General features: G+C 47.4%; 1 protein-coding gene across 1 annotated transcript; it reads left to right on the top strand.

Annotated features, from left to right (window-relative positions):
- Window positions 1–21755: 21755 nt before the first annotated feature.
- Window positions 21756–71556, top strand: LOC120390532 (IgGFc-binding protein-like). Its single transcript, XM_039513261.1, has 21 exons — window positions 21756–22018; window positions 24368–24483; window positions 40812–42026; window positions 42318–42658; window positions 43451–44024; window positions 45939–46537; window positions 49542–50109; window positions 50858–51447; window positions 51962–52535; window positions 52805–53004; window positions 53620–53761; window positions 54471–54802; window positions 56641–57214; window positions 61432–62030; window positions 62847–63411; window positions 63786–64381; window positions 64902–65472; window positions 65966–66165; window positions 68331–68711; window positions 70113–70399; window positions 71376–71556. Exons 1-21 carry the CDS (start codon window positions 21756–21758, stop codon window positions 71383–71385), a joined length of 9297 nt encoding a protein of 3098 aa, XP_039369195.1. The 3' UTR covers window positions 71386–71556.
- Window positions 71557–72089: the final 533 nt, after the last annotated feature.

The raw sequence follows: 72089 nt of genomic DNA, 5'->3' as shown, positions 1-72089 counted from the left end.
CTGATAGAGCCGGATTCCCAGGTGGTGTGAGTGGGCCACTGCTCAGCAGGAGTTCAATGGGTCCAGACCCCAGCTGGTGTCAATCGGCCGTAGCTCCAGTGTTATCAATGGGTCCAGATCCTAGCTAGGGTCAATCGACTAGAGCTCTCCTGGAGTCAATGGGCCCAGATCCACATTAGATTTCTTTGGGTCAGTGAAATTGTGCTGCTTTACACCATCTAAGGCTCTGGCCTGGGAGTGATACGCATTCAGTTATCCAAACAGCCCATAGAACCTTCTTGTCATGGAGAAAGTGGCCTGATAAGCATGATATTTATGGGACCCCACCCCACACCTAGATTTGCCCATGAAGAGCAAATAATTCCAGGAAGGGGAGGAGAACCTAGTCAAACAGAAAGCAGATACTCTTTTGGATAACACTCAGTTCACCCGGAGATCAAATACACCCAACAGAATGCGTATATGGACTGCTACCATCTACCAGGGTGGAGTGGAAATACATATTACTCCTGGCCACATGCCACCAAACACTATGACCATTGCAGTGTATTGAAACTGGATCCCTAAGTCATGAAGGCACAGCTAGGACCAGGATGTATAATAGGTTAGCTTGGCTACTCATTAGCAGTGTCTTGTAGTTACTGGGAAAGCAGGGGGAGGGATAGGTCAGTAGTTTGAGCATTGACCTGCTAAAGCCAGGGTTGTGAGTTCATTCCTTGAGGGGGCCATTTAGGGATCTGGGGCAAAAATCTGTCTGGGGATTGGCCCTGCTTTGAGCAGGGGGTTGGACTAGATGACCTCCTGAGGTCCCTTCCAACCCTGATATTCTATGAGTCGATGAAACTAAAGAAACACGCACACCATTTGGAAGGGTCTGTACAGTGCTTGGCACAATGGGGTCCTTAATCTCAGCTGGTACAGTCCCCTCAAAGTGACTGGGCTAGGTGAACATGGATCCAATCTGCTATGGCTGAAGTAACTGGGCTTGTTTAGTCTCCAGAAGAGAAGAACGAGGAGGGATTTGATAGAAGCCTTCAACTACCTGAAGGTGGGTTCCAAAGAGGATGGAGCTTGGCTCTTTCTTAGTGGTGGCAGATGACAGAACAAGGAGCAATGGTATCAAGTTGCAGAGGGGGAGGTCTAGGTTGGATATTAGGAAACACTATTTTACTAGGAGGGTGGTGAAGCACTGGAATGGGTTCCCTAGGGAGGTGGTGGAATCTCCTTCCTTAGAGGTTTTTAAGGCCCGGCTTGACAAATCATAGAATCATAGAATTCAAGATCAGAAGGGACCATTATGATCATCTAGTCTGACCTCCTGCAAGATGCAGGCCACCACATAATCCACCCACTCCACTCAGTGAACCCTGCCCCCCCCTGCGAGGAGAGGAAAAAAAAAAAACAGGGGCCATAGCAAATCTTCCTGGAGAAATTCCCCCCGACCCCAAATATGCGGTCAGCTGAACCCCGAGCATGCAAGACAACTCTCCAAGCCAAACCCTCTGGAAAAGTACATCATACCACCAGCACATACTTGACCTTGACTAAGCCATCCTATATCCTATCATACTCCATCCCATATCTAGCTTATTAATCTAAGCTTAAAGTTCCTCCGCTCCTTCCCCTCCTCGGTAGACTGTTCTGAAACCTTCGTCTAATTTCAAGCCCTGATTTTCTGACTGACAGTTTATATCCCCGTCGTCCGTCCCACACAGCAGCTGAGCTGAAATAATTCTCTTCCTTCCTCCTATTTATCCCTCCTATATATATATTATATAGAATCATCTCTCTCCTCCCTTTCTTTTTTTAAGGAAAAAAAACAAAACAAACCTCCTCCTCCTTTCACTTTCATACTTCCAGGCAAAGCCCTGGCTGGGATGATTTAGCTGGTGTTGGTCCTGCTTTGAGCAGGGGGATGGACTAGATGACCTCCTGAGATCTCTTCCAACCCTAATCCTCTATGATTCTATGACTTGGGATGCTTACAGTCTATGCCATTTACCTTGGCAATACATTCTTCACCCCTATCCCATGGCTCAGTTCTAATATAATTCACAACAATTTTCTCCTATTCTGCTGCCTCTGGAGTGATGGTAGTGGCATTCGCTCTGGCAGGTGTGTGTGTGGATAGTAGGGTTACCTTAAGTTTGGAACAATTTGGTTTTATATGGCTGGGAGCCCACCACTGATGGCAAACTACCTGCCTTCTCTGTTGGTAGGGGGTTTTAAACCCTGTATTCCCTTGGTATTTTTTTAAATCAAAGTTGGGGTTAGGTTTATCTCTAATCCTCTCTTCCCTCAACTTGGGTGAAATGAGGATTTGTGCCCCCATTTGGGCCCTTGAGTCAACATATTCACCTACAGTTTCTGCAGCCTCTAAAACCGTGGATGTGTTTTGTTGCAAATGGCTGCTTTTACCTCATCAGTAACTGCCTATTACGATTTATTCTGGGCCATCAGATCAAACAGTTTTCTATAATCACCTCCAGTCCCCTACCCCCATTATCCATTTTCTCCTAAAATTACACATTTTAAGCACATATTCAACATGAGTGACATTGTCAAATATTAATATTCTGCGGTTTCTACACTTCCATTGATAGGTCTCAGGGGTAATCTTAAACCTTTCCAGTACACCTTCTCTAAATTTCATATACACCTCAGCGTCACCCGCCTCTATATCATTAAAAACTTTTCTGGCTTTTCCAGTTAATCTGGTTAAGAGGCAAGACATCACATACTCTTTCAGAGGTGGACAGGAACTCCTCTAATTGGTCAGTCACTTTATAAATTGGGCAGACTTTCTCCCACTCCCTTGGCTGGGGAAGCTCCATTTGCTGCTCCAGTATTCTGATCTGCAGTGTTTCAGCTTCCCAGGGCTGCCTGGGGGAGGGGGGGGACAAGTGGGGCAATTTGCCCCAGGCCCCCATGAGAGTTTTTTGGGGCCCCTGGAACGAGGTCCTTCACTTGCTCCGGGGGCCCCGGAAAACTCTCACGGGGCTGGGCCCCCGGAGCTTCTTCCACTCCGGGTCTTCGGTGGCAATTCGGCAGCAGGGGGTCCTTCTGCTCTGGGACCCGCCGCTGAAGTGCCCCAAAGACCTGCAGCAGGGGGTTCTTCTGCCCTGGGACACGTCGCTGAAGTGCCGGGTCTTCGGCGGCGGAGGCCCCCCGCTGCCGAAGACCACAGGCCCCCTGAATCTTCTGGGCGGCCCTGCAGCTTCCATCTGCCTCCTGTGTGCCTTCCACTCAGCTTCTTTGCTGGTTTTGACTGCAGATTGGGCTGCCTCAGTCTCCCTGATCCACAATTCAGCTACCAGTCTCCAGTGCTGGCATTCTTCCTGGGCTCTCAAGTGCTGCAATTGGGCCAGTTCCACTCTGGTGTTTTCCTCTGCAGTGGCTAGGGCAACCAGTTCCTTGCAGGGCCGGCTCCAGACCCCAGCGTGCCAAGCACGCGCTTGGGGCGGCATTTTGCCGGCAGGGCGGCAGGCGGCTCCGGCGGACCTTCCGCAGGCATGCCTGTAGAGGGTGTGCTGGTCCCGCGGCTCCGGTGGACCTCCCGCAGGCATGACTGCGGAGGGTGTGCTGGTCCTGCGGCTCAGGTGGACCTCCCACAGGCATGCCTGCGGATGCTCCACCGGAGCCACGGGACCAGCGCACCCTCCGCAGGCATGTCTGCAAGAGGTCCCCCGGAGCCGCGGGACCGGCAACTGGCAGCGCGCCCCCTGCGGCGCGCCGCCCTGCTTGGGGCGGCGGAATTCCTAGAGCCGCCCCTGGTTCCTTGGATGCCTGGTCAAAACCGATGAGCCGAACTCTCAGCTTCTGATCTGGGGTTTTCCTTTTAAAGGATATTCCCCTCTCCAAACAAATCTTCAAGGTCTTTTCTCCCAAGATCATCATCTGACTGTGGTTCACTCATTGGGTCTATTCTTTAACCTTTAACCTCCATATCAAGTTTAAACTTTAACAGCCCTGGGGTTATGATCTATAAACTCCACAGAGATGTGGTAAGTGAATCCTATCAACTGTGTCAGTGTCAAGCTGCTTGCAGTGACTCAAGAGCATGAGTACCAACCTCAGGGCAGACTGCTGGGAAGCACGGCACAAACCCCAATTTGGCTGTGAGTTCCATTCTTAGATTTCACCAACCAATTATCTAGTGTAAACTCCTCAGGCAGTATGTCAGCCTAACCATAGTGTCACAGGGTATGTCTACACTACGAAATTAGGTCAAATTTATAGAAATCGGTTTTTAAAAAATCATTTTTATACAGTCGACTGTGTGTGTTCCCACAAAAATGCTCTAAGTGCATTAAGTCAGCAGACTGCGTCCACAGTACCGAGGCTAGCGTCAACTTCCAGAGCATTGCACTGTGGGTAGCTGTGAGTAGCTGTCCCACAGTTCCCGCAGTCTCTGCTGCCCATTGGGATTCTGGGTTCAGATCCCAATGCCTGATGGGGCAAAAACAGTGTCGCGGGTGGTTCTGGGTAAATGTCATCAGGCCCCCCTCTCCCTCCATGAAAGCAACGGCAGACAATGGTTTCATGCCTTTTTTTCCTGGGTTACCTGTGCAGACGCCATACCACGGCAAGCATGGAACCCACAGAGCTGACCGTCACCATAACTCTCCTGGGTGTTGGCAGACGTGGGACTGCATTGCTACACAGCAGCAGCTCATTGCCTTTTGGCAGCAGACGTGCATTATGACTGGTAGCCAGTGTTGTCATATTCCTAGGTGCTCTTTTTAACAACCTTGGTGAGGGGTGCCTGGGCAAATGGCAGACATGAGACTGCATTGCTACACGGCAGCAGCTCCTTACCTTTGGCAGCAGATGGTGCGTTACAACTGGTAGCCATCATTGTCATATTCCTGGGTGCTCTTTTAACTGATCTTGGTGAGGTCAGTCACGGGTGCCTGGGCAGATTCCTGATGAGCACCCAGGAGATGACAATGGTTAGCAGTCGTAATGCAGCATCTTCTGCCGAGCACCCAGGAGCTGACAATGACTAGCAATCAAACTGCACCATCTACTGCCACCCTAAAGATGTAAAAGATAGATGAACTGGATCAAAACAAGAAATAGACCCGATTTGTTTTGTATTCATTTGCTTCCTCCGGCCTATCGCCCCACCATAGTTAGGGAATCCCATTGCAGCAAAGCCATCGACTATGACCTGCACATTTCCCAGAGTCACTACCCTTGAGATCAGCAGATCTTTTATTGCGTGGGCTACTTGGATCACAGCAGCCCCCACAGTAGATTTGCCCACTCCAAATTGATTCCCGACTGACTGGTAGCTGTCTGGCGTTGCAAGCTTCCACAGGGCTATCACCACTCGCTTCTCTACTGTGAGGGCTGCTCTCATCTTGGTATTCTGGCGCTTCAGGGGAAGGGAAAGCAAGTCACAAAGTTCCATGAAAGTGCCCTTATGCATGTGGAAGTTTCGCAGCCATTGGGAATTGTCCCAAACCTGCAACACTATGTAGTCCCACCAGTCTATGCTTGTTTCCTGGGCCCAGAATCAGCGTTCCACAGCATGAACCTGCCTCATTAACACCATGATGTGCACATTGCCGGGGCCCGTACTTTGCGAGAAGTCTATGTCCATGTCTATGTCCTCATCAGTCTCGTCAGTGCGCTGCCGTCGCCTCCTCACCTGGTTTTTCTTTGGCAGGTTCTGGTTCTGCATATACTCCAGGATACTGTGTGTGGTGTTTACAGTGCACATAATTGCCACAGTGATCTTAGTGGGCTCCATGATCTCAGTGTTATGGCATCTGGGCTGAAAAAAGGCACAAAATGATTGTCTGCTCTGACGGAGGGAGGGGCGACTGATGACATGGCTTATAAGGAATTACAGTCCACAAAGGGGGTGGCTTTGCATCAAGGAGAAACACAAACAACTGTCACACACAGAATGGCCCCCTCAAGGATTGAACTCAAAGCGCTGGGTTTAGGAGGCCAATGCTCAAACCACTGAGCTATCCCTTCCCCCTATCAAAGCACAGGGTTGGGGTACTGGTGGCTGCACCCCCTAGCATGGCATGCAGCTTAGTGTAGAGGCGGCATGTCTGCGGCTCTGCCCCGGACTGTCCATTTGCCTCTCTGGTTTTGTGCTAGGCTTGCCTTAGCTCCTTAATTTTCACATAGCACTGCTGTGCGTCCCTCTTATGGCCTCTGTCCTTCATGCCCTTTGAGACTTTTTCTAATGTTTTGGCATTTCATTTACTGGAACAGAGTTCAGCTAGCACGGATTCGTCTCCCCATATGGTGGGCAGATCCCGTACTTCCCGTTCGGTCCATGCTGGAGCTCTTTTGTGATCCTGGGACTCCATCATGGTTACCTGTGCTGATGAGATCTGCACTCACCTGAACCTTGCCATGCTGGCCAAACAGGAAATGAGATTCAAAAGTTTGCGGGCCTTTTCCTGCCTACCTGGCTAGTGCATCTGAGTTGAGAGTGCTGTCCAGAGCGGTCACAATGGAGCACTCTGGGATAGCTCCTGGAGGCCAATACTGTTCAACTGCGTCCACACTACCCCAAATTCGACCCGGCAAAGCCGATTTCAGCACTAATCCCCTCATCAGAGGTGGAGTAAAGAAATCGATTTAAAGAGCCCTTTAAGTAAAAAAAAGGGCTTCGTCGTGTGGACGGGTCCAGGCTTAAATGCTGCTAAATTCGACCTAAAATCATAGTGTAGACCAGGCCACAGACAGTCCCTCTATTTCGCCCCCCTAATGAGCCTACCTTTGTGATAGATGGTCTTTTCCACCAAGAATCACAGCAATATTCAGGTTACTGCCACTCCCAAAGGACCAGTCATTTACCCCAGGTTAATCACACCTTAGACTCACACCAAAGATAATGCTTGTAGATAATCCTATAATAAACTATGTATAGGTTTATTAAAAAAGAAAAGAGTTATTTAAGAACATAAGAACATAAGAACGGCCGTACCGGGTCAGACCAGTATCTGTCTACCGACAGTGGCCAATGCCAGGTGCCCCAGAGGGAGTGAACCTAACAGGCAATGATCAAGTGATCTCTCTCCTGCCATCCATCTCCATCCTCTGATGAACAGAGGCTAGGGACACCATTCTTACTCATCCTAGCTAATAGCCATTTATGGATTTAGCCACCATGAATTTATCCAGTTCCCTTTTAAACATTGTTATAGTCCTAGCCTTCACAACCTCCTCAGGTAAGGAGTTCCACAAGTTGACTGTGCGCTGCATGAAGAAGAACTTCCTTTTATTTGTTTTAAACCTGCTGCCTATTAATTTCATTTGGTGACCCCTAGTTCTTGTATTATGGGAATAAGTAAATAACTTTTCCTTATCCACTTTCTCAACATCACTCATGATTTTATATACCTCTATCATATCCCCCCTTAGTCTCCTCTTTTCCAAGCTGAAGAGTCCTAGCCTCTTTAATCTTTACTCGTATGGGACCCTCTCCAAACCCCTAATCATTTTAGTTGCCCTTTTCTGAACCTTTTCTAGTGCTAGAATATCTTTTTTGAGGTGAGGAGACCACATCTGTATACAGTATTCGAGATGTGGGCGTACCATGGATTTATATAAGGGCAATAATATATTCTCAGTCTTATTCTCTATCCCCTTTTTAATGATTCCTAACATCCTGTTTGCTTTTTTGACCGCCTCTGCACACTGCGTGGACATCTTCAGAGAACTATCCACAATGACTCCAAGATCTTTTTCCTGACTCGTTGTAGCTAAGTTAGCCCCCATCATGTTGTATGTATAGTTGGGGTTATTTTTTCCAATGTGCATTACTTTACATTTATCCACATTAAATTTCATTTGCCATTTTGTTGCCCAATCACTTAGTTTTGTGAGATCTTTTTGAAGTTCTTCACAATCTGCTTTGGTCTTAACTATCTTGAGTAGTTTAGTATCATCTGCAAACTTTGCCACCTCACTGTTTACCCCTTTCTCCAGATCATTTATGAATAAATTGAATAGGATTGGTCCTAGGACTGACCCTTGGGGAACACCACTAGTTATCCCTCTCCATTCTGAGAATTTACCATTAATTCCTACCCTTTGTTCCCTGTCCTTTAACCAGTTCTCAATCCATGAAAGGACCTTTCCTTTTATCCCATGACAGCTTAATTTACGTAAGAGCCTTTGGTGAGGGACCTTGTCAAAGGTTTTCTGGAAATCTAAGTACACTATGTCCACCGGATCCCCCTTGTCCACATGTTTGTTGACCCCTTCAAAGAACTCTAATAGATTAGTAAGACATGATTTCCCTTTACAGAAACCATGTTGACTATTGCTCAACAGTTTATGTTTTTCTATGTGTCTGACAATTTTATTCTTAACTATTGTTTCGACTAATTTGCCCGGTACCGACGTTAGACTTACCAGTCTGTAATTGCCGGGATCACCCCTAGAGCCCTTTTAAAATATTTGCGTTACATTAGCTAACTTCCCGTCATTGGGTACCGAAGCCGATTTAAAGGACAGGTTACAAACATTAGTTAATAGTTCCTCAACTTCACATTTGAGTTCTTTCAGAACTCTTGGGTGAATGCCTTTTGGTCCCGGTGACTTGTTAATGTTGAGTTTATCAATTAATTCCAAAACCTCCTCTAGTGACACTTCAATCTGTGACAGTTCCTCAGATTTGTCACCTACAAAAGCCAGCTCAGGTTTGGGAATCTCCCTAACATCCTCAGCCGTGAAGACTGAAGCAAAGAATCCATTTAGTTTCTCCGCAATGACTTTATCGTCTTTAAGCGCTCCTTTTGTATTTCGATTGTCAAGGGCCCCCACTGGTTGTTTAGCAGGCTTCCTGCTTTTGATGTACTTAAAAAACATTTTGTTATTACCTTTGGAGTTTTTGGCTAGCTGTTCTTCAAACTCCTCTTTTGCTTTTCTTATTACACTCTTGAACTTAAGTTGACCGTGTTTGTGCTCCTTTCTATTTGCCTCAGCAGGATTTGACCTCCACTTTTTAAAGGAAGTCTTTTTATCTCTCACTGCTTCTTTTACATGGTTGTTAAGCCACAGTGGCTCTTTTTTAGTTCTTTTACTGTTTTTCTTAATTTGGGGTATACATTGAAGTTGAGCCTCTATTATGGTGTCTTTAAAAAGGGCCCATGCAACTTGCAGGGATTTCACTTTAGTCCCTGTACCTTTTAACTTTTGTTTAACTAACCCCCTCATTTTTGTATAGTTCCCCCTTTTGAAATTAAATGCCACAGTGTTGGGCTGTTGAGGTGTTCTTCCCACCACAGGGATGTTGAATGCTATTGTATTATGGTCACTATTTCCAAGCGGTCCTGCTATAGTTACCTCTTGGACCAGCTCCTGCGCTCCACTCAGGATTAAATCTAGAGTTGCCTCTCCCCTTGTGGGTTCCCGTACCAGCTGCTCCATGAAGCAGTCATTTAAAATATCGAGAAATTTTATCTCTGCATTTCGTCCTGAAGTGAAATGTTCCCAGTCAATATGGGGATAATTGAAATCCCCCACTATTATTGGGTTCTTAATTTTGATAGCCTCTCTAATTTCCCTTAGCGTTTCATCATCACTATTACTGTCCTGGTCAGGTGGTCGATAATAGATCCCTAATGTTATATTTTTACTAGAGCATGAAATTTCTATCCATAGAGATTCTATGGAACATGTGGATTCGCTTAAGATTTTTACTTCATTTGAATCTACACTTTCTTTCACATATAGTGCCACTCTCCCCCCTGCACGACCTGTTCTGTCCTTCCGATATATTTTGTACCCCGGAATAATTGTGTCCCATTGATTGCTCTCAGTCCACCAGGTTTCTGTGTTGCCTATTATATCAATATCCTCCTTTATCAGAAGACACTCTAGTTCACCCATCTTATTATTTAGACTTCTAGCATTTATGTACAAGCACTTTAAAAACTTGTCCCTGTTTATTAGTCTGCCTTTTTCTGATGTGTCAGATTCTTTTTTATGTGACTGTTTATCATCTGATCCGGCCCTTACATTATCCTCTTCCGTCCTCTGCTCCTGACTATAACCTGGAGATTCTCTATCATCAGACTCTCCCCTAAGAGAAGTCTGTGTCCGATCCACATGCTCCTCTGCAGCAGTCGGCTTTCCCCCATCGCCTAGTTTAAAAACTACTCTACAACCTTTTTAATGTTTAGTGCCAGCAGTCTGGTTCCACTTTGGTAACGGTGGAGCCCATCTCTCCTCTATAGGCTCCTCCCATCCCAGAAGTTTCCCCAGTTCGTAATGAACGTGAACCCCTCCTCTCTACACCATCGTCTCATCCACGCATTGAGACTCTGAAGCTCTGCCTGCCTACCTGGCCCTGCGCGTGGAACTGGGAGCATTTCTGAGAATGCCACCATAGAGGTCCTGGATTTCAGTCTCTTCCCTAGCAGCCTAAATGTGGCTTCCAGGACATCTCTCCTACCCTTCCCTATGTCATTGGTACTTACATGTACCACAACCACCGGCTCCTCCCCAGCACTACACATAAGTCTGTCTAGATGCCTCGAGAGATCCGCAACCTTCGCACCAGGCAGGCAAGTCACCATACGGTTCTCCCGGTCATCACAAACCCAGCTATCTACATTTCTAATAATCGAATCTCCCATTACTAACACCTGCCTTTTCCTAGAAACTGGAGTTCCCTCCCCCGGAGAGGCAACAGATTACAGAATCAAAGCAGGTAAACACACCTATGCAAATGAGTTACAATCCTAAATTTCCAAAGGAAATAGAAGTTTCTATAATAAGCAAGCTCTGTACGTCCTTTTGGACTATTCCAGGCTAAGCACTATGGATCGCTTGCTTATGCCTAGGAAAACTTGCTCTCCAGAATACAAGCAGGCAGCAATTTAGAAGCATTCAATAAAGTCTAAACATTAAGCACATTTTTATAACTCTAATACCCACACAAAGGTGAGCCAGGCTGATTCCAGCCATGTATTTGGCAGTGTTCAAGTGAGGCATGGGGACCTTGGCATGAGCACCCGGTCTCCCAGCACCACGCTGGTTAGTGGATGGATCATAAACCTCGAAGAGCAATCAGCTGGGGTAAGACATGCTGGAGTGGACACAAATGGTGGTTGTCTTCTATCTGACTGATCACAGCCTGGCTTTAGGGTGCACTAAGCTGTAGGGATCATGGGAGGGATGCTCTCCTGACAGAGCAGGTGCTGACCCCAATGCTGCAGCATGGCGCCAGGGGTGCTGCGCTGCAGGAATTAGGTTGGTGGCTTAGTAGGGGGCGCATTCCCCTCGTAATCTGTGCTGACGCTATTTTCCCATTTGGTGATTAGGGGACGCTGTGCTGTGGGGAGCACGGGGAGGGCTTAGTAGAGGACATTCTCCCTGTGCAGTCTGTGCTGACTCTAATACCCCAGTGCAGTATCGGGGTCACAGTGCTGAAGGAAGTGGGTGGGCGGATTAGTAGGGTGCACGTTCCTTTCAAAATCAATGCTGATTTTAATGCCCCATCGTGGGACTAGGACAGGGATTGGCAACCTTTGGCATGCTGCCTGCCAAGGAAAGCCGCTGGTGGGCCGGGATGGTTTGTTTACCTGAAGCGTCCGCAGGTTCAGCTGATCACAGCTTCCACTGGCCGCAGTTCGCCATCCCAGGCCAATGGGGGGCTGCGGGAAGTGACGCGGGCCAAGGGATGTGCTGGCCACCCCTTCCCGCAGCTCCCGTTGGCCTGGGACAGTGAACCACAGCCAGTGGGAGCTGCGATCTGCCGAACCTGGGGACACTGCAGGTAAACAAACTGTCCCGGCCCACCAGTGGCTTTCCCTGGTGGGCAGCGTGCCAAAGGTTGCCCATCCTTGGCAGGGGCGGCTCTAGGAATTGCGCCGCCCCAAGCAGAGCGGCACACCACCGGGGGTGCTCTGCCGGTCGCCGGTCCCACGGCTCCGGTGGACCTCCCGCAGGCACGCCTGCGGATGCTCCATCGGAGCCGCAGGACCAGCGGACCCTCCACAGGCATGCCTGCGGGAGGTCGACCGGAGCCGCCTGCTGCCCTCCCGCGGCACGCCGCCCCAAGCACGTGCTTGGCGCGCTGGGGTCTGGAGCCGGCCCTGATCCTTGGGCTAGGGAGTGCTGTGCTGCAGGAAGCAAAGTGGGGAGACTCAGCAGGGGGCATGTTCCCCTCCTAGCCTGTGCTGACCCCCATACCCCAGCAGTATGTGTAAGTCATCACTAACACAAGCTGTCAGCTGACTCATGGTTTCTGAGGAAATCACACATTCCTGTTATCTAGTAAACACAGCCCAGATGACAGATTAATATTTCCCTCTTGTTTGCTCAGCTAGAAGGAAGTAAGCTACATGAAGGGCTTTCCAAATAATATGCTCCATCCCTCAGACCCTTTGCGTGTGCCAAACTGGCCCACACCCTACTGTATTTATGACCCCAATTCCCCAGATAGCAACTGCTTCAGATTGCTTGGCCTACCTGGGCTTTTACTGCCTAAAGTGCTGGGCTGGCTCACAGGCTCTGTAGACACAGCATCAGTACACAGAGATACTCTTGTTCTTATCTGAAGAGAGATGCCATATAACCCTTATAAAAAGTAAAAAAAATGGGCCTGGTTCTGATCAGGTCTAGGTGTACATCAGGAGTAACTTTGCTGGGGTCACTGGGGCCAATTCCCCCCTCACTCACATCAGTGTAAATCAGGAGTAACTCCACTGGGGTCAATGGCACCATTCCCCTGTCATTCACCCTGGTGTAAAACAGGAGTAAGTCCACTGGAATCAATGGGGCCGATTCCCCTCTCACTCACTGTGGTGTAAATCAGGAGTAATAATAGGAAAATTGAATACATTTGCAGAATAAACACTTTGTCAGATCAGTATATACATAGGCATGATAGATAGATAGATAGATTAGATCGATCTAGTTCTCACTCAGTCCACCTTCCCCTTGAAGAAAGGACCGTATGGTTTAGGTCACAGGAAATAAGAATTACAAAATAAATCACTTATTGTGATCCTGCGATGCAGAAACAGGGCAATCTCGAATAGGAGCAGAGAGGTTATTTTACTTCTGTATTTGGCACTGGCGCGACTGCTGTTGAGATACTGTGTACAGTTCTGGTGCCCTCAATTCCAGAAGGATGTTGATAAATTGGAGAGGGTTCTGAGAAGAGCCACGAGAATGACCGAAGGATTAGAAAACCTGCCTTATAGTGATAGATTCAAGGAACTCACTCTATTTAGCTTAACACAGAGAAGGTTATGGGGTGACTTGATTATAGTTTATAAGTACCTACAAGGGGAAAAATATTTAATAATGAGCTCTTTCATCTGGCAGAGAAAGGTCTAACATGATTCAATGTCTGGAAGTTGAAGCTCAACATCGCATGCATTGAAATGGATTGAACAGCACATCCAAGGATACAGGTGCCTCCTAGGTCTTCGGAAGGTTGCACTGTTTACTTCTTGTGGTCAAGGTCCAGATACCTTAACTCATGCTGGAGGATCACCATTAGCTTTAGCAGTGTAGAGCTTGTGGCACACAGCAGGGCAGCTGTGATTCTTTTCAGTACAGATAGATCAGTGTGTATGGGGATAGACAGATAAATATAGATCAGCATTATAGGCTTGTATAATCATAGAAGTGTAGGACTGGAAGGGGCCTCAGTAGGTCATCTATTCCAGTCCTTTGCACTCAAAGCAGGACTATGTAATAACTAGACCATTCCTGACAGATGTTTGTTTAACCTGCTCTTAAAAACCTACAATGATGGAGATTCCACAGCCTCCCTAGGCAATTTGTTCCGGTGCTTAACGATCCTGACAGTTAGGAAGTTTTTCCTAATGTCCAACCTAAACCTCCCTTGCTGCAATTTGAGCCCATTGCTTCTTGTCCTATCCTCAGCGGTTAAGGAGAACAATTTTCTGCCCTTCTCCTTGTAACAACCTCTTATATATTACATCATGTCCCCTCTCAGTCTCCTCTTCTCCAGACTAAACCCAATTTTTTCAATCTTTCCTCATAGGTCATGTTTTCTAGATCTTTAAACATTTTGGTTGTTCTCCTCTGGGCTTTCTCCAGTTTGTCCACATCTTTCCTGAAATGTGGTACCCAGAACTGGACACAATACTCCAGCTGAGGCCTTATCAGTGCCGAGTAGAGTGCAAGAATTACCTCTCATGTCTTGCTTACAATACTCCTGCTAATACATCCCCGAATGATGTTTGCTTTTTTTTTTTGCAACAGTGTTACACTATTGACTCATATTTAATATATAATTAAATTAAATAAGGAATATATAATCATGTATAATGTGAGAACAATTTTCTTTCATTCAGCAAGCTCTGATCTAATTTGGCACTTACTGCTTCTCCCCCCCCCCCGCCCCCATGTATGGGTGTCACCGTAGAAAATTGGCTGCTTCCCCAAGGTGTTCCCTGCTATATAACACCTGTGTGTACAGGCAGTAGGCTAGCCAAGTGCATGGGGCAGGTGAGTACAATCTTCTCCTTTCCCTCTTGAGGTAAAGCTGCTTAGATCACAGAGTGATAGGAGCACTACAAATAGAGCTAGATAGATCCAGTGGGGATGGATAGATAGGTAGATAGAGGGGTGTGTGAATGGGGATGAATAGACAGATAGATTAGATTAGATAGAGGGGTGTGTATGGGATAGATCGATGAACGTGTATGGGAATAGATAGATGGAGAGATGTGACTAGGGATAGATAGAGGGGTGTACTTGGGGATAGAAAGATACATATTGTTTACAGGGTGGTTGTAGGCATGTTGGTCCCAGGATATTACAGAGACAAGATGGGTGCGGAAATATCTTTTATTGGATCAACTTCTGTTGGTGGAAGGGACAAGCTTTGGAGCTATGCAGAGCTCTTCTTCAGGTCTGTGTAGCTTGAAAGCTTGACTCACCCACAGAAGTTGGTCAAGTAAAGGATATTACCTCACCCAGCATGTTTCTCTCAGACAGATAGATGGACAGATACCTGCCATATGTGGTCCTCTGCTTTATGTGATTTTGGACGCAATACATCTAATGCTGCTTTGTTTCAAATTCTTCTCTTGTATTTATTCAGGAAGGGTTTGGGGTTTAGAGCAGGAAGGGCTGGGAGTTGGGACTCCTGGGTTCTGTCTCCAGCTCTGGGAGGGGAGTGGGGTCTAGTGGTGAGAGCAGGAGGGGGCAGGGCGTCGGGACTCTCAGGTTCTATCCCCAGCTGTGTCACTGAGTCTGCAACTTTGTTCATGTCACTTCGACTCTCTGTGCCTCACTTTCCCCATGGAGAGAATCATATTTACCTACCTCTCAGGCAGGCCATTTTGTCCCCATTTCCCAGTTGAGGGAGGGGATAAATTTGGCACCTGATCCGCCTTAGTGTCCTCAGACACTGATAGCCCTGCCTTCTTTCTGCATTAATCTGACACATTTCGCTTCCTTGTTTTCCAGCAATGGCAATGAAGGGGACGCTGCTGCTCTGCACCTGGCTGGTGCTTCTGTGTGGTGAGTAAGGATCAAAATACCAGGGCAAAGTTTTCAACCCTGGGTGTCTGAAGTTATGCACCTAGGGGTGGGATACTTACGCTGGTTAAGCTCGGGGGACTGGCGCTCTTTAATCACTTAGATGCTGTTAAACATTCCGCCCTAAGTGCCTAAATATGGATCTAAGATGAGAGCTACCCGGTAATTTCCCCATTGAATGTTTTCTGTCAAAAATTGTGGCTTTGTGGAACATTCTGTGTCAATTTCAATGTAATTGTTTCAGAAAAAAAATTGAAGCAAAGCAGCGAGTTAATTAGTTTTCAGAGAGAGCAGGAGAAATGTCTGCGTGGGATTGTACAATGGGTTGTAGGGCCTAACAGCCTGGGGCTAACTTCCGGTTTCTGTCTTACGTTCCTAAGGCTCATGTTCAGGGTTCAGCCGGCCGCCATCAGTGGTCAGGAAGGGAATCCCTCCACATCCCCACCTCCTGCTCTTATGTATTCTGGGAGGGTTTTTTAATCTTGTTCCTCTGAAGCATCCGGGACGGCCACAACTGGAGATGAGACATTGGGCAGGGTGAGCCAGGGCTCTGAGGTGGCACCAAGTATTCTCTCTTCCAGGGGGTTGATGGCTAGTTCTTACTCATATGGCTCAAGATCGAACTGATCACCATAGATGGGGTAGGAAGGAATTTTCTCCCAGATCAGATTGGCACGGACATTGGAGAGTTTCTGCCTTCCTCTGCAGTGAGTGAAGGTCACTTGCTGAGATTATCTGGGTATATTTAAGTTAGGGCTAACAAATGATTAAAAAAATTAATTGCGATTAATCGCAGTTTTAATCACACTGCTAAACAATAATAGAATACCAACTGAAATTTATTATAAATATTTTGGGATATTTTTCTACATTTTCAAATATATTGATTTCAATTACAGCACAGAATACAAGTGTACAAGGCAAATATTTGCAATGTAAAAAGATAAACAAAAGAAATCGTATTTTTCAATTCACCTCACACAAGTACTGTAGTGCGATCTCTTTATTGTGAAAGTACAATTTACAAATGTAGATTTTTGTTGTTGCATAACTGCACTCAAAAACAAAGCAATGTAAAAATTTAGGGCCTACAGATCCATTCGGTCTTACTTCTTGCTCAGCCAATTGCTAAGACAAACAAGTTTGTTTACATTTACAGCAGATTCAACAGTGTGATTTAAAACTGCGATTAATTGTGGTTAATTTTTTAAATTGTGATTAATTTTTTTGAGTTAATTGCGTGAGTTAACTGCGATTAATTGACAGACCTAATTTAATTTAATCATTTCCCTGCCATTGCAGGGGCCTCGGTCACTGGAGGTCCTCAGTCCTTCCTCTCGTCTGCCTTGGCACATAATAGTTTATTTTCCTGTGTGTTGTAATACTTTGGTCTCATTTCAGTTGACAGGTTAATGTGCAAGTTCTTGGTGGTTTTTGTGGCCTCTGATGTACAGGAGGCCAGCTAGGTAATCTGATGCTCCCTTCTGGCCCTAAACTCTATGACTCTATGATTTTGATGATGTCAAAATGGAACATTTGCATGTTTTCAGAATGAAATGTTTTTGATTTTTCATTTCATTTCAAAACAGCTTTTCACTTTGAAATGTATTTTCTTGTCTATTATATTTTTTCACAAAATAAAAGCATTCAAAACCAAAATAAAACATTTCAGTTTTATCAAAGTGTTTTGACTGGCTCAAGATAAAATATCATTGGGGGGGGGGAATCAATGTTTCTTTCTGATTTGGACAAAAAGAAATCTTGAAATCTCAGAATTTCCCATGGAATGACATTTCCAAGTTTGGACCAGTTCTATTTAAGGGTCTAACTTTAGGCATGCAGATTTTAAATTTTTGTCCCAGCTCCTGATAAATTATTGCTGCTATTCATTAGGTGAATTACAGTAGAACCTAGGAGCCCCAATCATGGATCAGGACTCCTCTGTGCCAGGCTCCATACATTATTATGGCTATATACTAGGTCTATTATGGCAGCATCTCAGCACCCCAGTCATAGACCAGGGCCCGAATGTGCCAGGTGCTGTACATTATTTTTGCTGTTTATTAGGTGTATTACAGTTGCAGCTAAAGCTTTATAACGGCTAAAACACAAATTGTCAACATCCCATGTCAAAATATACAAAATAAATAGCCTGAAATCTAACTCTAATAAGTTCTCAAGCAGCATTTTTCTTATGTTGCTATCTGTGCATTTAATTACTATCAACGGAATTTTTTTTGTCAGTATGAGCATGTATGGTGACATTTATCAATAAAAATATAATCCTCCCAAGCCTAACTGTAGACTGGTTTTAACACACGGGTAGCCTAACTATTCCCATGTCTTTTGAACCCTGGGGCTTCTTATTTGAACATATTCTTGTTGAACTCAAGAGCTCACTGTTAGGAGCCTCTGGGTTTGGGCTAGATCAGGCCTGCACAACATGCGGCCCGCGTGGGCTCACTGTGCGGCCCACGGGGGGTGAGTAGGTGGGGTCACTGTGCGGCCCGTGGGGGGTGAGTAGGCAAGCGGTGGGTGAAGGAGGGGGGCTGAAGAGGCGGGCGGGCAGTGGTGGGGGGTGAGGAGGCGAGCCGGGGGGGGGCTGAGGAGGCGAGCGAGGAGTCAGTGGCTGACCTGTTCTACTGATCTGGTCTGGCTCCCGTCCCCTCTCCAAGGGTTGCAGCTGTCTGGAGGTGCTGCCTTCCACACCTTCCTCAGTCACACCTCATTCAGTCAACAGGACAATTGATTACACAGTTGGGGGAAGATCTTATTCTACTAGCAAAAAGACATTTTTCTTTTACCTTAATTATACTACCTTAGGGGCCCGCTATAACAATAGTGCTGTTTCGGTGGGGCAGCGCTGGGAAAGGAGGGTTTGTTTCCGTGGGGCAGGCAGTATTTCAGGGGGGCTGGGCAGTGCAGGGGGGATTGGCAGGGCTGGGGAGGTTCAGCCCTCAGCTGTTTTCTTTGGAGTAATATGGCCCTCACCGTTTTACGAGTTGTGCAGGCCTGGGCTAGATAGTTACAGTATGGGCATGAAGTACTCAATCATTCGGCACATGGACAGCATTGTGAGATAGACACCCCTATAACTGACATATAGGGGATTGAACCACTGGTCTTTAGAAGTGAGCGGAGATACAGCTACAGCTTGCACTAAAGCTCCTTAGCTCAGAGATCCTCCTAGAACAAACTCACCAGTGGGTTACATAGGCGTAAGGCCTATGCTGTGACTGACCCTGAGGTAACTGTGCTGTATGGTGTGTGTGTGTATGTAGCCTTCCCACTATTTTGGTATCATGTGCAAACAATTTGCCTAGAATGATAGGGCCAGGTGTCCTGCATAAGGTTCTGGCCCTGGGAGAAAGTGCCAAATGGCAGAAGTGGGAGGAATCTTGGTTCTGTACCAGTGTGCAGAATTGGCTGATACATGATGGGGAAGGGGAAATTGATTATTTCCCCCTCTCCATAGGGATAAATGGCTCCCATTAGAGTGGCTAAACATCATGGCTACTTGAGGTCTCATGAGTAAAGCTAAGATTTTGTCACGGATATTTTTAGTAAAAGTCATGGCCAGCTCATGGGCAATAATGAAAAATTCATGGAAGCCCATGGTGGCTGGGAGCTGAGGGGGTCCTCACTGCTGGCCGTAGTGGCCGGGAGCTGCAGGGGGAGCTTCAGGGGGAGCTGCCTCCACAGACAGAAGGGCACCCTGCAGCTCCCTGCTGGCACTGGCAGAAGTCACGGAGGTCTTTGGAAGTCATGGGTGCCATGACTTCTGTGACCTCCGTGACTAAATCGCAGCCTTACTCAGGAGAGAGTGTAGACTCAGCAAGTTAACCTACAGTTATTTATATTAAAGAATAGAAGGGGAAACACAACCTCTGAGACCACTGCTTCTTCCTATCCTCTTAGCGCTGGGATGGTGGAGAGTGAAATGGGTTAAGGGGTGACTTGATCATAGTCTATAAGAGGAGTGGCTAAACCGCGGTTCGCGAGCCACATGCGGCTCTTTTACAGTTAAAGTGTGGCTTGTGGAGCCCCCCACGCCTTCACATTCTCTGCCAACCAGACTGGGGTGGGGTGGGAATCTCAGGGATTCTGCCCTGAGGAGGGGTGGTGGGGCTAGGGGCTTCTGCCCAGTTTGGGGGGGGGTGTTTAGGGGCTTCTGCCCCATGGCAGGTGCCTCCCACGAGGATGAAGTCCCTAGTCCCTAGCACCGCCACCGTGCCGCAGGGCAGAAGCCCCAAGCCCTGGCAGGTGAGCCCGGCTCTTGAACTTCTCAAGATTATCATGTGCAACTCAGAGGATCAGTAAGTTTGGCCACCCCTGGTCTATAAGTACCTACATGGGGAAGAAATATTTCATAATGGGCTCTTCAATCTAGCAAAGCTCTAAAAATATCTAATGACTGGAAGTTGAAGTTAGACACATTCGAACTGTAAATCAGGAAATGTAATTAACCATTGGAATAACTTATGAAGGGTCATGGTGGATTCTCTATCACTGGCAATTTTTAAATCAAGATCATATGTTTTTCTAAAAAGTTTGTTCTAGTTCAAAGAGGAATTATTGTGGGGAAGTTCTATGACCTCTCTTATGTAAGAAGTCAGACTAGATGATCACAGGGGTCCCTTCTAGCCTTAGAAATAATGAATATGAAAGTCAAAACAAAATAAATAAAAAAGATAAAGTCAAAATGAAATATTTTTACCATATTGAAATGACATAGTTCCACATTTTCAAATCAAAACGTTTCAAAATCGTCCCAAACTGAATTGTTTTGGAATGTCCATTTCACAGGAAATTAATTGGAATTAATTCCCCCCACCTCCCCACTCCACCCAAAAGGTCAGAATTTCCTGCAGAACAGAAATCCTGTTTTCTGATCAGCTGTATTGTCTGCAGTCAGGAGGACCTGTGACATATTCAGTAACTCCAATCCCCAAAGTTCAAAAATCATGAGTCAGACTCTGACTCACAAATGATTACATTAGCCCCAAAATCATGAGTGTAGGCTTGGCTTGACATAAGTAATTCACCTCATTTCTTAGTGGGTATAATTGGGAAGGTGAATGGAAAGTTAAGCTGTAAATAGGGACTTCTCAAACAGTATGCTGGAGTCAGGATGTCTGTGGTAGCTAAAATAATCAGTGACACCCTGATGCTAGGAACTATGGACAAAGTAAATCTGGAATGTGAAGATCAGGATCCACGTGAACAGCACATGGACAGAGCACGCTGTCAGGGATTGGTTCCTGCAAAGTAACGGAGCCAGTCCAAAAATGTGTGGTGCAATGGATAGCAAATGCAATGTAATATGTAAATGTATATAAAGGAAGAGGTTTGCTATGTAACTTTGGTGGTTCTTCAGGTAGTGACCCCTATGAGTGCTCCACTGTAGGTGCAGTAGTGCCTCCTGCGCCTGGGATCGGAGAATAGCAGTGCCTGTTGGGCCACACATGCACTCCGCGCTGTGAGCAGTGTCTACATAGCATTGTGCGGTACAACCGCCCTCAGTTCCTTCTCAACCACCTTTAGTCTGGGACTGAGTCCTGAGCAGAAATAAAAGTAGAATCACAATCTGTGTTCTATAAACTAGACAGGATTTAAATCAAGCAGGGTCTCACCCTGATGGTGTAGTTCCTTCATACACAAGCTGGGATTCTCCTTTCCAGACTGGGACCACCTCCCCAGTTCAGTCTTTGTTCTCCAGACGTTGAGTTGTGATGGGAGTGAGGACAAATGATGATGTCACTTCTCATCTTTTATAGATCTTTTGCTATGACATGAGTCAAGCAGTGTCCATTGTCTATGTGCTCCCTCTGAGAAGTCTTCATTGTATATAGCTCCTGTGATAGTCCTTGGTAGTGTGGACTCCCCTTAATGGGCCATCAGTGCTGTCTGGCTTCTCCATTGTACCTGAAAGGCTGGTTGTGGGTGTTTCCAACTTCACAACATATTTCAGTAACACACACACAGCAAAACTTCATAACTTCACATACAATGAGAGCATGTACAATCCAACAAGATATTAATGTTCAATAGATCAAGACTTTTAGAATGATGCCTCATAAGGCATACTTTGTACAAAAGATATCATAATCATATCACTAGGGTAAATATGGGGGTACCAGGGAATTGCTTTGGTGTACAGCGGGTCACATTTTCCCAAACTAACCATGGAGCAGAGGAAGACACAAAGATGATCTCCATCCTCATCAGTCTCTAGACTGCCTGATATGGAACAAGAAATGCTAGTGGAACAGGAGGAAGAAACTGAGGAAGAGGTGACAGCACCAACCCACTTCTCCTCATCTTCCTCTGATGAGGCCTGCAACATCTGCAGACATTTTCAAGAACTGTTCGATAGGATGGTGGAGTCTCTCCAGATCCCTCTGGAGGAAGTCAGAGAGCAACAACACAAGTTGCCTGATATCCTGCAAGCCTCTACATCTGCCAAAATAGCACTGTCGGTCAATGAGACCTTGTTTGACCCGTCAAGGTAGTCTGGCAGACCATAGCCTCAATATCATCCACCTGCAAGCAAGCGAACAAGAAATACTATGTCCCCACTAAAGACATGGAGTTTCTTTTCTCCCATCCTACTCCAGACTCCCTAGTGGTCAATGTGGTACAAGAGACGGGGTGGCAACATTACTGTATAATATCCCCTTATGACGGGGACTGGAAAAGCCTCAACCTATTAGGTTGGAAAGCCTACTCGCCAGCTATACTCCAGTTCCACATTGCTAATTATGAGGCAGTCCTGCCAAAATACAATCATATAAACTATTGGAAATGCCAAGACTTTTGTCAACACCCCCCAGAGGACAAAAGGGAACAGTTCCAGGCACTGATCACAGAGGGAGAAGAACTAGTCCGTACAGCACTGCAAGCCTCTTTGGACTCCACAGACACAGCTGTCCACTCCATTGCAACATCGGTGGTTATGAGACGAGCATCATGGCTTCACCTCTCCGGGTTCCCCAGAGAGTGCAGACCACTGTTGAGAATCTCCCCTTTGAGGGGCCTACACTCTTTGTCAAGTGCACAGCTGAATCCCTGCATACCTTAAACGATTCTAGAGCGACACTCCACTCTCTCACCAGCGCTGAAGAGAAGACAGGGTAGATACCAGCCTACCCTAGGTCCTAACCTCCACACTTCACACCTCAGTGGCAGTATGACCCGCAACATCGGTGAAAGAGGTCCCCTCCCAAGCACAGACAGACACCAACACAACCTGCTGTGCCTCATACATCCACCTCCAAACCACAGTTTTGAAGTTTTGGTCAAGGCCCTGAGATGCCTACGTCTGGTCCAGATGCTCCAACCATCTTCAGTGGACCATCAGTTTGGTGACCGCTCAGAGTCCATGTTGCACATCACGTTCTAGAGCTGCATGCAGTCTGCAATGTGCGCTGACCCTTCCTATCACTGATCAAACAACCATAAGAATAATTACCGACATCACCTGCATGTTCTGCATCAACAGACAATGAGGAGCCAGGTCACAGTCCCTGTGCTCAGAAGCACTGAAATTGTGGAACTAGTGTATCCAACATGACATCAACATCTTGGGCACGTACCTACCTGGACATCAGAAGACCACAGCAGACACATTGAACATGAGATTCTCACAAGACCATGAGTGGGAATTAGACACAACAGCCCTACAATATATATTCCACCGCTGGGGGGTCCCGAACATAGCTCTCTTTGCCACACCTGCCAATGCCAAATGTCCACAGTTCTGCTCAAGAGTGGGATTAGGTCACCGGTCTTGAGGAGAGGCCTTTCTCATCACATGGAATGCACCCCTACACTATGCTTTTTGACAATTTCCCCATTGTTCAAAATTCTTCACAAGATACAGGTGGATCAACCCAGAGTCATTCTCATAGCCCCAACATGGCCATGACAGATTTGGTATCCTTATTTCTTCTTCGAGTGCTTGCTCATATCGATTCCAATCAGGGTGTGCGTGCACCATGTGCACATGTGTCAGAAATTTTTACCCTAGCAACACCCGGCGGGTCGGCTGTGGAGCCCCCTGGAGTGGCGCCTTCATGGCGCTCGATATATACCCCAGCTGACCTAGCGCCTCCTCAGTTCCTTCTTACCGCCCGTGACGGTCGTTGGAACTGTGGAGTCTTGCTTCGCTTGCTCGCCACTCTCTCTAGCATTATAGTTAATAGTTGTTAGTTATAGTTCTTAATTTGGTTTTTACTTAGTGTTAGTTGGGTTGGGAGGCTTTCCTCTCCATCCCGATTCTTCTTCTTGGGCTCATGCCCAAAGCTCCGGGATTCAAGCCCTGCAGTTTCTGCTCTAAGCCCATGCCAACGGGCGACTCCCGTGACTCTTGCCTGAAGTGTCTGGGGGAGGCTCATCAAGCTCAGATATGTAGGATCTGCAAAGGGTTTCATCCTCGGACTAAAAAGGATCGGGACTTTCATTTAAAGCAACTCCTCATGGAGGCAGGTCTTAGCCCTCAGCCTCCTGCGGCATGGCAAGACCCGGCACTGAGCACTTTGGTGCACAGTGCCCTGGCGGCAGCAGCCGGGGCTGCACTGTGTTTGGACTCTGACCGAGAAACATGGCACCGACGTTCCACGGCACCACAACCTGTGACATCGGCCCGGCACCACTCTTGCTCTCATGGTCAGAAGCGGCACCGGAAGCCGGAAATGGGTGGCTCACCTTCGCAGAAACCAGCTTTCTTGGAGCCGCCCATGGGGGCAGGTCCCAGAGGGGTGTGCCCAGGAGCAAAGGTTACGGCCCCGGCACCATTGACTCCAGCCCTGAGATGGGAGCCGTTGAGTCTGGTACCGCTGGACTCCCCGACCCGCAGCGTGGTAGAAGTCCAGCTGCCATCTACGCCGGACACCTTTGCGGCTGTGAGGGACCTTATTGCCATGACGGCATTGGCATCCCCTCAGCTACATGCCAGGGCCCCGGTGCCTCTGTGTACAGCACCATCTCCGGGCAAGCTGGCTCTGTCCACCAATCACTCTACACTTGACGCCATACCTCCTCTCGCAGGACTCAGGCCAAATCCTCCACCCCAGTCTGGAACTCATCCATCTGAAGGCATGGCCCCTTCATGGTTCTGGGATCCAGAAATGATCTGTTCAGAAGAGGTGAAAGAGATTCTTTTAAATAGCAGCCGTGAGGCAACTCACCATACTTACCTCTATAAATGGAAAAGATTTCAGACTTGGTACGATGGCAAACAAGTCTTGGTAACAAATGTTCCTTTACCATTTATTCTAGACTGCATCCTAGAACTTAAAAATCAGGACTATCCATTGTTTCCATATGTGTACACTTCACCACCATCACTGTATTCCATCCCAAGATATTTACCCACCCAATGACAAAAAACGGTTTCTTAAGGACCTTCAAAACCTTTGCCCTCAAATACAGGACTCCATCCTACCTTGAGATCCCAGTCTAGTTCTGTGCTGTCTCATAGATCTTCCATTTGAGTCCATAGCAACGTACTCCTACATCCACCTATCCATGAACACTGCGTTTCTCATAGCAATCACATCTGCCTGATGGGTAGAAGAGACAGGTGCTCTCATGGCATACACTCCGGACACAATCTTTTATAAAGACAAGGTCATGTTACCACCACAGCCAAAATCCTTACCCAAGAGGCCATCCACTTTTCACCTAAACCAACCTATCCACCTTCCCTCTTTCTTCCCCAAGCCACATGGCAACCAACATGAAGTCACGCTGCACATGTAGGATGTCAGATGAGCATTAGCCTTTTACATTCACAGGGCGAAATCTTTCAGACAGTCGCCACACTTATTCCTCTCTGTAGGAGAAAGATCAAAGTGATCAGCCATATCCAAATAATCTCTCTCTAAAAGGATCCCAGAGTGCACCAACCTTTACCACCAATGTACCAATGACACAAGCTGTCACCTCCATCTGGAACTTGAATGCATCCTACTCGCTCACTGTCCAGCTTGATCACCTCTCTGAACAACATGCCGATTACTGACATTTGCCAAGTGGCCACCTGGGCATGCTCGGACACTTTTAGCCAACACTATGCAATTATCCACGATGTGGCATCAGATGGCCTCCTAGGACACACTGTCCTATCTGCCTTAGTAGATGCCACCCTGAAGCTCCAGCCTTCAATCTAGGGGCACTACTAAGAACATAAGAACAGCCAGACTGGGTCAGACCAAAGGTCCATCTAGCCCAATATCCTGTCTACCGACAGTGGCCAATGCCAGAGGGAGTGAACCTAACAGGTAATGATCAAGTGATCTCTCTTCTGCCATCCAGCTCCACCCTCTGACAAACAGTCTAGGGACACCATTCCTTACCCATCCTGGCTAATAGCCATTAATGAATTTAATGTCCATGAATTTATCTGGTTCTCTTTTAAACCCTGTTATAGTCCTAGCCTTCACAACCTCCTCAGGCAAGGAGTTCCACAGATTGACTGTGTGCTGTGTGAAGAACTTCTTCCTTTTATTTGTTTTAAACCTGCTGCCTATTGATTTCATTTGGTGGCCCCTAGTTCTTGTATTATGGGAATAAGTAAATAACTTTTCCTTATCTACTTTCTCCACATCACTCATGATTATATACCTCTATCATATCCCCCCTTAGGCTCCTCTTTTCCAAGCTGAAAAGTCCTAGCCTCTTTAAGCTCTCCTCATATGGGACCCGTTCCAAACCCCTAATCATCTTAGTTGCACTTCTCTGAACCTTTTCTAGTGCCAGTATATCTTTTTTGAGATGAGGAGACCACATCTGTACACAGTATTCAAGATGTGGGCATACCATCGATTTATATAAGGGAAATAATATATTTTCCGTCTTATTCTCTATCCCCTTTTTAATGATTCCTAACATCCTGTTTGCTTTTCATAGAATCATAGAATCTCAGGGTTGGAAGGGACCTCAGGAGGTCATCTAGTCCAACCCCCTGCTCAAAGCAGGACCAAACCCAACTAAATCATCCCAGCCAGGGCTTTGTCAAGCCTGACCTTAAAAACCTCTAAGGAAGGAGATTCCACCACCTCCCTTTTTGACCGCCTCTGTGCACTGCGTGGACATCTTCAGAGAACTATCCACGATGACTCCAAGATCTTTTTCCTGATTTGTTGTAGCTAAATTAGCCCCCATCATATTGTATGTATAGTTGGGGTTATTTTTTCCAGTGTGCATTACTTTACATTTATCCACATTAAATTTCATTTGCCATTTTGTTGCCCAATCACTTAGTTTTGTGAGATCTTTTTGAAGTTCTTCACAGTCTGCTTTGGTTTTAACTATCTTGAGCAATTTAGTATCATCTGCAAACTTTGCCACCTCACAGTTTACCCCTTTCTCCAGATCATTTATGAATAAGTTGAATAGGATTGGTCCTAGGACTGACCCTTGGGGAACACCACTAGTTATCCCTCTCCATTCTGAAAATTTACCATTTATTCCTACCCTTTGTTCCAGGTCTTTTAACCAGTTCTCAATCTATGAATGGATCTTCCCTCTTATCCCATGACAACTTAATTTACATAAGAGCCTTTGGTGAGGGACCTTGCCAAAGGCTTTCTGGAAATCCAAGTACATTATGACCACTGGATCCCCCTTGTCCCCATGTTTGTTGACCCCTTCAAAGAACTCTAATAGATTAGTAAGACACAATTTCCCTTAACAGAAACCATGTTGACTTTTGCCCAACAATTTATGTTCTTCTATGTGTCTGACAATTTTATTCTTTACTATTGTTTCAACTAATTTGCCCAGTACCGATGTTAGACTTACCGGTCTGTAACTGCCAGGATCACCTCTAGAGCCCTTTTTAAATATTGGCGTTACATTAGCTATCTTCCAGTCATTGGGTACAGAAGCCGATTTAAAGGACAGTGTAACAGGGTGCTGGCCAAAAGGCACTGACTCATCCCCTATTAGCGCAGAGCCTGCTAGCTCAGCTCCCAGGAAGGGGAAGAGATTGGAGCTGACGGGCTGTGGCTGATTAAAGCTCTGAAGGGAGACACCTGTGAGGTTGATGGGGGAAGGCCTATAAAGCTAGCCGGAAGGAAGTAGGAGAGGCGGAACAGGAAAGTGAGGAGTGAGGGCCTGAACTCCCAGCTAGCTGGAAGAACAAGCTGTTCCCCAAGGGGCTACCTGACTGATACTGAACTGTACATAGCTGTATATAGGCGGTGGTGGGAAAAGACAGGGAAATAAAAGGGCACTGGTGTTTGAAAGAGTGGTCTCCAGCTAATTAGTACCACGAGCGATGAAGCGCATGTCTACAGACAGGTTACAAACCCTAATTAATAGTTCCACAACTTCACATTTGAGTTCTTTCAGAACTCTTGGGTGAATGCCATCTGGTCCCGGTGACTTGTCAATGTTGAGTTTATCAATTAATTCCCAAACCTGCTCTAGTGACACTTCAATCTGTGACAGTTCCTCAGATTTGTCACCTACAAAAGCCAGCTCATGTTTGAGAATCTCCCTAACATCCTCAGCCCTGAAGACTGAAGCAAATAATCCATTTAGTTTCCCCACAATGACTTTATCATCTTTAAGCGCTCCTTTTGTATTTTGATCGTCAAGGGGCCCCACTGGTTGTTTAGCAGGCATCCTGCTTCTGATGTACTTAAAAAACACTGTGTTATTACCTTTGGAGTTTTTGGCTAGCCGTTCTTCAAACTCCTTTTTGGCTTTTCTTATTACATTTTTACACTTAATTTGGCAGTCTTTATGCTCCTTTCTATTTACCTCACTAGGATTTGACTTCCACTTTTTAAAAGAAGTGTTTTTATCTCTCACTGCTTCTTTTACATGGTTGTTAAGCCACAGTGGCACTTTTTTACTTCTTTTACTGTGTTTCTTAATTTGGGGTATACACTGAAGTTGGGCCTCTATTATGGTGTCTTTAAAAAGTGTCCATGCAGCTTGCAGGGATTTCGTTTTAGTCACTGTACCTTTTAATTTCTGTTTAACTTTTCCCCTCATTTTTGCATAGTTCCCCTTTTTGAAATTAAATGCCACAGTGTTGTGCTGTTGAGATGTTTTTCCCACCACAGGGATGTTAAATGTTGTTATATTATGGTCACTTTTTCCAAGCAGTCCTGTTATAGTTACCTCTTGGACCAGCTCCTGCACTCCACTCAGGACTAAATTGAGAGTTGCCTCTCCCCTTGTGGGTTTCCGTACCAGCTGCTCCAAGAAGCAGTCATTTAAAGTATCGAGAAATTTTGTCTCTGCATTTCGTCCTGAGGTGACATGTTCCCAGTCAATATGGGGATAATTGAAATCCTCCACTATTATTAAGTTCTTAATTTTGATAGCCTCTCTAATTTCCCTTAGCATTTCACTATCACTATCCTTGTCAGGTGGTTGATAATAGATCCCTAATGTTATATTTTTATTAGAGCATGGAATTACTATCCATAGATTCTGTGGAACATGTGGATTCACTTAAGATTTTTACTTCATTTGATTCTACATTTTCTTTCACATATAGTGCCACTCCCCCCCTGCACGACCTGTTCTGTCCTTCCTATATATTTTGTACCCTGGAATGATTGTGTCCCATTGATTGTCCTCAGGCCACCAGGTTTCTGTGATGCCTATTATATCAATATTCTCCTTTATCATGAGGCACTCTAGTTCACCCATCTTATTATTTAGACTTCTAGCATTTGTGTACAAGCACTTTAAAAACTTGTAACTGTTTATTTGTCTGCCCTTTTCTGATGTGTCCGATTCTTTATGTGAAAGTTTCTCGTTTGATCTGGCCCTTACATTATCCTCTTCCATCCTCTGCTCCTGACTATAACCTAGAGAATCTCTATCAATAGACTCTCCTCTAAGAGAAGTCTCTGTTCGAGCCACGTGCTCCTCTGCAGCAGTCGGCTTTCTCCCATCTCTAGTTTAAAAACTGCTCTGCAATCTTTTAATGTTTAGTGCCAGCAGTCTGGTTCCACTTTGGTTTAGGTGGAGCCCATCTCTCCTGTATAGGCTCCCCCATCCCAAAAGTTTCCCCAGTTCCTAATGAATCTAAACCCTTCCTCTCTACACCGTCTCATCCACGCATTGAGACTCTGAAGCTCTGCCTGCCTCCCTGGCCCTGCGCGTGGAACTGGGAGCATTTCTGAGAATGCCACCATAGAGGTCCTGGATTTCAGTCTCTTCCCTAGCAGCCTAAATTTGGCCTCCAGGACGTCTCTCCTGCCCTTCCCTATGTCATTGGTACTACATGTACCATGACCACCAACTCCTCCCCAGCACTACACGTAAGTCTATCCAGATGCCTCGAGAGATCCGCAACCTTCGCACCAGGCAGGCAAGTCACCATACGGTTCTCTCGGTCATCACAAGCCCAGCTATCTATATTTCTAATGATCGAATCTCCCATTACTAACACCTGCCTTTTCTTAGTGACTGGCATTCCCTCCCCCGGAGAGATAACCTCAGTGTGAGAGGATACCCCAACACCATCTGGAAGGAGGGTCCCAACTACGGGAAGGTTTCCCTCTGCTCCCATTGACTGCTCTGCCTCCCTGGGCCTTTCATCCTCCTCAACAGTGCAGGGGCTGCCTGAGCGGAGGTGGGACAATTCTACAGTGTCCCGGAAAGCCTCATCAACATACCTCTCTGCCTCCCTTAGCTCCTCCAGTTCCGCCACCCTGGCCTCCAAAGCCCGTACACAGTCTCTGAGGGCCAGGAGCTCCTTGCACCGAATGCACACATACGCCCCTCGCCCACAGGGCAGGTAATCATACAAGGGGTCTCAGTGCCACTAGATGGGACAGAACACCACACCCAGGAGGTGTGTGGGTTACATCATACATGCTGCACTCAGCGCAATAAACTGGATAGCCCCCACTCTGCTGCTGGGCTTCTGCCTGCATTGTCTCCTGCACTACCTAGTTAATGAAAGGGTTTTGTTTAAATCAAGTTTTAAATATAGTTTAGTTTACAGGTTTTAAAGAATAGCAAATGAACCTTGCCCCCTTCCCACTTTCCTTCCAAACTCCCTTGAGAAACTCTCTGTTAGTAGCCCCTGGTCGCTTGCACACTGCTTTATAAAGCCCTGTCCTTCGTGAGAGCCCTGCCCACTGACTAAGGCTCAGCCAGTTAACAGAGGCTTCTAGCTTTCAAACCTTACTTTGAAGCTCACAGCTTCCAACTGCCAGCCACAGCACACGGTCCTTCAAACAATCAACCAAACAGACAGACAAACACAAGCTCAGCAAGTAACCCCCAAACACAAACACACACTACAGACAGCCACTTACCCCAAGGGGGTTTATTTGCTCCTCCTTCACCTGGAGAACTCTCTTGCGAAACTCCATTAGCAGCCCCTGGTCACAAAGTCACCTAGAGAAAAGTACTGTGGCAGGGCAACGACTTACCGGCATGGTGCCTCCTGCTGGTTGTCCAGGGAATTAGCTCTTTTCCAGCTCTGGAGCGCCCTCTGCTGGCTGATGCCTCGCCTGCCATTGGCCTCCATGTCCCTCCCAGACCCCAATGCCCTTTACATCAGGGTTTCTGCCCACTGCAGAACCCCCTTACTCTGGGTCTCCCCTCCCAGGGGAGCCCCCAACCCCTATCCCCACCTTGTCTCAATGGCTATTGCCGGTCTCCATTTAGCCCCTGCTCACTGGGGCAGATGTCAGTCTGTTAATGACTCATCACCGGCAAGCGGGGTTTTCCTGGCTGGAGCTTCCCCAGGTCCCTCCGCTCTTCTCCAGCACTGCTCCACCTCAGGTACCCTTCTCAGCTCCCAGGCAGCCAGGTCCTTCTCTCTCAGACAGCTAGAGAGAGACTCCCCTAGTCTCTGGCCCTCAGTCCTCTTATAGAGCCAGCCATGGCCTGATTGGGGCATGGCTCCACCTGTGGCTGCTCCCCTCAATCAGCCTAGCTTCTCCCCCGCCGCAGTCCTTTCCCAGGGCTGTTTTAAGCCCTTCAGGGGATGAGCCGGGTAGTCACGCCGTTACAAGCACCCATAGGGACGCCACTCAAAGAAGAAAAGAACGTTATTCACCCCGTGCAGTAACTGAAGTTCTTCGAGATGTGTGTCCTTTTGGGTGCTTCATTACCTGCCCACCTCCCCGCTGCTTCATAGTTCAAATGTGGATGCTGCGGTACAGAAGGAACTAGAACAGCACAGTATTATATAGACACCACTCACAGCACAAGATAGGGAGGAGCACATGTGCAGCCCAACGGGCACTGCTACTGAACATCTCTGATCCCAGGTGCAGGAGGTGCTACCACAGTGGAGCACCCATAGGGATACACATCTGGAAGAATCTCAGTTACTGCACAGGTAAGTAAGTTTCTCATCTGTGGTATCCCCTATACCCACCCCCTACAACTTGAGTCTGATCAACTCAGCATAGTTTTCCCAAATAAAGGAACCTGAGTAATGAAATCTAGAATCAAACTCAGTGCTTTGTATCCCAGAGAACTGGATGAAGTGTTCTCCCAGAACTGGACAAGGTGTTCTGGATAAGCCAAGTAGAAAAGGTCTTGGAGGGAATCCCAACAATGAGATTTTTTAAAAACGAAGATAATAGAGTGTGCTTTGGACTGTCTTTTCATTTTTGAACCCCTCACCCTCCATGTGTGTGAGAGAGACACTGACAATGCTGCTGGTTCTCACAGATGTACAATGACATACGGGGTTTTGACCCCGCTGCAGAACCTCTTGCTAAAGACCCCGACTGAAAGCAAAGTGCTCAGATCTGTATAAAGTGCCGCCAGACTGTACTGAGCTCACAGATTCTCCCTGACCCCTCAAAATGCCCATTACCAAACGCTTTACCGCTCCACTAGCCCCACCTCTGCCACCCCACATCCCGTTTCGACAATTTCACAACAAAAAAATCTCTTTCTTTCATTTCAAAGTGACTTTTTGTTTTGACCTGTACATTTACTTATTCTAAAACTATGTGGAAAAAAAAGATCAAAATTGGAATTAAATGTTTTGAAATTATCAATTCAAAATGTTTCAGTTGATTCAAACTGAGAAAACATTCAGAGTTTAGGTTTGCAAAAATTTTCAGCATTCCACATTTCATTCCCATTTGGAATGAGAAAAAATGTAGAAATATTGAAAATTCTCAGTGGGAAAATCATTTCCTATCCAGTCCTCCTCATCAAAGTGCTTTACAAAGCAGGTCATTATCATGATTCCCATTTTACAGTTGTGGAAATTAAGGCACAGAAAGGGGAAGTGCTTTGCCTACAGTCACCCAGCAAGCCAAGGTCAGACCTGTGAACAGAAACCATGTCTTATGAATCCCAGTGCCCCGTTTTAGCCACAATACTACACTGCCCCTAAGCACCAGGCAAAGCAGCACAGGTGTCTTCAGACGGTTAAATAGTCAAGCTGGCTTAAGGTTTTTTAAATTAAAAGGATTCTTATTAAAAATGGCCTTTTTAAAATAACTTTTGCAAAACTGATGGGTTTCCCCACCTTGAAATTTTTTGTTTATTTAAAAATGTAAATAGAAACAATAAACAAAAATGTGGCCTGTTGGTTTTTCTATTTTTTTTTCTTTTTTGATTTTTTTTCATCTTCCTTTTTAGCCTTCTTGTGCTCAGTCATGTCTATGTTTGGTCTTCTTCTTCCTCTTCTTATCTATGGTAATTCATTGCTTTTTTATTTGATTTTCTTCTTTGATTGAAATTCTTAATACTTTTTGTTCTTCTTTCTCAATCTTCTTCACGTTTGGATTTTTTCATGCTCATTCTTCTTCCATCTTCTTTATTCTCAATCTTTTTCTTCAAGTTTGGTTTTCTTCATGTTTCTTCTTCATACTGTTCCATCTTCTTCATGTTCAATCTTCTTCTGCTGTGTTCTTTTCTTCAATATTATTTAAGTCTGGATTTCTTCATGCTCATTCTTCTGTGTTTGTGTTCAGCATTCTTCTTCAAATTGAGATTTCTTCATGCTCATTCTTGTTCTGTCTTCATGCTCAGTTTTCTTCACTTTGGGATTTTTTTGTGCTCATGTAACCCACACACCTCCTGGGTGTGGTGTTCTGTCCCATCTAGTGGCACCGAGACCCCTTAGAGAGAGATATACGAGTGCTCTACAGCCTTAGCTAACAGCCAGTTGGCTTTTAGCTCATGCTTTAGAGGCTCATGCACTAACCTCTAGAGGTCCCCAGTTTGACCCCCACCCACCAACATCTGCCAGCATTACACTCACTGTCTTGTTCTAGCTTCCATCTTTTCTCTCATTAATGCTCAGTTTTGAGTGTCAAAGTTAGACTCAGGACTCACAGTTTGTCAGACCACTCTGTTTTATTAGCACAGCGCTCTGCTAATAACACCCAGATAATGTGAGCACCATGCAAGACACAAACTATCTTATTTATACAGCTAAAAGGGTGAGAACTTAACAAGGTAACAAAGGAAGCAGAATCAGATAAGTTTACCTGGGCTAGGCATGCATATCTTATGTCCTTACTAACTATTACCCATCTTCTGTTAATGTTTCGCCATTAGCACCATTGTTTATGCCTAATATTTCTTTTCCTGGCACCTGTATTTCAACATTTCTTATTTCTGCTTAAAGGTACATACAACATTTCTTTAATCCATTCTTATTTTTACAATATAATTCATTCTACTTTCACAATCCCTCCTTTTGGTCAAGCTCACGCCATGACCAAAATTTTACGGGGTTCCACATATTAACCGTTCTTTATTTCTTTGTTCATCAGCAATATTCAAAATCATCATATTAGCACTCTGTTCTGGGGCAGTCACCTGAGTGGCATGCCTTACACAATTTTGGGTACAACAGGAGACTAACTGAAAACATACAAAAATTATTAGGATTCCAAACAGGATAGTCAGGGCTCCCTGAAACAACCAGTTTCCTATGCCAGAGAATACTTAGCCACTTCCATAAAGAACTTGGCTCTTCATGGGGAAGATATGTGATTTGTTCTAAGTGGCTAGTGTGATCTATTACCTCATTGGTATTGTCAGGTATAAACACACAACATTGTTTTCCAATGAGAGTACAGGTCCCTCCTTTGGCTGCCAGCACTATGTACAATGCCTGACGTTTTTGGAGGGCCACCTGTCAGACCGCCCCTGTTTCTTTGGCCAGGGCTCTTAAACTTTCTTCAGTTTTATTTGCCATTATTTTAACTACTTTCTTTTAACCTCAGGAGCCTTTTTGCCTGGTGTATTACTCCCCCAAGTGGGTTAAAGGAACTGCCAATAGTCTCTTCCCAGGTGTCATTACTGTTCCATATTGTGTTAAATGGACAAGGTCCTCCAGTGAGGTCTGGGGAATTGAGTGGGATAGCCAGGACAGGAACATCAGTTTGACAGTGGGCTGGGATGTGGCTGCAGACCCAGCATTTAGAAATATTAAGGGTCTGAGCTATTCACACTTGCTGCTGGATAAAAGAATTGTCATTGTGGACTCCCCAGACCTTCAGACACCAACAGCCGAGGAACAGGCACCACATGTTGGAGGCAGGGCCCTTCTGGTTCTGACAACCTCAACTGAGGGAACTGTAGTCACAGTTTTATGTCCACCAGGCAGCAGGCGCTAGGCTCACTACTGCTTTTTCTTGGGCCTTGCTTTAGGTAGTCGTCTGCTTCTGGCAACCCTTTCGAGAACGTAGATTGTAAGGTATTGCAGGCTGTTCCTCTACGTCATCTTCTGGAGTCAAAATTGACTCTGCGTGGTCCTGAGGTGATGATTGGTTCGCTGGGGTGGTGCATTCTTACACGGCAAAGCATGTATTCATGCTGCGGATGCCAGGCAGTTTAACAGCTGTCTGGGTAGTAAGCAGTGCCTGATGATTCTTTGATACTCTAAGTCTTTTTGCTTCTTTCCTTTACTCTGGCTATAACAATGGCCTTCACACCTTATCTTTTCCTGATGCATTCATTCCTCATTCACACAAACAGATTGAGAATACAAACAGTAGTATTTTATATCGAGCAAAAAGGCATTGCAAATTAAACCTTGCTAAGTTTTACAATTAATAACCAAGACAATTTACATTGAGACCCAGGCCTTCAATGTTTCTCTAATTTACTTAACAGACACAATAGAGAATCCTGTCTCTTACTACCTAAATCTTAAAACAAAGAGTTAGAGAGGGCCCAATTTGTAATGCATATGGGAAAACAGAATCTTATAGTCCCAGAGGGTCATTTCTTTCTGCTATTCAAAAAGGATGGCTAGCAGGATGAAATCAAATTATACATTATAAAGTCCAGCTCCTACATATCCCCCTTTTGACACTAAGATTATCAATCGCCAGTGTCACTTCTTATGTAGTAAAAACACTGGGAGGTGATTTGGGCCTGTGGCTCTAGCTTTGCATACATTTGTTTTATTCACCAGCATATTTTAAACATTTCAGTTAAACACATACAATTTAAAACCAAAAACAATTAGGGGTAGTAACATTAGTATGCCAGTAGTTGTGGGAGACCATCCAGATAATATGAATGGTTCTGTTTCCCACATTGTTATGTTTGTTTTTAGGAACTATGTTACCTTTTTACCTTTTTAAACAGATAATTGGTAACTGTTTGCCATTTAATGCCAAGACTGATAGAGAACTCAACTAAATCAGTGCTTACAGTAAGCTGAGACTTTTTGGTTGTGGCAAATAGTAAATGTGATTATTGGTAAACACAGTACTTACATTACATGTACATTTGTCTACTGGTGGGTTGCTAACACTTTTATTCTTTTAAAACACTTCTTTCCAAGAATTAACACACACATTGCCCGTTATACAATACTTTGGTCTAATTATTAATTTTATTCCACATACAGGATCCTAGTGAGATGTCTTTACTACAGGGCTTTGGAGCAACAGGCATGGATAAGCATACCCACTTTTGAGGAGTTCACTTTGAGGAGTTCACTCTAGTGTCCAATAGTTTCCCTTCCTCCTGAGCCCACTGGCTTGAGGTCTGAGGTAGCCAGAAGGATCCCAGGTGCAATCTGTGGAGTGGGCTAACTTTCCATATCTTTGCTTCCAGAGCCTGTTGGTGTGCAATTTTAACAATTTCTTCACTTAACAAATTTTGTCTTACCGTACTGGAGACATACTGCATCCAGTTATATTGATAGGTATTAAACAATTATTTTTTTCTTTGCTTTAACAGATGTATTAAAACCTTAATATTTTCTGATATTACCCAAAACATCTTATGTTCTAAATATCTGCATTTCAGTACATTCCATAGCTATTGCAGGATGTTTTTTTTTTCTTTCCCTTGTTCTGTAGCTGGTATTAGCTTTTTATGATTTTCTGAAAGACAAAAATAACATTTTTCTACCCCTTTTGGGGTGGCATTGATTATTGCTTAAAGATCCCGGTTTTTTTACAAATACCCTGGTTGATTGCCGGCAAAACAGAGGAATTACCCCCATATTTTCCTGTGTTTTTTTTGTTCTATAGGCAGGCCAGGTTTTAATGGGTTTTACTTTTTAAGAGTTATGGGAAAAGTATTTCACTGTTTAGTTATTAAATCCATGAGGTGGTGGACCTCAAGTTTTTCCTCTTATATAGCAGACCAAGTTTGTAATGTTTTTTCTGCTGTGTTAAGTTTTAAGTTTATTTACAGGTAATAGCTGAGAAGCATCATTACCATATTACCTTCAAGGATTTTTCCAAAAATCATACACACTATACGTTGTTACAGGGGTACTTACTAACATTAAATTTATTTCAATGTTTAATATTAACAATAACATTTAGCATCAAATCTCTTAAAGGGATTTTGTTATACCATGTCTTTTATTTAGGCAATTTCTTTTGTGCTGGCAGTTTTCACCTTCCTTTATCAGTTAGGTAATTTGCATCAACACAGGCTTGGCTTTTGGATTCAAAGCCATCAGCAGAGCTCAGAGACTCTGTCTTAAAAGGGACACAATCAACTTCCACCAGAGTTTTGATTTCTTTCCACTTTCAACTCCTGCTTACAAAACACACACAGATCTGAAAAAGAAAACAGTCTATTGCGGCTCTTTTTGGAGCCCTAACAGGATTTTAATTCAGTAGCATATTTCATTTGTATTTCTTTTACCCCTTTTTACAATATACACTGCACATGTCCTAGGGAAAAAGCACATTCCTTCTATACTACAACTTTTTTTTTTAAACATTAGCCATATCAATTGTTACATATGATGTAACTGTTTCTTTTTTTTCTTACAGAGTTTTTATGTACCCTTATCAAAAGTGACAGTCTGATTACACAGAGCCATTTTAAGGCTCAGTATTTTTAACATTGCTTCTTTTTGTTTTGTGCACCTTACCTCTGCTGTTGCTTCAGAGGGGCACTGTTAAATTTTTTTTTTCTTTCACTACAGCTCTTATCTGCTATTGTTACAAAAAAACAACAACAACCAACCAAACAAAAAGACTCCAGAATCTCTCCCTATTCTCCTGATTTTGACTGCCCTATTGCAGCCATGACTTGGTTTTTATTTAAAAAACATTTTAAATTTTATAAAGAATCAAGTTACCCCTTAAGGGTTAAATGCTAAATCCCAAAGCCAAACAACACTAATTACCTGTGTCTTGCAAAAAGGTCTGTCAGTTTTGCAACTTTGAATTAAGAGTCAAATGAATTTTTAGTGGCATTAAAAACAAAACCAAAACCAATTTATCTTACACCTACAAAACAGGAGTTTTACAAACCAGATGTGCTGGTTTAGATTTTTAGAACTTTACATATTTTCACAGACAAATAGATACATACACATTTTCTATTCCTTAACATTCCTTTACACTTTTTTTTTTCTACACATAGCTCTCTATATATTTGGATTATTTACAGGCATTCTTTTGGAAAAGGGCCCATTTTCCCTTCAGAATGGCTGCAAAGAAACCAAGAATTCTCTCTTTAACATGGTCCTTTTTAACATTTTCACAAAGTTTAACTGCTTAATTCTCTCCAGCCTTTGTAGAGTTAACTTTTCACTCTCTTTCCATAAATCACTTGTTTATCTCCCAAAATGACACCTTTATCACCTCAGATTTCACCATTTTAAGTATTGTTCCAGGGGTTCATGCCTGCACTTACTGCTTTTCTTACTCCTGACATTAAGCCCTTAGGGCTTCCAACCTGTTTTTCAGTTTCTTTATCTGTTGCTTGCCTGCTTGTCTGGGCCTGATCCTGCTTTTTTTTCCAATGAACCGTTTGTGAGTGATATTGTGGTCACTTCACAATTTTGAAATAAATGTTCAAGGAAAGGGACCAGGAAGGGTGGGGGCTAGTTGAGGAGCCCCCCCCTTGCTGAATTGCTAGTGGAACACAAAAGAATCAGTTTTTGAGGCAGACAACAAAGGGGAACAGAACAAGGGGCTTTTTGTCCTTTTTACAATGAGATGGGAGTATTAAGGGGGTTGGATCGACCCAGGGTGGGTTTTTGAGAACGGGGTAAAGGGGAGCGCTTGGTCTGGTGGTGGGAGAGGAGGCTTTTAATAAAGCTTTCAACTTATTATTTGAATATTTGAGAGAGGCGAGTTTTTGATTTTGTCCAGCTACGATTTGCCTCTTCCCACCACTGAATGAAACAATTAACCTCTTCTTTAGCCAATTTAGTTTTAGGTTGGCCGAGTTTGTCCTTTAAGACGTCCACTCGGTCTTGTTCCAAGATTTTAACAGTGGCCACTGAGTTTTGGGATCCCCCTGAGTTAGCCTAGACCATTTTTCCAGAAATTTACAGGAGTCCGGACCCTTCTTACAGGAGTCTGGACCCATCCTAAATACATAAAATGAGCCGGCGTTCGTTTAGGGAACTGTCCCGACTTAGACGTCTGGTTACCCATACAGGAGGACTTCACACACCAATCGCACAAGAAGGAAATTCGGGTTCGTCAGAGCAACACACAAAAGGAGCCCACAGGCTACTGCCTCAATTGCCCTTGCTTTCACACCCAGGGATTTACCCAAAGTGTGGTGCGGCTGCAATTGTGCAGATTCCACTCACTCAGACCACAGGGACAGGAACCCCTTGGTCGGCCAATCCCCGGACAGAGATGGCACCCAGACTCAAACACTCCACAGGAAGACGGATAGACACAGAGACAGGACAGTCCTCAGTCCGGACAAAACACAGAAATAATTACCTGACCAGATTCCTGATGTCAGATCCCGGGATCCCTACCAGAACAGAGTGGGAACCAACAGGTTCAATGGCGTAGACTTCACTGTGGTCGTGCACCTTTCCGTTCTGGTGGAGGACCGCTCGGGCCAAATGCCCAGGTGCCGGCTTCCACGGTCGTCCTACAAAAACAGTCAGGAATCACACAGCCCTAGTGAAGACGGTTGCCATCTCGGTGGAACCTCCAAATTGTCAAAGTTAGACTCAGGACTCACAGTTTGTCAGACCACTCTGTTTTATTAGCACAGCGCTCTGCTAATAACACCCAGATAATGTGAGCACCATGCAAGACACAAACTATCTTATTTATACAGCTAAAAGGGTGAGAACTTAACAAGGTAACAAAGGAAGCAGAATCAGATAAGTTTACCTGGGCTAGGCATGCATATCTTATGTCCTTACTAACTATTACCCATCTTGTGTTAATGTTTCGCCATTAGCACCATTGTTTATGCCTAATGTTTCTTTTCCTGGCACCTGTATTTCAACATTTCTTATTTCTGCTTAAAGGTACATACAACATTTCTTTAATCCATTCTTATTTTTACAATATAATTCATTCTACTTTCACATGAGTTTCTTCATGTTTGGTTCTCATCTTCTTGGTTTTCTGGTCTTCCTCACATTTGGTCTTCCTTGTGTTTGTTGGCACTTCTTTGTAGTCTTCTTCTTTGTGTTCATATTCAGTGGTTCTTGTTCTTCAAATTCAGGCATCTCTGCAATGGTTGATTTGCTTTCATCATGTTTTTCACATTTAACCTTCTTCTTATTTTTCTTCTACTTTAATTAGGTCCTTGTATTTGCTCTTTTTCATGATAGGTCTTCTTTTGCATGTTCTTCCTTTTCCAGGAGGAGAGTGATAGTCTAATGGTTAAAGCAGAAACGTCTGGGATTCAGGACTTCTCATTTCTATTTTTAAATCTGAAAGGAAAGTGGGATTTAGGGTTGAACTAAGAGGGCCTAGGAGTCAGGACTCCAGCGTTCTATTCCCACCGTGGGAGGGTCACTAGTATCTCTTGTTTAGTGCAGTGAATTTGGAAGTTGGGGCACTTGGGTTCTTTTCCCAGCTGTGATTTGGTGTGGGGTTTCTGATCCTCTTTCTTAACCCACAATCTGTTACTTTCAGGTCTTTGCAGAGCAAGTTTCCGTGGGAAAGAATTCATTACGGTCTTCATGCAAAACCATGTTAAAAGTGTCGGAGCAGATTGCAAGCTGTTCATCACCGGTTACCATGCCTCCACTACGGTTACTGTGACGGTGAACAAGGGTACGTTCCAGAGAGTGACGCCTGTTGGAGAAGGACAGACGGTGACCGTGCAGATCCCAGCCTCGATAGAGATGTTTGGGAGCAAAATATTTGATAGCACCATCCTGATTCAGGCTGACAAAGACATCTCTGTCCTGTCTGTTAACTCAAAGCCCAATTCCATCGATACCACTGTAGTGTACCCCACTGAAAAGTTGGGTACTGTATATTACGTTGTAACTCCCCCTGGAGGCACCTTCAAAGAGTTTGCTGTCATATCAGGGCAGGCTCCCACTACAGTTGATATTTACTTGAAAGGGGCTGTAATGTTCAAACATTGGATGTATGTTGCTGGGAGCAAACTCACTGTTACCCTTGCTCCCTACCAAGCCTTGCAACTGCAAAGCTCTGCGGATTTATCTGGCACCAAAATCGAGTCTCGGGAACATGTGGCCGTCTTGACTGGGCACAGCTGTGCTGCCCAAAATACTTTTTGTGATTACGCTGTTGAGCAGCTCCTGCCCGTCTCCAGCTGGGGCAGCACATACATCATCCCTCCTCTGTCTTTCCAGGACAAGTTTGATATTGCATACATCGTCGCCTCCCAAAACACTCGCATTGACTATCAGTCAGGGCCCACACGAGCTTCCCGCAACATATTGGCTGGGCAGGTTGTTCAATATGAAGTCCGAGTCTCTCACCCACTTTACATCTCTGCTAGCGCCGGCATCCAGGTTCTTCTCTTCTTCACTGGTGCTAAAAATGGGAAATCCACGTATGACCCATTCTTCATCAACATCCCACCCATCACAAACTACTGCCAATCCTACCACATTGACGGTGTGAAGGATTTTGAGAACCATGTGCTGATCATAGTCAAGAGCTCAGAGTCCAGCAGGATCATCTCTGATCAGAGAGCCATAGGAAATGTCCAGTGGAGGCAGATCCCCGGCACGGAGTATTCTTGGGGAGAGTACAGCTTCGGCACAAAGATTAGTGCCCTTTCCGTACAGCACCCGACCTCTCCCTTCGGTCTGCTGAGCTTTGGAGGGAACGATCACAGAGGATATGGCTCAGCTGGCCTTTGTGCACGCAGTAAGTAATTTTTGTGTTTCTATAATTCCCAGGCAGTACGTAATTTTTGTGTGTGCTTAATATCCAGGCAACCCCCTCCCCCCAAAAAAACCTGCATAGGATGAGAAATTACAACAAATATACACAAAGAGGCTGTACACAGCTTGAGATCCAGCTTTGCCTCCTTTGTTACATCCTCATCCTGCACAGAGATACCTAGTGGCTGAGAAATGCAACGCAAACAAAGAAATCACCCTGCCAGTACATGGCATAAGTGAGTTCTTGTATAACCGGCTGGTTGAATCTTTCTAGGTAACCCGGCCCTGTCCTGCAGCACTGTTCAATGCAGGAAGAAAGAGTCGTGTCAGATTGTAGATGGCCGCCCGGAGTGTGTGGCTGAGTCAGAATCTACCTGCTGGGCTCAGGGAGACCCACATTATCACACCTTCGATGGGCGGAATTTCGACTTCATGGGCACCTGCACCTACACCATCGCCAAGACCTGTGGCTCAGACTCAACTCTCCCGTCATTCAGTGTCAAGGCCAAGAACGACAACAGGGGCAACACGCGTGTTTCCTATGTTGGTTATGTGACGGTTGAAGTCTATAATGTCACTGTCTCAGTGGTCAGATCTGAGACTGGGTTTGTGAGGGTAAGAGCGCAATGTGAATAAATACTGATACTTTGTTTTCTGCTTATGTTTTAAGGGTAGATTTGGTGATGCTAACAGAAAATCGCATTTGCTAGAGGCAGCTGCTGGAAAGTTTTACTACAGAGATTCCCACTTCTACTTCAGAACTGAACAACGACTCGCTGCTATTCCAGCCTCCCTTCCCCTTCATCTCTACTTCCCCTTCCCGCCTTCCCCTTCATCTGTGCCAATGCCCCTCAGTCCTGACCCTCAGCCCGCTGCTAATCCAGCTCTGGCCTCTCCTCACACAAAGCGGTGCCAGTGCCTCTCAATCTCAGCTCACAGACACCCAGCAACTCCAGCCCTGGGCTCCCCATATACACACACATCTGCTGGTGACCATCAATCCAGCCCCACAGTCTCCCCACCCCCACCCCACTATCCCAGCCCTAGGCTACCCCCACAGCTGCACATACATACAGCTCTACTATCCCAGCCCTGGGATCCCCTCCCTCTCACAATTCTGCTCATGTAACTCTGTACCTCTGTCTTCAGCAGAGCATGACAAGCTACATGGTGGCTTTATATAGAAAAATCTGTGTGACTTGGGTATGTAACCACATTGCAATTAATGGGAGTTGCGTGGCTAAATCCCCTAGCTAAGCTTGCAAATCTCAACCTATTATTATTTATTATTTGTACTGCAGTGGCACATAGCAGCCTCAGTGCAGGGCCAGAAAGTACTTCACTGTGCCAGATTCCTTTGGGTAATGCACCCAAAACAATGTCTGTTTCTTGTGGTTCCCTTCCCAGGTGAACGCCCAGCGCTCCCGCCTTCCCATCTCCCTGCTCGAGGGGAAGCTGAAGGTGTATCAGAGTGGAGGTTCTGTGGTCATTGAGACTGACTTCTCCCTGAGGGTCTCCTATGACTGGAACAGCTACCTGGTGGTGAAGATCTCCAGCAGCTTCTCGGAGAGCATGTGCGGCCTGTGTGGCAACTACAATGGGGAACCTGGGGATGACTTTGCCACCCCCACAGGGGCGCTGGCTGCCAGCCCCGTGGAGTTCGGGAAGAGCTGGAAGGTGGAGGACGGGGACAGGTTCTGCTGGGACGACTGCCACGGGGAGTGCAAGAGCTGCTCCCCAGAGCTTGTTGGCAGGTACAAAGCTGAGCCCTTCTGCGGCTGGATCACCAAAGAAGCAAGTGGCCCCTTCAGCCAGTGCCACTCCGTGATTGATCCCAAAATCTACCTGGACAACTGCGTCTATGACTTGTGCATGAACGATGGCCTCAAGGAGATGCTGTGCCGGGCGCTGACGAGCTACGCTGATGCCTGCCGGAGAAAGGGGGTGGCCATCTCCGACTGGAGGACACCCACAGGGTGCTGTGAGTATACCCAGGGTGACAAAGAGATGCTGGCTCATGACCTTAAGGCAGGAGATTTTAGTAGCAGAGTTTGAAGCCAATGGCAAAATGGGAACAGGTCCCCCAAGAGGTCTTAAGTGATTTGTAAAACTGAGTGTAAATATAATAGAGACTCTGAGATATCATGGATATGGTAGGACTGCACAGATAGATGTTTAAGTGGCTTTGGAAAATCACAATGAGAATTGCTCTCTCTGTATCAAACCCCAGTTGACTTCTTTTGAATCTCTGTCTTCTTTTAATACTTGTGCTGTTTGTTAGGCACCTATAAAGTAATGATAATGAGACAGTTCCTTCCCTGGTGGAAATCGGCATGATTCCTTTGATTTCAGCAGAGGTTCTGGCCTCACCCTTGGCTGTTGGGGGAATTTGAAAAATGGCCAGTGCAAATAATGTAAAGAAGTGGGGGGACTGAATAAGAAGGAAGTGGTCAAAGGTGTGCCTGTGCAGAGCTTGGCTAACTGATGACTCAGGCCAGGTCTATGCCTGAGACATTTGCCAGTATAATAATGGCAGTTAGGACTGTGATTCTTTGTGACATTTTTATACTGGCAAAAAAACCTAGTGTAGAAGCAATTATACTGGCAAACATAGGACTGGATCATTGCGTTCAGTCCCTCCTGTTGCAGCCATCCCATCATACAATCCCATTCATAATTTTATCAAGCTCCAACTTCAAATTAGGTAGGTCCTTTACCCAACTGCTCCTATTGAAAATCTGTTCCAGAACTTCACTCTGCTCTGATGTTAAGAAACCTTCTCATGGCTAGTTTAGCCTCCTTTGTTCTTGTGTCAATGTTGTCCTTTCGTTAAAATACCTTTTCTCCCTCAATGTATTTATGGAGAGCAATCACATCATAGGCACCGACTTTCTGAGTTCTCCGGGGGTTCTTGACCCCCCCATCTCTACCCCAGGCCCTGCCCCCACTCCACCCCTTCCCCCAAACCTCCACCCTGCCTTGCCTCTTTCTGCCCTGTTTCTCCCCCTTCTCCACAGCACCTCCTGCATGCTGCTGCAGAGCTGATCACCGGCGGGTGGGAGGCACTGAGTGGAGGGGGAGGAGGTGATCGATGGGGCTGCCAGTGGGTGCTGAGCACCCACTGTTTTTTTCCCCTGGATGCTCCAGCCTCGGAGCACCCATGGAGTCAGCGCCTAATCCTCTCCTTTGCTATGTTAAATTAGCGAAGCTCTTTTAGTCTACTCTCTTAAAATAGGCCCTCCATTCCCCATAGCATCTTACTAGCCCTTCTCTGCATCTACCCCAGTCTGATTAGATCTTTCTTCAACATGGGTGACCACAGCTGGACACAGGACCCAGCAAAGACCTTTTTTGCCATTATAGCTTAATTCATTTGGGGAAATGGTATGAGCTATATCAGCATAAAAACTCTTTTGCTGGTATAAGCAGTATCCCGACTAGGGGAGTTTGCTGGTATAGGTATACTAGCATACCCTTTCTCGTGTAGACTAGGTATAAGCAGTGGATGAGACAACCTGATCAGAGGATCTGAAGAGGGAGGAAGTGGGTAGGGGAAATACTACCAGTGAGTATATCTAACAGTAATGGGACAAGATGGAGCAAAGGGAAAACGATGAAGTCTATCAGCCTACAAAATTATCTTCTCCAGTGGATGGGTGGGAGCCCCATTACTTCAGTCTTTTAAAGATAAATTGGACAAAGCCACGGACTGAAGGTGACGGGGGCTGTGACATCTCTAGTTCTATGGGTCAGAGCTCACTGTAGGTTCAGGAGTATCATTAGGGGCTGCTATGATGCAGAATTTCCAGCTGGGTTCCTCAGACCTGTGCCAAACTGTTTCATGCTACAGGGGAGCAATATTCCCAGAGACCTCAGTGTCCTGTTCTTTTGACAGCTCTGCCCTGCCCGGAGAACAGCCAGTATAAGGCTTGCAGCTCTGCATGTCCTGCCACCTGCAATGACCAAGCAGCCCCTAACAACTGCTCCTCACCCTGCGTGGAGACCTGCCAGTGCAACGAGGGCTTTGTGTTGGACGCTGGGAAATGCATCCCCAAGGCTGGATGTGGGTGCGAGTTCCAGGGGCGTCTGTATGATCTTGGAGAGCAATTCTGGGGGGACAGCACCTGCACCAGACGGTGCCTCTGTGACCCCCAAACCAGGCAAGTGAGATGCCAGGCCACAGGGTGCAGGACTGGGGAGCAGTGCCGGGTAGAGAATGGCATCCAGAACTGCTACCCCAGCAGCTACGGAACCTGCTCAGCTTCGGGGGATCCTCACTACATCAGCTTTGATGGGAAGAAGTTTGACTTCCAGGGCACCTGCCTGTATCAGTTCGCCGGGCTGTGCATCAAAAGCCAGGACCTGGTGGATTTCCAGGTCCTAGTTCAGAACGACCATCGGGGCAGCCAAATCGTGTCCTTCACCAAAGTTGTGCAGGTCAAAGTCTATGAGGTTGACATTGTGATCAGCAGGGAAAACCCCGGCAGAGTCGTGGTGAGTTTATCAAACCTTTCTGCCCTTTCCTGGTCAGTCATCAGACCTGTCTTCCTTTGCCATGTTTAGCCACCGAACCTTTCTTTCTTTCCTGGGGTCAGTCGTCATTCTTTTCTTCTTTCCTGAGTTCGCTCATTTTACATTTTCTTTTACCCAGGACACTGTTATTAGATGTTTAATTCAACCACATTTTCAACACACACTGAAATTTCCGATGTATATTTTGGACTTCAGGTGGCTAACGGTTTTCATACCAAAACTTTTTTGGTAAAAAATTTGAGATTGTGTCAGTTTCACCAAATTGTTTCATTTGGAAAGAACCTTAACAAAAAACCCAATCAAATGTTCCATTTTGACATTTTAAAACAAAAATTCAGTTCAAAATTACTTTTAATTTCAAATTTTCCTTTATGATAGTTTTAGAAATAAAATTAAACACACGACGTGCTTGAAATTCAACCAAAACATTTTGTTTTGGGTCAAATGGAAATTTTAGTTCCCCCTCCCAATATTTCATTCACTGAAAATTTTGGCACCTTTCATTTTGGTTCGATGTGATTTTTGTTTGTTTGTTTCTTTGTTTTTTGGTTTTGGAATTGCCAGCAAAGTGAAAAACCTGTTTATTCTCCCAGCTATAATTTGGAGTTGTCTGGAGCTGCATCCAGCTAGGACATGGCCCACATCTGCCTCTCTCTCAGTTCTAGGGTTGCCAACCTTCTTATTTCTGAAAACTGGACCCTCTTCCCCATCTCTTCCCCCAAGGCCCCGTCCCCGATTCGCTCCTCTTTCCCGCCTCCCGCATCACTCACTGCTCTCCCCGCTCAACTCCAGGGTGAGCAGCCCCAAGGGACTTGCAAACCCCACCTCCAGCGAGCTGCCTGGTAGTGCAGGTCAGAAGAGCACTGTAGCCACCCAGGAGCAGCCCCACTGAACTAGGAGGCAGCCCTCCTGCACGGCAGCCTCCCACCTCCCTCTGCGCTGCCTGCCCAGCAGCCCCCTTCCTTGTCCACTTGAGCCCTTCCAATTGGGTTACCAATTTTGTAATTGCAAAAAACTGAACACCCTTGCCCTGCCCCCTGTCCTGCTCTTTCCCTGAGCCCTGCCTCACCCCTTCTCTGAGGCCCTGCCCCCAATCACTGCAGCCCCCCTCCCTCCGTCACTTGTTCTCCCCTACCCTCACTCACTTTCACTGGGCTGGGGCAGGGGGTAGCGGTGTGGGAAGGGGTGAGGGCTCCAGCTGGGGGTGAGGGTTCTGGGATAGGGCCAGAAATGAGGGGTTCAGGGTGCAGGAGGGGGCTCTGGGCTGGGGCAGGGGGTTGGGGTGTGGGAGGGGCTGAGGGCTCTGGTTGGGGGTGTGGGCTGTGGGGTGGGACTGGGGATGAGGGGTTTGGAATGCGGGAGGGGGCTCAGGGCTGGGGTAGGGCATTGGGGGTGGGAGGGGGTGCGGGCTCTGGGAGGGTGTTTGGGTGTGGGAGAGGGTTCCGACCTGGGGCAGGGGGTTGGTGTGCAGGGTCTGGGAGGGAGTTAGGGTGCAGGAGGGGGGGTTCTCACCTGGGGCAGGGGGTTCAGGATGTGCTCTGGGGCAGGGGGTGGCTCCAGGTTGGTGGCCCAGCAAGGCTAAGGCAGGCCCCCTGCCTGCCCTGGCTCCACACTGCTCCCACAGGTGGCCGGCATGTCCACTTTTCGACTGGACTGTCCGATTGAAAATGGGACATTTGGCAATCCTGCTCAGTTTCCCCAGCTCAGATGTAATTTCATGTAGATAATCAGCCGAACCTTACTTTCCGCATTGCTGCTATACAAATAAGGCTTCTCCGTGTATGTCCGCATGGCAAGCGGAGCTGAATGAAATGTGGACTGTGAACCTCACAGGAAGTTTAGATCTTTCCAAATTGTGTTTTCATCCCAAAATGGGGTAAAAAAGTTGAAATGTCAAAATATGCCATTTTAATATGTTCAAGTGAACTCAAACCTTTCAAACAACTCAAACCTTTCAAGCAACTCAAACTGGAATGTTCTGATCCAGCTTCTTGAGCTACATTTCAAGATTAAATCGTATTTCCCTATTGCCTGATGGGAGCTGTAGTTCCTGACACCATTTTCTCCTGGGGGACTATATCTCCCATAATACAACCAGAGTCATGTGATACCCAGGATGCTCCAAACCGTGGAAATCTATTACTGGGAGCTGTAGTCCCCCAGGGAGCCCAGCCCATAGGAGAGAATGGGGACTGGAACTACAACTCCCATAAGGCAATGTGCCATGAGAAAAAGAAGCTTAATTTTTTTTTGAACTGACTCAAAATGAAACATGGTGGGGCAGTTAAAAAATGAAATATTCCAGTTCAGGTCGAATTGACCCAAAATGAATGGTTTTCTTGTCAGGAAAATAGTTTTTTTTTTCAAGAAATCAAAATTTTCTGACTGCATTTTCTGCTGCAAAAATCATTCTGATGGAGAATTCTGACCAGCTTTTGCAAGTTATTTCTCCTCAGATTCATCAGCTTTCTTCCTTTTCTATGTTCGTCAGCCTTTCTGTGTTTCTTCTCTTTTTGTGTTTAGTTGCCATAACTTTCTTTCTTTTGCATTTTGTCATTGTACCCCATCTCTTATTTTTCTATCTCCAGTCATCGGCGATTGTGCATTGCGCTTCATTTGGGAGGAGGTTTGTATTGACAGTTTTAATCAGTCACTCTGATGACAAAATGGTGGGAATTTTTTAGCAGTCAAAAACATTCCCAAATTGAAAATGTTTGGTTTTGGAATCAATAAAATTTCATTTTCAAACCTATTTAACCTCCAAATGGAAACAGTTAAAAACATAGTTAAAAAGAGTTTTTTAAAAAAGGAAAATAAAAAATGAAGAGAATGAAAATGAAATAAAAATTCACCATTTGGGTTTTGTTTTCAACCAGCTCTACCTGTAAAGTTCTTTAGGGGGCAGGTTCAGAGTTGCTTGCTCAGTGTCAGACCATTCTCACTGATCCCTTGGCATTGATCCCAGGTGAACAGCGTGCTGATCAACCTACCATATAGCACCAACGACAGCAAGATCTCCATATACCGGAGGGGGCAGGCAGCAGTGGTCCAGACTGACTTCGGTCTCACCGTCACCTTTGACTGGCAGGGCCAGATCACTGTCACTGCTCCAAGCACCTATGCTGGAGCCGTGTGCGGTCTCTGTGGGAACTTCAACGGGGACAAGGGTGATGAGTTGACCACGAGGGGCGGCACATTGGCCCCAAACTCAACGGTCTTTGGGCAGAGCTGGAAGGTGAAGGATATCCCCGGCTGTGTGGAGATTACCAAGGACGAGTGCTCAGATCTAGAGGCTGTTGAGAGACGCCAAAGAGGAATGAATGGGGAGTGTGGGATCCTCCTAGACAAGAGCGGCCCCTTCCGAGAGTGCCACAGCAAAGTCGACCCCGAGGGCTACTTCCAAGACTGTGTGTACGACTATTGCGTCTTCAAAGGCCAACAAGCTGTGATATGCCAGCTTATCACCAGCTATGCCACAGCCTGCCATGCTGCTGGGGTGACTATCTATGCCTGGAGGACCAACTCCTTCTGCAGTAAGTGGAAGCAGCTTGGGACCATCTTCTGGGATGAAAGTTAACGCACGAGAGAAAGAAAACAGCGTCTTTGCTCAAGGGAAAGACAAGTTGGTTGGTGTTCAGGGAAGAGGATATAAGATGTTCCTGCTCTAGGGGGTGCAGGCTCTGATCCAGCCCCAGGATTGGGGGACTGGCCAGCTCAGGGTGGGCATGGGAGATGATATGGGGCTTTTCCCCTCTAGGGGGCACCAGCTCTGATCTGACCCCAAGACAGGGGAAATAACTGACTCAGGGGCAGGGAATTGGAATTCAGGGCCTGTCGCCTGGAGAGTGCGAATTCTAATCCAGGCCCTGCCTGGGGGTGAGAAGTTGACTCAGTGTGAGTTGTCCAGGGAATGGGATATGGGGCCTGTATTTTGTGAGCATGTGAATCTCATGCAGATCCTTATTGGACAAATGAGCCTGCCACATAGCTCACGGTAATAACTGGAACTAAATACCCCTGAGTTGCCAGTGTCAGAAGAGGTCAAGAGATGAATGAACCATGGAGACTGAACTCTCCTCTGACAAGGGGTCCAACAATGACATACTGGCAAGGCATAGTATGACGGAAGTTTTCCCAGCAGCTTCCCTTACTGCATGCAACAGACTCTGTTGTCCAGGGCTGTCATCAGGCGCCCTTCTCCAGCCCTTACATTGTTACATAGTTCAGAATCCATCTAGTTCTCTTTTATGGGATGCTAACATCTTGTTGTTTCAATGGCAGGTCCCTCCTGTGCCCAAAACAGCCACTATGAGGTCTGTGCCCGGGGCTGCCAGTCGACCTGCAGCAGCCTCTACGCCCCAGTTCAGTGCTCGGCCCAGTGCTGGGAAGGCTGCGTGTGTGATGAGGGCTTTGTGCTCAGCGGTGATGAGTGTGTTCCTATATCCCAATGTGGATGTGGCTACCTGGGATTTTATTATAAGGCTGGGGAGACCTTCCACCCAACATGCCAGGAGCAGTGTGTGTGCCAGGCCAGCGGAGACGTGGTGTGTAAGGGGTTGTCCTGCCGCCCTAATGAGGAGTGCAAGCTGGTGAATGGCATCCGGAAATGCCAGCCTGTCGGATCTGCAACATGCTCCGCAGCCGGGGACCCCCACTACCTCTCCTTCGATGGGATCGCCTTTGATTTCCAAGGCACCTGCACCTACATCCTGGCCAAGAGCTGCACCAACACCGGGAACCTGACGTCCTTTGCCGTGAAGGTGGAGAATGTGCCCTGGGGCAATGGGAAGGTGTCTGTCACCAAGCTGGTGTCCGTGGAGGTCTATGGGCTCACGCTCACCCTGCTGCAGAACAAGAAGGGGCTTGTCATGGTAAGTCCTGCTCATGGTGATCCCGTGGGTTTGAAACCAGCCAAGGGGCAGCCCCAGTGATGTGGCAATGCCAAGAGGCACTTGTCTCACAGGTCAGTCATTAGAATTAACTCTCTGGGGAGACCCCAACTGGGGGTCAAAGACTGAGGGTGTGATCCTGACCTCATTGACACCAGTGTAAATCCAGAGGCCTCACGCTGAAAAAAGTGGACTATGGATTTTGAATGGTACAAGTGACACCAGAATCCAGTCCTCACCCCATTGCAGTGAGTGGATAATTGCAGATTAACCTCAGGGAACAGATCAGAATCCAGACCTGACCCTGTTACTCTGAAAGAAGTGACTGTGGTTTTACCTTGGGATCAGTGAAATGAGAATCTGGCCCTAACTTAATTCAGTTCAGTGGAGTCACTACAGATTTGCCCAGGTGTCACCAAGACCCTGTCTTGTGCCCATAACCCACCCCTACAGCATCCACTCCCCCGGCTCACAGGGAATGCTCTGTCTCTTCCAGGTAGATGGGGTGTCCCACAACCTCCCTGTGGTCGTGGCCGATGGGCAGCTCCAAGCATATCAGCACGGCGGGAACGTGCTGGTGCAAACGGACTTCGGCCTCACCGTGAGCTACGACCTGGTTTACCACGCCAGAGTCACCGTCCCAGGGAACTACCAGGGCCAGACGTGCGGCCTGTGCGGGAACTACAACGGGCGTCGGGATGACGAGTTCCTGCTCCCCGATGGCAGGGCGGCCCCTAACGTGGCAGCATTCGGTTCTGCCTGGAAAGTCCCAATCCCGGGGGTGGCCTGTGCGGACGGATGCACCGGGGACAACTGCCCGGTCTGTGAGGAGAGGAAGAAGGACATCTTCAAACAGCGCAACTACTGTGGGCTGCTCACGGCCCCCGATGGCCCCTTCGCTGCCTGCCACAGCACGGTCAGCCCCACTGTGTATTTCAACAACTGCCTCTATGATCTGTGCCTGGGCAATGGGGACTCCCAGGTCCTGTGCCAGAGTATCCACAGCTACGTGACGGCCTGCCAAGAGGCCCGGGTCACCATCCAGCCCTGGAGGAGCGCCTCCTTCTGCCGTAAGTGCCGTGATGCTGGTGTAGCACAAGGGCCTGTCCCACTTGCTCCAATGCCTCTGGGGGGTGGGGACAGCGATTCTAGGTATCTCATTCCAGGCCTCTGGGCTTCTTCAGAGACTCCTTTGGGTGGGAACCAACAACTTCATGTTCTGTTATAAAGGTGACCTGGTCCTCTCGTCCCTGCTAGAGTCTCCTCTCCTTCATGTCTGTCCCTCTAAGCTGTGGGGTGAGATCTCTCCAGCCATCAATTACTTCTCTCTCTGCTTTAGCTCTGCCCTGCCCGGCCAACAGTCACTACGAGGTGTGCGCCGACCTTTGCACCACCACCTGTGCCAGGATCACCGACGCCAGGAAGTGCCCAGACACCTGCGCCGAAGGCTGCCAGTGCGACGATGGCTTCCTCTTCGACGGCCAGGGTTGCGTTGCTCTGCAGAGCTGTGGGTGCTTCAACAAGGGGATATATTACAAGGTACCGCCCCCTGCTGGGGTATTAACTCCTATCCGTTCACTTCCTCCACGCCCTGCTCTCATCGGCCATGTTGGATCAGACCGTTGTCACTTGCCAATGGCCAATACATAAATCTCTATAGAAAGGCGAAAGGCACTAATGGTACAATTCTCTTTCCATGAACCCTGGCTCTGAAAGTGGAGTTGGGTCTAGTGGATTAGAGCAGGGTGGCCGGGAATGATAACTAATAGCTTCTGTCCCTTGCTCTGGGAGGAGAGTAGGGCCTAGTGGTTTAGAGCAAAAGGGGGCAGGGACCCAGGACTCCTGGGTTCTATAGCTAGCTCTCAAGGAGAGTGGGGTCTCTGTCAAATCAAGTCAGGGATTTTATCATTGAATTTTGGATGAGGGACTTGACAGTCAAGAGGTAAAGAAAAGAGCAAGGGGGGTGGGAGCCAGGAGTCCTGGGTTCTGTTCCTGGCTCTAGGAGAAGAGTGAGATCTAGTGAGTTAGGGACGCTGGGAGACAAGAGATGTGATTTCTGTACCCATATATGGGCTACATATAACTGAAAACTTCCTCACTGTAAAACCATATTTGTCTGGGTTACATTGTCTTAGTTCTCCTTTTTTCAAACAGCGCAACCACACGGTCCTGAAGAAGAAGTGCCAGCAAAGCTGCACCTGCATTCCTGGCCAAGGATTCACCTGTGAGGCCCACAGCTGTGCCAGTGATGAAACCTGTGAGATCAGAGATGGAGTCATGCAATGTATCAACAAAGGTAAAAGAGAGTGAGTGAAAGAAGAAGAGAGGTGATTGTAGAACTGGACATTGGAGCAGACTCAATCGAGTCACAACAGATGAGGGTCTGGCCCAAAGTAGAGTTTCTATCCTTAGATCTAGGAGGGGAGTGGGGTCAAGTGGTTAGAGTAGGGGGACTAGGAGCCAATTCTCCTGGGCTTTATCCCTAGTTCTAGGAGGGGAGTGGGATCTAATGAGTTATAAGGGTAGGAGATGGGGGGCTGGGAGGCAAGACGTGAAATCAAGTAATTGATTTTATCCTTGGCTTTTGGATCAGGGACTTGACAGTCAAGAAGTAAATAAAAATCTCCTCTGTTTCTGCCTTTTAGGTCATATGTTGAGGTCCTTACTCTATCTATTTACTTAATCCCTTCTCAAGCAGAGCTTCTATCCTGCATCTTAGCAGGAGGTTAGACTACATGACCCTTTCGGTCCCTTCTAACCATCTGATTCCATGATTCTACAGAAGCCAAGGGAATTTCTTCCTCATCAATCACTGAGCAGGGACATACAGTTTAGGTCTCTCATCTGTAGCAAACTGTCTGTCATTGACTCCTCTCTGGTTGGCCCCTCTTCCGAATGACTTTGGTGGGCCAGTTGGTTCTGGACAATAACTGAGCCTATGCTGAACCAAGCTTGCCTGGCATCTAGCTCTCACTCATGGACTCCTGGGATTTCTTCCCTTTCAGATCCTTGCAAAGTTCTGAAGTGCCGGACCAAGGAGACGTGCAAGATCGAGAACGGCCGTGCAACTTGTGTTCCCAACTTCACTGGAACCTGCTGGGGCTGGGGGGACCCGCACTATCACACCTTTGATGGGCTGAACTTTGACTTCCAGGGCACCTGCACCTACACCCTGGCCAAGTACTGTGGGACTGACCCCACCCTGGTGCCCTTCACCATCAACGAGAAGAACGACAACCGGGGGGGGAATCAGGCTGTCTCCTACGTGCGCCTGACCAACATCTATGTCTACGGGTACAACATCGCTATCTACAAGAAGGAAGTTGGGAAAATCAGAGTGAGTAGAAAATGCAAAAATGATTAGAATAAAAACATCTTCCGATCCACACCCCCAAATATATCTATCTTTGAATCCATCTCCCCTTCCATCCTCCTACATATCTATCTATCTATTCTCATACCTGTGCATCCATCCTCCCTTCCATCTCCGTACAAAGCTCTTTATCTATCCATCCCCATACACATCTATCCATCACTCTGTCTATCCCCCACAGACATCTATCTATCTATCTATCTATCTATCTATCTATCTATCTATCTATCTATCTATCTATCTATCTATCTATCTATCTATCTATCTATCTATCTATCTATCTATCCCCCACAGACATCTCTTTTTCTCTCCATCCATCCTCTCCATCCTCATGCACACATAGATAGATAGATACCAAATATATTTTGGAGAATTGCAAAATCTTTTTTGTTCCATTCATACAAAAAGGACCAATATTTTTCTTTTCAAGAATTTCCACTGAATCATGTCATTCATTTTGAAATGGGCAATTCAAATTATATTTAGAAATTTCAGAATTGAAACATTTTGGATTTTCATTGAAAAAAATCCGCTTTTTGTGGTCTCAAAGTGTCCATGAAAAGAGAAAAGATTCAAAATGCCAACATCACATAGGAATCTGAACAGCCAAGAAATGAACCGATTTTAAATGATATGCTCCAGCCCCCTAGGTCCTACCAAGCCATCAGGGCAATCTTGTCTCCATGAACCACATGGGCCACCTGGTCCCCTTGGGCCTCCCAGAATTCCTGTTCCACCAATCTCCTTAGGTCACATTGTCCCTCCAAATCACACAGGTTAACTGGTTCCTTGGATTGAGCAAACTGAAGGACAGTGATGACCAAATGCAATACAGGGCCATGGTGGTTGAACACTAGGAAGAACAAGATGATGAGGCCCAAACCCAGTACAGTGCAATGATGACCAAAACCAACACAGAAGAAGGATGAGAATGACCCAACCCAACAAAGGGTGATGAGAAATGACCACCAAGAAGAACAAGGACAACAATGACCAAACAGAAAGAAAAACAAAGATGATGATGACCAAACTCAATAATGGGCTATGATGAATGTCCATAAAAAAGAACAGAGACTACAGTGATCATACTCAGTAAATGACAGGAACAACCAAAGACAAAAACAAGGATGACCACGGCTGAACACAATACAGGGTTACAGTGATTGAACACAAAGAAGAACAAAGATGTGATGACCATGCACAAAGAAGAAGAAGGATGCTGACAGTTTGTATTCAGAGAAAACCAATAATAAAGAAGCCAAGTTTTTCATTTTGAAAAATTGTTTTCATTTAAAACATTTTGACCATCCCTCTCTCTCTCTCTCTCTCTCTCTCTCTCTCCCGCCCCCCACCCCGCTCTCTGGTTTTGTACTGCCAGCCAACACCACAGTATCCAAGCATCCTCTGCATAAAATATATACTGACAATAATAAATGCTCTGGTGAAATCCATGGAGTTTGGGGTTATTCTCTTTTTGGACTATACAAAACTCTACTTGAGGTGGGATTTTTGTGGTGAGTTGGGTGGGTTTCAAGCTGTGAATGTCGTCATTATGGTGAAAAAGCTTTATGATGGGGAGGGTCTTCCAGCATTTCCTAAAGTTGGTCAGACTCTAGATTTATCTATTCTGCACTGGGAATACGTTCCACAGCCAGGTCCCTTGGACAGAGAACATTTTATCCCTGAGGACTCAAGTGCTTAATTCTGGGCTTTCTAATCTTTATTGTCCCAGAGGAGCAGAACTCTTGTAATAGGTGAGATGAAAAGAGAAATAACCACTGTTTTTTATCTCCTGTCTCTAGATCAATGACGTGACCACCAGCTTGCCGGTGACCCTTGAAGACGGTAAAATCAAGCTCTACCAGAGCGGTCTCAATGCTATCCTGCAGACAGACTTTGGTCTGCAGGTGTCGTATGACTGGAATTGGCACCTGATCATCACCCTCCCCAGCAGCTATTATGGGGCCATGTGCGGCCTTTGTGGGGATTTCAACCAAAACCATGGAGATGACATGACATCACCCAACGGTACCAGATTCTCCTCCATCGTGGATTGGGCCAAGGGCTGGAAAGTCAAAGACCGGGACCCTTTCTGCTGGGATGTTTGCAAAGGGAAATGCCCAACGTGCGATGAGAGCAAGAAGGAGACCTATGGGGGCAATGAATATTGTGGTTTGATCAGCAAAGCACCGGGAGGGCCCTTCAGAGAGTGTCACCCCAAAGTGAGCCCGGAGGACATTTTTGACAGCTGCATCTACGACGTGTGTCTGAACGGGGGAGCCAAGAACATCCTGTGCCAGGCGCTGGAGGCCTACGCAGCCATCTGCAAGAAACAGGGCATCACCGTCTATGACTGGAGGACACCATCCGGCTGTGGTGAGCTCTGTGCTTTGGTTTCTTTATTGACAAAAGCAGCAATAAAACAAGCCAATCTACTTACTCTACTGCTTGAGAAGATGTTGAGGGGGCTTAGCATCAGGCAGATAATCTTAGATACTGCACCTTGGCAACTAGGCACTATGGGGATGTGTCCATTAGAAATCCCGAGAACAGACTAGATAGATTGACAATGGATAGACACATGGGTTTGGTAGATTAGATTAGAGAAAGAGAAAGACTCAGTATATTGTAGGGAGGAATAGATGGATTGCATGGTTAGGGAGATTAAATGGATTTAATGGCTGGATGGATGGATTTGATGCACAGGGAGATTAAATCGATTAGAGGTAAAGATTGGTAGATTAGACATTAGACAGATGGATGGATAAATTAAATGGATTAGGTTACAGATGAGACAGGTACTCATGGGTGTACACATCAGATGTGTGGTGTACACACTCATGGGTGTAAACATCAGGTATACACATTAGATGGAGGCATGGGAGACAGAAAATGACTGACTGATCAGTAAGGAGAATTTCCATCCCATGGGAAATTCTGATGTTTTAATATTTCCATTTGTCCCCGAATGGGCCCAAAATGTCAAAACATTGATGTTCTGAAAAAAATTTAAATTAAAAAATGTCCAAATGAAATAGTTAGATAGAAACAAACATTATGTTATTCCTAAATCAAACATTTCAGATTGGGGTTCTGAAAGGAAACATTTTATTTCACATCAACATTAATCTCTGCACCTGCCTGAGCAGCCACATGGGAGCTGTAGTTCCGGACTCCTTATACTCTGATTCTCTCCTATGGGCATTGCTCCCTGACCATCTCTCATGATGCAGATTGGTCTCTCTCTGCCCCATTATGGACCACAAGAATTCTGCCATTTCTTTTTAAATTTCCCACAGAAATTTTAAATTTTGACATTGTCTGATGGAAAAATTTTTTTTTCAAGCTTTTTCAGCCAGCACTATTAGATAATTGCATAAAATCATACAACTGGAAGGGACCTTGAGAGGTCATCTAGTCCGGTCCTCCGCACTCAAGGCAGGAATCAGCATGGACAAGCTGGTTGGAGCATGGTTAAGGAATCATCCCTGAGCAGCTAAGTTCCCTGTAAGCTGCGCAGCCGCACGGCCGCAAAGTAGGCTAGCAAGGGCCGCGCAGGTGAGGAGAGGTGCCCCTCCCCCGGTCCGGCCCGGCTCAGCCCCGCTGGAGCTGCCATGGCTGGAGAGAGGCTCCTCTGACTCGGCCCTGAGCTGCTGCAGTGAGAGAGGGCTTGAGGGAGTCCTCTCTCCCCACCGCAGCCCTGGGGCAGCCTGCACCCCAAACCTCCAATCCCCAGCCCCACTCCAGAGCCCTCATCCCCCCACACCAGAACCCCAGCCCTGAGCCTCCTCCCGCACCCCAATCCCCTCATCCCCAGCTCCACCCTAGAGCCTGCACCCCCAGCCAGAGCCCTCATCCCCCCACACCCGAACCCCAGCCCTGACCCCCCTCCCGCACCCCAATCCCCTCCTCCCCGGCCCCACCCTAGAGCCCGCACCCCAGCCAGAGCCCTCATCCCCCCACACCCGACCCCCAGCCCCGAGCCCCCTCCCGCCCCCCCATCCCCTCCTCCCCGGCCCCACCCTAGAGCCCTCACCCCAGCCACAGCCATCACCCCCCACACCCCAACCCTCTGCTCCAGCCCTGAGCCCCCTCCCACACTCCAAACCCCTCAGGCCCAGCCCCACAACATGAATTTTGTTGTGTGCACCAATATGGAGGTGATGCATTCCACACATGGTGGGAAAAATTGCTAATTACCATTTTATCAATGACTTAGATGCAGGAGGGTGCAAAAGGGGGGGCAAAAGGGTCAGCACGCGAGCTCCTCCAGCCCCCAGGGCCCTGGCAGGGTGAGCATGCTCTCCTCCAGTGCTGGAACCCCGATGAGAGCTGACAGTTCCTTTGTCCCTGGGACCCCAGCGGGGGCACAGAACTTGCCCCTCCAAAAATGCTGGAATCTAAATTCCTATGCACGCCCCTGCCCAGAAGAAAACATCAAATCATCACTGATCAAGTTTGCAAATGACACAAAAGTTGGGGGAGTGGTAAATAAAGAAGAGGACAGGTCACTGATTCAGAGCAATCTGGATTGCTCGGTAAACTCAGTGCAAGCAAATTATATGTGTTTTAATACAGCTGAATGTAAATATGTAAATCTAGGAACCAAAAATGTAGGCCAGACTTACAGGAGGAGGACTTGATCCTGGGAAGCAGTGACTGTCAAAAAGATTTGGGGGTCACAGTGGATAATCAGCTGAACATGAGCTCCCAGTGTGATGCTGTGGCCAAAAGAACTAATGCAACCCTGGGATACATAAAGAAGGGAGCAGAGAAGTAATTTCACCTCTAGATTTGGCATTGGTGTGATTGCTGCTGGACTCCTGTGTCCAGTTCTGGTGCCCACAGTTCAAGAAGGATGTTGATAAATTGGAGAGGGTCAGAGAAGAGCTAGGAGAATGATTAAAGGATCATTTGTAGTGCTTTATAGTGAGAGACTCAAAGAGCTCCACTGATTAAGCTTAACAGTGGTTAAGGGTTGACTTGATTACAGTCTATAAATATCTAAATGGGGAACTAATATTTAATAATGGGCACTTCAGTCTAGGAGATGAAGTTATAACACACCCCGACAGCTGGAAGGTGAAGCTAGACAAATTCAGATGGGAAATAAGGAGTAAATTTTTAACAGTGAGAGTAATTGACCATTGGAACAATTTGATAAGGTGCATGGTGGATGCTCCATCACTGACAATTTTTAAATCAAGATTGGATGTTTTTTAACAGATTTTCTGTAGGGTTTATTTTGGGGATGTTCTCTGGCCTGTGGATGATCACAATGGTGCCTTCTGGTATTAAACTCGGTAAATGTAGCCTACACTTAGAAGACCACGGTTCCAATCCCTGTTCTTCCAGCTGCTTCCTGTGTGACTTTGACAGGTCATTTCTTCTGTTTCCATGTGTACAATGGGGATAACAGCACCAATCAATCTCCTAGAGCTGGAAGGTACCTTGAAAGGTCATCAAGTCCAGCTCTCTGCCTTCACTAGCAGGACCAATTTTTGCCCCAGATCCCAAAGTGGCCCCCTCAAGGATTAAACTCACAACCCTGGGTTTAGCAGGCCAATGCTCAAACCACTGAGCTATCCCTCCCCTGTCTCACAAGGAGGAGGGAGGGTAAATATATTACATATCATGAGCTGCTCAGAGAGTATAGCAATGTGTGCTATATAATTACCTAAAATAGGCAGATAGTCTCTCATGCAGTGGATTTACTGATTTATTGGATTATATGGCTTGATTAGATAAATGGATTTTTTAATGGATGGATTGAATGCTTTAGAGAAGTGTCCCTCAACCATTGAGTCATGACACCCCCCTACCCCTCAGCAGAAGTCACAAAAGACAATTAAGGGGTCTTGGGAGGCATTGAGCATTTTATTACAATCAAAAGTAAAGACAATCTCACTTTCTCCTCCCCCTGTGCATCCTAACGCTTCAAGGTCAAGTATGCTCGGCCAACCTTTGGAAACACTTCCACGTTATGTAGCTGTATCATTGTATTCATCAATATATTTTTTGCTCTTACCAGTAAATGTAAGGAGGTTGTGAAAACGAATGACTTCAAATACGGGGTTGTCAATATTGTGTAAGAGGGATGTAACTGAGGAACAGAAGAGAGGGATGGATTTGCTGGGTGGATTGGATGGAAGAGAGGGATGAATCAGAAAGAGATGGAAAGGTGAGATCCATCCAAAATACTACCTGGAAATACAGGATCTACTTAACCGCTTGACTTCAGTGGCACAGGTGCTGAGTCCTAGGCCATCTGGCGTCGGTGGGGCTTCCAGGTGAGGCCTTGACAAGTGAGGGCTAATCTGCTCTGGGTGCACTTTGCAGATCTTCTTGGGTTTTCTATAAGAACAGAACATTTCCCTGCTCTCCCAGCTAGCAAACAGCCTTCCCTAACTGGGTTGTTCACTGTGCTGGGCTCCTGAGGTGGCCTTAGTGTGGCTGCTTGTACATCGGGCCTGTGATATAGAGGATGCCGATTGCACATTAGAATTTGTCTCTGGCTCTTGCTGCATCTAAGAAGGTGGTTTTTAGTTCATTTCCTATGATGTTAAATCTCTCCATCTCTGACCCCCTCCTAGTCCTGCCCTGCCCTGAGAACAGCCACTACGAGGCCTGTGGAAACGCCTGCCCAGCCAGCTGCTCTGACCGAACTGCCCCCTCCTCCTGCCAGGAGCCCTGCGTGGAGACCTGCCAGTGTGACAACGGTTATGTCCTGAGTGCTGGCCAGTGTGTCCCCGTGGGGAGCTGTGGCTGTGACTACAATGGCCGCTACTATAAACCCAACGAGGAGTTCTGGGCTGATGAGAACTGCCGCTCTCGGTGCAGATGTGACCCCAGCCTGGGCATGGTGGTTTGCCAGGAGACCAGCTGCAAGGCCAGTGAGAGATGCGCCGTGATCAACGGGGTCCGTGACTGCCACGCAATCAGCTACTCCACGTGCACAGCCTCTGGGGACCCTCATTACACCACCTTTGACGGGAAAAAGTACGATTTCATGGGCACCTGCATCTACCAGCTGGCTAGGGTCTGCTCCGAGGACCCCACGCTCACCCCATTCAACATCAAGGTGGAGAATAACAACCGTGGCAACAAGGCCGTGTCCTACACCAAAACGGTGACCTTGGAGGTGTACGGCAGAAGCATCACTGTGAGCCAGCAATATCCCCGCAAGATCAAGGTAGGGACGGAGAGCCACAGGACTACTTGGGGAGCTGTGAGCAGGAACTCTTCCTGTTGATACATTGCCCCTGATTTCAGCCCCCACTGTAGAACCATGTCTTGTGTCCACTGTCCACTGAGCTGGTGGGTGTATGGGAAGTAACCGAGTGCCCCTTTGTGAATATATAATGAATGATTTTCTCCTCCCTGTAAGTGCAGTTATGTCATTGTAACTCCTCTGCACTCAAACAACTTACTCATTTAGCTGGGGATTGGGCCCAATTGACTCCAGTGGAGCTATGGCCGATTCATGCTACTGTGATATCTGGCCCCATTGACTCCAGAGGAATCAACAGCCCTAAAAGCTTCCTCTGCTAAGGTGCTTGACCCTGATTTCTGTTGTGCTAAGGCCTTTTGCACTGCTCTGCCAGCCAAAGCTGAAATAAATTGCCCTTATCCCGCCCAAGAGGTGTGAAAGGGACTTAGTGTAACTGGGAATTCAGACCTTCACCATCCCTGACACGTCTTTTCTATACGAATAGCATCTTTGTGGACTGGGGGAGGGATAGCTCAGGGTTGTGAGTTCAATCCTTGAGGGGGCCATTTAGGGATCTGTGGCAAAAATCTGTCTGCGGATTGGTCCTGCTTTGAGCAGGGGGTTGGACTAGATACCTCCTGAGGTCCCTTCCTATGATTCTATCCTTCTACATTCTCTCAGGACTAGACCCCACACCCCTTGCAGATCCAGGGATAGAACCCAGGAGTTCTGGATCCCCACTCTCTGCTTGCAGTGTTCATTCAAAATTAAGCCTCGGTCCTGCCACATCTGTTCCAGGTGGATGGAGTCTTCATGGACCTGCCGTTCTACCAAGAGGAGAAGCTACAGGCCTACGTCAGTGGATCCCACATCGCCATCAAGACCGCCTTTGACCTGACGGTGACCTTCGACGGGAGCAGCCTGGTCCGGGTCACCGTGCCCAACACCTACACCAACGCCCTCTGCGGCCTCTGTGGCAACAACAACCAAACTGCCAGTGACGACCTGACCATGAGGGACGGGAGCCGGGCGGCCAACGCCATCCAGTTTGCAGAGAGCTGGAAGGTGGGGGAGGTCCCTGGATGCTTGCCCAGTTGCACCAAGGACTGCCCAGTCTGCAGTGAGGCTCAGAGACAACCCTACAAGGGAGATGGATACTGCGGGGTCATCACCAGAGGGAACGGGCCGTTCAGAGAGTGCCATGAGGTCATCGACCCAGCCCCCTTCTTTGACGACTGCGTCTTTGATACCTGCCAGTACAAGGGTCACCGTGACGCTCTCTGCAGCGCGATCAGTGCCTATGTGACAGCCTGCCAGGCCAAGGGCATCCAGATAGGGCAGTGGAGATCGGCCTCATTCTGCAGTGAGTGTTGCTAATTGACTTCGCTTTATGTGTGTGTAGTGTGCATGTGCAGCACCCTCTACAGAGTGGGTTCAGAATGGCTCAGCCATGTGTCCTGACTCCCAGCCCACACTGCTTTAACCCTCTAGACCTGACCGCCCTTTCACATCTGGGATACAACCCAGGAGATCTGACTCCCAGCCTCCCTGCTCTAACCACTAGACTCCAATCCCCTCCCAGAACTAGGAATAGAACCCAGGAGTCCTGGCTCCCAACTCCACCAGAACAATCCTATTCTAAGTGATGTGAATTGAGAGAGATTTCCTTCAACTTACCTTTGCATTTCTTCTTTCTCTCGTCCCTATCTGCACGTTCGCTCTGATCTTCTCCTGCAGGTGCCACCTGCCCTCGTAACTCCCACTACGAGCTCTGTGGGAACAGCTGCCCTGCCACCTGCCATGGCCTCTCGGCACCGGACGGCTGTGATGCTCCCTGTGCTGAAGGGTGTTTCTGTGACGCCGGGTTCCTCCTGAGCGGAGACCGGTGCGTCCCCGTCGCGCAGTGCGGCTGTGTGCACCAGGGCAGGTACTACAGGAAGGGAGAGGAGTTCTACGCCAGCGCCTCCTGCCAGGAACGGTGCCGGTGCAAAGACAACGGGGTCGTCGAGTGCCAGGAGGCCTCCTGCGGAGCCAATGAGCAGTGCAGGGTGGAGAATGGAATCCTAGGCTGCCACGCCATGGGCTGCGGCAAATGTGTGGTGTCTGGTAATCGACACTATCTGACCTTTGATGGACGGGCCTTTGATTTCCAGGGCACTTGCACTTACAGCTTAGCCAGAGTGTGCAGCAGTGACGCTGGGCTGGCAAACTTCTCCGTGGTGGTAGAAAATGAGAGCTACGGTAATGGGCAAGTGTCAGTGGCACGGCTGGTGGTGGTCTCCGTTCATGGTTACACCGTCACCATGGAGAGGGGAAGGAAGTGGAAAGTCACGGTAAGTCCCTCTTTGACATTATTCTCATTGTAGCCTAGAGCAATGGCTCCCAGCCTTTCCAGACTACTGTACCCCTTTCAGGAGTCTGATTTGTCTTGTGCACCCCCAGGTTTCACTCACTTAAGAATGACTTGCTTGCAAACTCACGCATAAAAATACAAAAGTGTCACAGACACACTAGTACTGAAAAATCTCTCCCCTTTTTTACCATAAAATGATAAAATAAATCATTTGGACTATAAATATTGTATGTACATTTCAGTGTATAGTATAGAGAGCAATAGAAACAAGTCACTGTCTGTCTGAAGTTGTAGGTTGTACTGACTTCACTAGTGTTTTTTATATAGGCTGTTGTAAAACTGGGCGAATATCTAGATGAGTTAATGGACCCGGTGGAAGACCTCTGCGTACCCCTGGTTGAGAACCACTAGCCTAGAGTGACTAACACTGTGTGTTGTAACCAGGACACAGCTGCTGAGTCCCCACTAGTGATGGGTGAATTTCCCTCTCATTGGCACAGGTGGACGGGGAGCTCTACACTCTCCCGCTGGCTATGAACGATGGGAAACTTCAGATCAACCAGGAGGGGAACAACATCATTGTCCAGTCTGCCTCTGGCCTCAAAGTCCTTTATGACACCTCCTATTATGTCCTAGTCTCCATCCCCAGCTCCTACAAGGGACACGTGTGCGGCTTGTGCAGCAACTTCAACGGCGACAAGAACGACGACTTCCTGCTGCCCAGTGGGAAGAGCACCCAGAACGCGGATGAGTTCGGGGCCTCCTGGAAGGTGCCTGTTGATGGTGCCACGTGCACCGATGGCTGTGGGGAAAGGTGCCCGGTCTGTGATGAAGCTCAGACAAAGCCGTACCAGGCTGACAGCTCCTGTGGGTTGATCAAAGCGACATCAGGTCCCTTTAAATACTGTCACTCGCTGGTCAGCCCTACCGAGTATTTCAACCATTGTCTCTATGACATGTGTGCTGCCAATGGAGCAAGAGAAATCCTCTGCCAGAGTATCCAGGCCTACACGGCCGCGTGCCAAGCAGCTGGAGCCATAGTCAGTGCCTGGAGAACAGCCTCCTTCTGCCGTAAGTTTACAGAACAATCTACAGCCTGCTCTTATCTTCAGCTGTATTTGCAGCTAGTGATATGTGGTATCACAATCTCTCTGCTTGTCAGATACCTTTGCGAGGAGTGAGTAGCTGGGTTGGGAGCATGCTGCAGGGGTGGGATGGCTGAGGCAGGGCTGGTCTACACTACACCTAAAAATTAGATTGACCTAGCCACATCGCTCAGGGCTGTGAAAATTACACACCCTGTGTGACATAGCTAGGTCGACCTAACTCCACTGTAGACACAGCTGTGTTGAGGGAAGAATTCTTCCATTGACCGAGCTATCATATCTCAAAGAGGTAGATTAACTACATGGATGGGAGAGCCCCTTCAGTTGATGTAGGACGCATTTACACCAGGGTGCTACAGCAGAATAGCTGCAGTGCTGTAGCTGTGCTGCTGTAGCTGCTGTAGTGCAGACATAGCCTCAGTTTTTCATTCGTTTCTCATTTGCTTCTATCTCTCCAGCTTTCACCTGCCCAGCCAACAGCCACTACGAGCTGTGCACTAGATCCTGTGATTTCACATGTGCTGGCTTGTTCTCCCCTGCCCAGTGCACTGCGAAATGCTTTGAAGGCTGCCAGTGCGACGCCGGCTACGCATTCAATGGGGAAACATGCACGTCCATGGAAGGATGCGGCTGCGTGCGTGACGGACGCTACATCAAGGTGGGTGCTGGGATATGAGTCGGCTGTCATCCTCGATGCTGTCATTTGGCATTGGATGCCCTTGTAGGTGTGGGATTGTCCCAGCTTCCCACTGGGAGTTACAGTGATTGTGTGTCTGTGCCCTTCAGTGCAGCGAGACATAAAACCTACAGCTAGGTCCTGCCTTCAGTCACCCATGTGACTTCTGCTGCACTCAGTGGCATTGGGTTAGAGGAGCATCCAAACACCTGCCCTGTGTGATCCTTGCATGTGGAAATGAAACTATGCCATGCGCTAGGGATTCATCACAGGAAAACCGTGGGACTGGATGGAAAATGGGATATGGAGCCTTTCCCCACTAGAGGGTGCTGGATCTGATCCGGCCCAGCGCTGGACACTGGCTGGCTTAGGGGGTAGGGAAAGGGACATGTTGCCTTTCCCCTCTAGGGGGCTGCAGGTCTAATCCTGACCCCAGTTAGGGTAAATGACTGGCTTGGAGGATGGGGAATGGGACAGGTCCTTTCCTGTCTAGGAATTTCATAAACTTATCATGCTCCATCTTCAACCCAGTCAGGAAGCACTTCACACCACACACAGTCAACCTGTGGAAGTCGCTGCCAGAAGATGTTGCGAAGGCCAAAACTATACCTTGGCTATTTGCCAAGATTTTCAGGGCCTCAACCCCATGCTCCGGGTTGTCTCTAAGCCTCTGACTGCCAGAAGCTGGGAGTGGATGACAGGGGATGGATCATGCACTAATTGCCCTGTTCTGTTCATTCTCTCTCCAGCATCTGGCACTGGTCACTGCCAGAGACAGAGTATTGGGCTAGATGGACATTGGTCTGACCCACTATGGCCATTCTGATGTTCTCACTCGAGTTCAGTGGTTCTTTCAGCCCAGGTTGGCTGACCCATCCGGGGGTGGGGTGGGGTGGGGGTTGGGGTGGACCCTGGGTGCTGTTCACTCTCAGGCTGGTAACAGGCACTTTGCCATGAAGACACAGGCTAAATCACTGATAGCCCTCCTGTGCCACAATTCACGGGAAGAATTCCAGTGTCATGGACTCAGAGGGACTGGTCTATGTGCCAGCCTGTAACTAGTCCCTTGGGGTGACCCCTTTAGTGTGCCGGGCCCCAAGGACCCACACAGCTCCACAGGGGCAGGCCCATGGCCCCGTGAGTCCACAACTGGCCCTTTGGGCACCAGTGATCCCTTGTCTCTCCATGGCTCCCTGCAGCGAGTCCAGCCAAGCCGGACTCCTGTGGGAGTTTTGTTCCTATCTCTTCAGGGTGCAAAGCCCTCAGTGAGAATTTGCAGTGACACCAGGAGGACACCAGGAGGCCCTGGCTACAGCATCTGAAAGGCCTTGGGTTAGCACAGAGAAGCAAAGGTCACGGCAGAGTTCAGGCTGGCTAACGCCCGGGCTTCCTTCAGTCATGCTGCCGGAGGAACCATGTCGCTTCCTTTCCTTGGCTCTGTCCCTTTGTCTCCATCCCAGGAGAGAGCCCCTGTGAGCTAAGCTCTTCACCCAGCCACCCAGCACCTTTCCCCTTCATTCTCCAGCTCAGGGCCTTTGCTCTGCTTCCTTGCAGCTAAATTCCCGTCTTTGGTAGTTGGTCAGTGCAGGTTTCCATTGGGTTCCCATTGTCTCTTCCAGACCCTCTGTTCACATGCCTAGACTTTATTCCATTTGTTAATGACTCTAGCCTCCAGCCAGGTGGCTACATGAGTCCAAAACCTCACCCCTTCCCTTTATACAGTACAAAGCGCCGAGGGAAACTGAGGCGCACAGAGACCTGATAAAATATTACCAAAATTCCCACATTTATTGCAGCAGAAAGCACCACAGGATATGCCCCCAGAAGTCCCAGTGGCACGCACGGTGGAGCTCAGCACCAGGGGGGACAGAGTAATTTGGGTAGGGGTTTGCGGTGTGACTGCTCAGACCTGGGCTAGGCTACCCCAGAGAAAGAAAGATCTCCCAAGATAACTCTGCAGTAGACATACCTTTTGGGGCAGGGACTGTCTCTCACTATTTATACATACAGCACCCAGCGGAATGGGACCCTGACCTCGGCAGGTTACTGTAATTTAAATAATCAAAGGGAGCTCTGAGTTGATCCCATCCTGGGAATTTTCTTCTGCTGCTTTTCTGTAACAAAGTTGTTTGGGAATTTCCCTGCAGGCCGGGGAGAGCATCATCTCCGGCGCTTGCTCCGAGAAGTGCACCTGCCAGGCCTCAGGCGGGCTCGTCTGCGAGCCACACAGCTGCCCCAACAAAGAGATCTGTGCGCTCCAGGATGGGGTGCGCGGCTGCGTGAAGCAGGAAGGCCGGTGCACACTGCTCCCCGGAGCCCAGCTCACCTCCTTCGACGGCGCTTCGGGAGGAGATCTGCACAGTGGCGCTTACGAGCTGGCCTCTCTCTGCAACGACAGCGCCCCCTCCTGGTTTAGGGTGGTGGTGGACATCAGGGCATGCAGCGACGGAGCAACAATGGCTGGGACAACCACCTACATTTTCTTCCGAGATGCTTTCATAGCTGTGAAAAGGAACAAGGAGACCTGGGTAAGAGGGGACCATGTTAGAACAGCCTGAGTCAAAGGGGCAGGAAGTTCATTCAGCTGCCACCAAAATGATGAAAAGACTAGAAATTACAGTGATGTTGATCCTAATCACTGGGGCTGATCTGGGCATCTCAAAGCTCAATTCATTCAGCCTCATGAACCCTCGGTTTTGACAGGATGTGGTGTACAGACTTGGGGGGATGACATGAGTTATTGATGAACAATTATTCAGTAGCAAAGACTGAACTAGAACCCAGGAGTCCTGAATTTCCCCTGTTCTAACCCACTAGAGCCCACTCTCCTCCCAGAGCTGGGGCTGCAATCCAGGAGTCCTGACTCCCAGCCCCCCTCACCCCTGCTGTGTCCCACCTCAAAGGTTGGAGGAGATGCAGGGAACTGCTCTAGGAAGGGTCTCTGTGAACCAGTAGGTTCCCTGGGAGAGATCCCTCCATTCACTGGGGCAGCTGTCCATTGTGGGAAAGACCACCCCCTCCATGGGGGGACCTGTCCATTGGGGGGAGGCGAGATTGCCCCCTGGGGAGAGAGGGAGGAATCAGAGTCAGTATCATGGTGTCACATTCAGAACTCAGTAAACTGAACAGCTGTTTGCAGTGTTGTTGTAGGCGTGCTGGTCACAGGATATTAGAGAGACAAACTGGGTGAGGTGATACCTTGTGTTGGACCAACGTCTGTTGGTGGAAGGAAGGAGCTTGCGAGCTGTACACGCCTGAAGAAGAGCTCTGTGTAGCTTGAAAGCTTGTGCTGCTACCAACAGAAGCTGATCCCATAAAAGATATTAGCTCACCCACCTTGTCTCTCTCTTGATTGCCTGCCGTCATTGATGCAAATAAGTGCAGGTATCATTAATCAAATATGTAAATTAAGGTATTAAACATTTGCATAAAATCTCTACAGTTCTTTTTGCACTAAGAAACACTGTTGCTCACAGGTCAATAACATTGAAATCAGGAGGGACTTTAGCCAATCAAGTTGCCTATGCAAATCAGTGCACCTTGATTGGGTATTGACAGAATTGGAAAAAGTTGCTCTCCAGAGCACTGTTTATTGATTGGCTTCTCTGTCAGTCATAGTGTTTTCTGCACCTCTCAGTCTAAGACTATTGGCTTTTGTTTTGCCCCATACGCTCTAGTCCCCCTTGCCTTATAATGGGGCCCATAGTCACTAGACCCCATTGCTTTTTATTGTGACTCATAGACTCTAGATCCCCTTACCTGGTATTGGGGCCCATGGACTCTAGATCTCATAGCCTTAGGATGGGGCCTACAGACTCTAGATCCTGTTGCCATGTAACGTGGCCTATGGACTCTAGTTCAGCTCCTGGCCTATTTCATTCACCTCCACATTCCCCAGCTCTCCTCTGACCTATGTCTCTGTGTTCCAGGTGAACGGGCGCCTGGTGCAGCTGCCAGTGGACGTCTCCGATGCCGTGTCTGTGAGCAGCTCTCAGGGGGGTGTGGCCGTGGTCCAGGCCTCGGGGATGCAGGTTCTGTTCAGTCCCAGTGGGGGGGTGACGGTGAGAGTCAGCGAGAGCCTGGCTAACAAGCTGTGTGCGTCCTGCGGGAACTTCAATGGCGACGTCTCCGACGACCTGCAGTTGCCCAGCGGGAAGGTCGCAGGAAACATTGCTGAGGTCATCGATGCCTGGAAGGCCAGAGACTTCTCTGGGTGGTGAGTGGCTCTGCAGATGCTGCCCTTTCCATGATCTTTCTATGATGGTCTATAGGTACCTCCCTGGGGAGGAAAGTGGTTGAAATTCCCTGGCTTGTGCTGACTAGATGATCTAGTCCAGGGGTGGGCAAACCACGGCCCACGGGCCGGATCCGGCCCCTCAGGGCTTTGGATCCGGCCCGTGGGATTGTCCCCCGTGGTGCTGCAGGCCCCACACCGGTCTCAGAAGTGGCCGGCACCACTTCTCTGCAGCCCCCCAGGGGCGGGGGGGCAGAGGGCTCCATGTGTTGCCCTTGCCGCCAGGCACTGCCTCCCGCAGCTCCCATTGGTTGGGAACGGGGAACCATGGCCAATGGGAGCTTTGGAGGAGGTACCTGGAGGCGCAGCAAGGGCAGCGCATGCGGAGCCCTCCACCCCCCTTCCCCCAGGGGCCACAGCGCTTTCCGGAATGGCGCAGCGTGGGGCCAGGGCAGGCGTGCAGGGAGCCTGCCCTGGCCCTGGTTCGCACCGCTGCCACCCCAGAGCCGCTTTAGGTAAGTGGCACGGGCCGGAGCCCGAACCCCTCCTTCACCCTGCCCCCCAACTCCCTGTCCTAAGCCCTCTGCCTGCACCTCCCACCCCTCCTGCACCCCTACCCCCTGCCCTGAGCCCCCTCTCACACTCGGCACCCCTCCTGCACGCCAACCCCCTTCTGAGCTCCCTCATATGCCCTGCACCCCTCCTCTGCCCTAATCCCTTGCCCTGAGCCCCTTCCAGCACACCACACCCCCTCCCACATCCCATACTCCCTCTTACACCCCAACCCCCGTCCCGGCCTTGCATAAAATTTCCCCACCCAGATGTGGCCCTCGGCCCAAAAAGTTTGCCCACCCCTGATCTAGTCCCTTCTGGCCTTAAAATCTATGAATCAATTGCAAAGGAATTTTCCCAGTCCTGAAGGAGGCTGACTAACTCCTCTCCTGTTTTTGTCTTTTAGTGACGTCTAAACAAAATCCTGGCTGCTGAAGTATCTTCCCTCCCTGGAATGAACCCCGCTGCCATCTTAACTAGGAATTGCTCATAGGGCCATAACTGTAGCCCTCGTGACTTTCTGTGTCCTCTAGGGTATTTAATGAGGAAAAAGACTTTGTTCTGATTGTCAATAAAAACAAATAAACCTGTGGATATGTGAAGCAATAAATTCATTTTTGCAAACTTCATCCTGTGATTTTATTATAGCAGCCTGTTTCTTTCTATCTTAAGGTAATTTCAGAGGAAGAGAACAAGACAGTCTTTTTGTTCCGTGTCTGTACAGCGCTGAGCACAATAGAGTGAAATTGCCATACAAATAGTTAACAATAATAATAGTGCATCCTGCTACTAAAACTTGTTAGTGTAAGCAGAGTCAGGATGAGCTCTACCCTGACATCTGGTGGTAGATTATGGGGAGTGCAGAAAGAAGTTTCAAGTATTTGCATTAGCATTTCAGTTATTTGCATTGGCACTCCCACCCCACTTAGCATACCGCACAGCAGCCTGGGATGGTTATTTTCACAGCTGTGGGAGCCCCAATTTCGTTGTTATTGGGGCAGGAGCAATAAAATGTTGTCATCCCGATTAAGTAAATGAGGAACTACAAAACTGTCTTATGATAGAGGGTTTCATTGTCAACTAAATAGCACTTGCTAGACAAGGGACATGGGTTCCAAAA

Source organism: Mauremys reevesii, linkage group 24 (genome assembly GCF_016161935.1).
Source record: "Mauremys reevesii isolate NIE-2019 linkage group 24, ASM1616193v1, whole genome shotgun sequence".
In the NCBI taxonomy this organism is placed as follows: domain Eukaryota; kingdom Metazoa; phylum Chordata; order Testudines; family Geoemydidae; genus Mauremys; species Mauremys reevesii.
The sequence above is the reverse complement of the archived record's forward strand: the minus strand, read 5'-3'. Positions and strand labels throughout refer to the sequence as shown.

Coding starts and splice junctions, on each gene's coding strand:
- LOC120390532 (XM_039513261.1), top strand. CDS start 21,756: ATGGAACAAGAAATGCTAGTGGAACAGGAGGAAGAAACTGAGGAAGAG. Junction 24,484..40,811: donor CAGGGCCCCGGTGCCTCTGT/GTACAGCACCAT, acceptor TGTTACTTTCAG/GTCTTTGCAGAGCAAGTTTC. Junction 63,412..63,785: donor GAGATCGGCCTCATTCTGCA/GTGAGTGTTGCT, acceptor CTTCTCCTGCAG/GTGCCACCTGCCCTCGTAAC.